Raw genomic sequence first — 72,089 nt, 5'->3', positions numbered from 1 at the left:
GAGATCTGCAACTGATAGTACAGCGATGTCACTTCACTCTGTCCGCAGCTCGTGGTCGTGCGGTAGCGTTCTCGCTTCCCGCGCCCGGGTTCCCGGGTTCAATTCCCGGCGTGGTCAGGGATTTTCTCTGCCTCGTGATGACTGGGTGTTGTGTGATGTCCTTAGGTTAGTTAGGTTTAAGTAGTTCTAAGTTCTAGGGGACTGATGACCATAGATGTTAAGTCCCATAGTGCTCAGAGCCGTTTGAACCGTCACTTCACTGTCGTCCTCGCAACTGGCTGCAAAGTCGTCCATGAAAGTATTTTTAGCCAAAGGTACCGCTGCAATAATATATGTGCCTCCAAGTCTTCTAGCCAATTCGCCAACGTTGCAGAAAGAAGAAATGAGCTGTATGCGACGTCAAATGGTAAACGTGTAAACCTGGAAATGATGACCTCATTCGTGCTTTGTGAAATTGTGTCTTCTTGCTTCTCAACTTGAAACCAGAAGAATCTCGCCAGTCTCTTTCCTTTTCGTTAAAATATAATTGTAAAAATGTTTGAATACCATTTTCAACAGCTTTCTGGAACATCCTGAAGCGAATTTATATTGGGAGTATTTCAGACAACAGATTAGGTCCTGAGTCTAAAGTAGCGTTAAGCGACGGTGAACCGTTTTCCCGCGACGAAACATCAAAAACAATCCTTCACTTCGTAACTCCCATTCTTTCTTTCTCTACTGCATGACGAAGAAAGTAGAAGACATCATTTGTACTCACATGAATAGCGAGGCGAGGGGAAAAGCTCCAGAACGATTTCACAAAGAGGTGGAAGAAAGAATATCTTCTCGAGCTCAGGAACTGTCACAATGTTCAGAGTCTTAACATAAAGTCTATCAAACACCGAGTGGGACACGATATTCCACCCAGCTGTGTGGATCATCATATGCGTCTGACACTAAAAAGGATTTAAAACAGCACAGTTTCCATCACTTTTAATTTGCTTTCGTGCCGTGAATATGATACAAACTGAATGTAAGTATGTGCATTTTATCGCATTTTTGAGTTTACTGTTCACACTTTTGTTGTTGCCTCCATTACATCTCATGATACAAACGAATGTTTTGGAGTGTTTAGAAATAGCATGAATGTCGAAATTGTAATAGCACGTAGTAAAATACACATTACCGTTAGTGTAACGTGATTTTTTTTACCGAATGAGTGATTTACATATAAATCTTAAGAACGTTGACAGAGAATTCAAGTCTTTTCTTTAAATTTATTGTTTTGTTTCAACATAATATGAAAAATGCAGCCTTTGGTAACATACTACTTTCAAAATTCAAGGATCTGTTTTCGTTTCCTCGCTGACAATATAATTTTTAGCTATTCCAAAATATATAAAACTTACATAACTTTAAGGAGTTGACTATTTAAGGCTTTTAAATATGTTTTATAAAAAAATCACGTTTTTGCACCATAGCTGTATGTCAATTTATTAAATGAATGTTGCAGTATTCGCCGTATAACAGACCACTCTCAAGCATTAAAAAAATCTGTATATCGTGTATTAACGAATACGACACATGTGCATTTCCTTTCGGCTTTTATTATTGTTTCTCGTCACAGATGTTACACACAGAGATGAATAATAAAGTATTTATTTACAATCCTCAACATCAAAAATGGTTCAAATGGCTCTGAGCACTATGAGACTTAACTTCTGAGGTCATCAGTCCTCTAGAACTTAGAAGTACTTACAGTTAACTAACCTAAGGACATCACACACATCCATGCCCGAGGCAGGATTCGAACCTACGAGCGTAGCAGTCGCACGGTTCCGGAATGAAGCACATAGAACCGCTCGGTCACCTGGGCCGGCGATCCTCAACATCCTCCCCACCCCTATCAATCCTAGGCAGGGCCGACTAACATTTCTTCAGCCAGGTGTTGAAGTATTACTGTCCGCACTGTTATGCCTGTACCTGATCTTTGTTTCACATGTATAACGGCTATGCATGATATCTTCTTTGTATTTTATAACCATTCGTCACAGCCTTTCAAACATTCTATTCCATATTCCATCATCATACGCAAATTTAGGTATTACGGTTTCTCTTTGTTCATTCTTCAGTTACTACTTTCAAAAGAAAAAAGTCGCTTCTGTTCATGTTATATGAATATGTTGTTGTTGTTGTGGTCTTCAGTCCTGAGACTGGTTTGATGCAGCTCTCCATGCTACTCTATCCTGTGCAAGCTTCTTCATCTCTCAGTACCTACTGCAACCTACATCCTTCTGAATCTGCTTAGTGTATTCATCTCTTGGTTTCCCTCTACGATTTTTACCCTCCACGCTGCCCTCCAATGCTAAATTTGTGATCCCTTGATGCCTCAAAACATGTCCTACCAACCGATCCCTTCTTCTAGTCAAGTTGTGCCACAAACTTCTCTTCTCCCCAATCCTATTCAATACCTCCTCATTAGTTATGTGATGTACCCACCCTACCTTCAGCATTCTTCTGTAGCACCACATTTCGAAAGCTTCTATTATCTTCTTGTCCAAACTAGTTATCGTCCATGTTTCACTTCCATACATGGCTACACTCCATACAAATACTTTCAGAAACGACTTCCTGACACTTAAATCTATACTCGACGTTAACAAATTTCTCTTCTTCAGAAACGATTTCCTTGCCATTGCCAGTCTACATTTTATATCCTCTCTACTTCGACCATCATCAGTTATTTTGCTCCCCAAATAGCAAAACTCCTTTACTACTTTAAGTGTCTCATTTCCTAATTTAATTCCCTCAGCATCACCCAATTTAATTTGACTACATTCCATTATCCTCGTTTTGATTTTGTTGATGTTCATCTTATATCCTCCTTTCAAGACACTGTCCATTCCGTTCAACTATATGAATATAGTATTATTTTAAAGTGTGCGTGATTCGTTTGACTGGGAGAGCAGTCACGAAATACACCAGCCGCGGTGCTTTTGCACATCATTCTCTCTGAAACCGGAACGACACTCGATACACAAGTTGAGAACTGGGGTTCAATTCCCCCGTACGGCCGTCCAGATGTATGTTATCCGTGGTATCTACATGTAGCTAAAGGCAAATGGCCGCATGGTTCCTTTCATAAGGACAAGTCTGACTTCCTTCGCCATCTGTGTCAGATCCAAGCTTATAAGCCGTCTCTGAAGACTTAGTTCCTGACGTCACGTTATATCCTACGCTTCCGTCCTTCAAACTGGCAGGAGAATTCTTTATAGAAAGCAGCTAGATGATTTCAGGTTCTCTGTGCCTAAATCTTCCTGAGACAGTAGCATTTTCAAGTGTAGCAACAAAAGAGTTTCTTGTATCGAACGACAACTTGTGGCAAATTGATCTACTAAAGCGAACCTGGTGTTTTGTTCCTATAGTAAGACCCGTTTGTCAGGTTCGGTTGCTTACGTTTACACGTCAACACAGAAACTGCGCGTATTGCGAGAGCTCTCTGCTATTCAGTTCGGCCCCTGAAAGATTCAGTGAGGGTATGAGAGACTATCCTTTCTCCGAAAAAATAGATTTGTAGTAGCAGAATCTAGGAACGAGCAATTATAACGTAGATTATTAATGAACACAGAAAAATTCATAATGAATATTCCTGAGATGTCATATTGTAAACGCACCACACCAATAAGAACTAAAACATAGGAAACGTATCGTCTGAACAACTGTTCGCGAAACATCTATACTTGCAAACACATCAAACATTCCAAATTGAATTTTTCATTCTTCATCCGAGTGTGCGCTGGTATGAAACTTCCTATTAGCTTGAAACTGTGCGCCAGACCGAGACTCTAACTCGGTACCTCAGTCCCGAACATAGTTTTAATCTTCCAGGAAGTTTCACAACAAACATTATTTAGAAGGCAGTAAATAGCTTCTTTTTACTTTATCCTTCTCAGCTTCTTTTCCTTGCAAGCGCCATATAACACCGTATCGTTAAATAGATCTAGCTTTTCTACCTTCAAAACGATTTTCATTAAAACATGTTCGTCTATTTACATTCCTATTTATGTGTAGCGTAGGCGTTTTGATTGTTTAAGTACTGTAAAATGTAAAATCTTTTTCCTTTCAGATATTTCATATCTCTTCTGGGAAAAAAAGTAGGAAAAATACCGCCTCTCGTGCAACCTTTGCTATGTGTCCCGAGAAAAAAGTAAATAACAAAATAAAAATTAAAAATACACAAAAGCACAAAATTCTTTACATTATGAGGAGGTAGCTCGGCAAGAATAGGTGGACTTCAGATGCAAGCAGACGACACCACATTCCCCTGAACACAGTGCATGAGCAGTATAGACGAGATTTTAAAGATAGATGCTCGACACAGTCAACTACTGTTCGTTGACGTTACTGACCCTCTTGCGATGTGGTTGGTAGTTGATTTACACGCAAGCAAGTGATAAGCGCACACAACGAGTAGCCGTTTTTCAGCAGAAAGTCGTCGTATCAAACGGGGTAAAGGCGTTCGCGGTATTTTGCACGACGCAGTAACAACACACCGCTGGTGAACCAATGGTGGAACAGGATTTCCTGTGGCCTTGCTTGGCCCCCAACGGGAACGCCGCACAGATTGATGCCTCTCGTCAGCACACATTCCGCCGCAAGCAGGATGCGGCGAATTTTCCAGCGCGTGACTTCTCCAGCTGATGAAGGCAAATGACCGCTACTCCAGGGCGGCCAGAGACTTCCCGCCTCCGCAGATGTGCCGCGAACTTCACCTTTAATGTCGCAGCAGGAACTCTTCCAAAGTAAGAACACGCAAGGCGTAAAAGATAATGTAAATAAAATGCACATTTCTCGTGGACCCAGATTTAAGTTATGGAATACGCAACTCAATCCAGTATATTATTTAGAAATATACTTTTTCAACAAGAAATCAACAATTTTGGCTGTGACAGGTCATCTTCAGACCACAAGAACAAGCAGTAGTTCACTTACAAACACACTGAAAAAAATCACATTGAAACCTATATGCCATTAAAGATGATATTGAAACCTGATTCAACCATGAAGCTGTTGTACTTACATGTATATGGTGTCTAGAGCGAAATTAGAATTAATTTAATACCTTCAGCTACTGAGAGGCGTTGATATATACCAACGGGGACAGGGGAAAATGTGTGCCCTGACCGGGACTCGAACCTGGGATCTCATGCTTACATGGCAGAAAAAAAAACCTCATTTTGTTCGTTTTCGTTCGTTGTATCTGCTCTGGGCGGACGTCTCAAGACACCCGTTTCAGTTCGTTGTTGATCCATTAACTCAGTTTTTTTTATTACAGAGGGCAGCTAACCCTCTGACCGAACACGCTGAGCTACTGTGCCGGTGTTCCATCTGAGCCACCGAGGGCACAAAGGATAGCGCGACTGCAGGGACTATCTCGCGCACGCCTCCCGCGAGACCCACATTCTCACCTTGTATGTCCACACACCACATTCGTAGTTTCCCACCCCAACACACTCATTACTCGTGGAAGTCGTTCTTACCAAGTCCCGTAAGAGTCGGGGAATGTGTGTGCATCCGCACAGGAGGAGGTCATGGCCGGTATTGTCAGAACTGTATACTTAAATGGATATGGTGTCTGTTCTGTTGGACATGTAACAAAATGTTGGAGAACAATTGTGGTTTTGCAAAAACTTGAAGAGTCCTATCCTTTTTATTTTTACAAATGCAGAGAAAGCACCATGGTGAAATTTGTAGACAAACAAGCAGAACCTGAAATTGATTTATAATTGACAGTTGGATTCGGAGTTTCGTCCAGGATTTTTTAAACGAAAAAATAACTTAATTGACATTTTGGTTCGTTTTTTATTGTTTACTTAGTGTCCTTTAGTTTGTGACATACAAACAGCTTATTCGCAAAGACAACATACAAACTGTACTGATTTGTTATAGATCTTTTGTGTTACGATACGGTTTATGCATTGTGCTGGTATTAGCGGGCCGGTGTGGCCGAGCTGTTCTAGGCGCTTCAGTCTGGGACCGCGCGACCGCAACGGTCGCAGGTTCGAATCCTGCCTCGGGCATGGATGTATGTGATGTCTTTAGGTTAGGTATGTTTAAGTAGTTCTAAGTTCTAGGGGACTGATTATCTCAGATGTCAAGTCCCATAGTGCTCAGAGCCATTTGAACCATTTGCTGGTATTACAGCTGTTCAAAAATGGTTCAAATGGCTCTGAGCACTATGGGACTCAACTGCTGTGGTCATAACTCCCCTAGAACTTAGAACTACTTAAACCTAACTAACCTAAGGACATCACACACATCCATGCCTGAGGCAGGATTCGAACCTGCGACCGTAGCGGTCGTGCGGTTCCCGACTGTAGCGCCTTTAACCGCTCGGCCACTCCGGCCGGCTATTACAGCTGTAGTAATTATAAAAATGGTGTCCTAAATTCTGAGATCCTGAGTTCTAAGGACGTTATATTTCATGTGCGGACGTGCCTATGGAAGAATGGTTGGAAAAACATAGAAATATGCCCAAAAGCATTTACTGAAATCTAAAAAAAAAAAATGTAAGACGCGTAACGAAACGCAGCTGTAGTTGCAACTCATACAAATGAAAGGCGAAGCCGAGCAGAAACGTTTACAGACAGAATCAGAATTACAGAGACAAAAATGAAATTTTTAAGAGGCATTCTGGAACATATACGAACATTAGGAACGCACGTCTTGATGTAGATTACCAGTAGTAGCCATGGTTATACTCCAAAAGCAAAAAAAAAGGAAGGCCGATAAATAAACTGACTCTGGACCAGGCTGTGTCTGAACCTACCCCTTGAGGAAAACTAGAAGAAGCAGGAATGTACGATATAGCCAAGAGACTGGGTATGCGCAGCACGTATTGTGATTTTCTGGAAGAGCGAGCGCGCTATATCAAAATCCAGCCGACCACTACATCGCTACGCAATATGCCGCCCATGTCAGTGAAACGTGTGACCTTTTTTCTACGTGTGCGTGACATGTACTGATGACTACACAAGCAAAATATACTCATTCACAATGTCACTACTTCAACTCCTCTCCCACAGGGGAACATGATTCTAAAAGTTTTTAATTACGAGGCGGGTTTCTCCCTACTGCTTCGAGACTTTACTTTTTATTGTGTATATCAATGACCTTTCATCAGTAACATTACCAGACGCCAAGTTCGTTTTGTTTGCCGATGATACAAACATTGCAATAAATAGCGAATCAAGTGTAGTCTTAGAAAGATCGGCTAAAAAATATTTGTGAACATTAATCACTGGTTCCTAGCCAATTCTTTGTCACTAAACTTTGAAAAAAACACACTACATGCGGTTCAGAACTTGTAAGGGGTGTCCGACGAGTTTATGCCTAACATACGATGACAAGCAGATAGAAGAAGTGGACAGGTTTAAATTCTTGGGATTACAGCTTGATAATAAATCCATCTGGGAGGAGCACACCACAGAACTGCTGAAGCGTCTTAACAAATCTCTGTTTGCAATGTGAATTGTGTCAGACATAGGGGATATAAAAATGAAAAAGCTGGCATACTATGCTTACTTTCATTCCATAATGTCATATGGGATTATTTTGGGGGTAATTCATCAAACCAAGCTAAAGTTTTTCGGGCACAAAAACGTGCAGTAAGAGTTACATGTGGTGTGAACTCAAGAAGATCCTGCAGAAACCTGTTTAGGGAACTAGGGATAATAACTACTGCTTCCGAATATATTTATTCCTTAATTAAATTTGTCATTAAAAATATATATTACTTTTTAAACCAACAGCTCAAGTCACGGAATCAATACTAAAAATAAGAATAATCTTCACAAGGATTTAAAGACACTTACTACTGTATAAAAAGGTGTGCATTATTCACGAACACACATTTTCAATAACTTGTCAGCAGCCATAAAAAGCTTAACAACCAATGAAATTCAGTTTAAGAGAAGCCTAAAGCATTTATTGGTGGCCAACTCCTCCTACTCCGTTGATAAATGTCTCAGTAGAACCAACTGATATATATAAGTACGATGTAACTTCTGCACAATTTCAGTGCAGTAATGAGTTCGTTGTAAATACGTATTATAGCAGTTCTATTACATGTTTATTACCTTACAAATTAAAAAAAAATAATTTTTATTTTAAATTCAGTGCATTAGTGTTTGTAAAATGCTTCTTTCATATAGTGTTCATTTTAAAAAATGACGATCATTCCACTTGGGACCTGTGGAAGGTACATTAGTTTATTTGTTTCAGTTGCAAATATTTGTCATGTATTATTGTTTTTCTGACATGTTCTACATCCTGGAGGACCACCTCACTACGGATCAATTGGAATGAAAGTAAATCTAATCCGAACAGAGTATACACATCTGAACTGTCTTTGTACAGACTTTCCAAGAAAATTCTTGAGCTTATATTCCGAACAGAAAATTTCTCACCCTCGCTATGGGCACCATTACGCATTGCGAACACTTTCACAACCACATATAAATAAAATTACTTCTGAAATATGATTATAAACTGAACGTTGTTTCAGGGTATTCAATCGTTTAGTATGGTTACAAAAAAATTGTAAGTTTACCTTTTTATTCCAGTTTTCACGCACTGCTATATTTCCTTTCTGTCACCGCTGTAAGTGAGCACAAACACCAGTCGAAATCTCCATACGTGTTTCCATTAACAAAATATTCTCTGGTTCCTTGCAACGTCAAATCCTATAAAAATTTGTGGTAGTGACACGGCAGGAAAATTTTCACTTGCATATCCCTAGTGACTTATTCTCGCAGAGTACCCTAACCAAATTTTGCTCTCTACGCAAACTAAAAATTGAAGTTCTAACAGTGCAAAAGATAAATAAACTGACTCTCGACCAGGCTATGTCCAAACCTTCGAAAACCAACATACAACACCATCTCCGCTTCAGTCGAAGGTGTGTGGAAGAGAGAAATAGGTCTTCCTTGTTGGCGCCTCTTCCTATTTCATCTAATTCTGTGCTCCTGTGGCTTCTTGGGTATAGAACAGCTTAAGACAAATCAGTATCGAACATTTACTGGTATGCATGAAATGTGTTCGCATTTGCGAATATGTACAACCATCAGCTTTATAATGGAACGCCGACAGTGAAAATTTGTGCCGGACGGGAGCGAATCCGGATTTCTCGCTTATGGCGAGTGGCCGCCTTAGCATTCTGCTACCTGCGCACGGCTCACAGACAGACGAAAACTTACATACGTCGTTAACCATATGTCTACAACCTGCGTTCGTACATGGACTATGTATATGCCTGTACATGGGGAGACATTTTAATTGGAAGTCGTTTGCCTGGTGTCGGCAGTTATACTACACTCCTGGAAATTGAAATAAGAACACCGTGAATTCATTGTCCCAGGAAGGGGAAACTTTATTGACACATTCCTGGGGTCAGATACATCACATGATCACACTGACAGAACCACAGGCACATAGACACAGGCAACAGAGCATGCACAATGTCGGCACTAGTACAGTGTATATCCACCTTTCGCAGCAATGCAGGCTGCTATTCTCCCATGGAGACGATCGTAGAGATGCTGGATGTAGTCCTGTGGAACGGCTTGCCATGCCATTTCCACCTGGCGCCTCAGTTGGACCAGCGTTCGTGCTGGACGTGCAGACCGCGTGAGACGACGCTTCATCCAGTCCCAAACATGCTCAATGGGGGACAGATCCTGAGATCTTGCTGGCCAGGGTAGTTGACGTACACCTTCTAGAGCACGTTGGGTGGCACGGGATACATGCGGACGTGCATTGTCCTGTTGCAACAGCAAGTTCCCTTGCCGGTCTAGGAATGGTAGAACGATGGGTTCGATGACGGTTTGGATGTACCGTGCACTATTCAGTGTCCCCTCGACGACCACCAGTGGTGTACGGCCAGTGTAGGAGATCGCTCCCCACACCATGATGCCGGGTGTTGGCCCTGTGTGCCTCGGTCGTATGCAGTCCTGATTGTGGCGCTCATCTGCACGGCGCCAAACACGCATACGACCATCATTGGCACCAAGGCAGAAGCGACTCTCATCGCTGAAGACGACACGTCTCCATTCGTCCCTCCATTCACGCCTGTCGCGACACCACTGGAGGCGGGCTGCACGATGTTGGGGCGTGAGCGGAAGACGGCCTAACGGTGTGCGGGACCGTAGCCCAGCTTCATGGAGACGGTTGCGAATGGTCCTCGCCGATACCCCAGGAGCAACAGTGTCCCTAATTTGCTGGGAAGTGGCGGTGCGGTCCCCTACGGCACTGCGTAGGATCCTACGGTCTTGGCGTGCATCCGTGCGTCGCTGCGGTCCGGTCCCAGGTCGACGGGCACGTGCACCTTCCGCCGACCACTGGCGACAACATCGATGTACTGTGGAGACCTCACGCCCCACGTGTTGAGCAATTCGGCGGTACGTCCACCCGGCCTCCCGCATGCCCACTATACGCCCTCGCTCAAAGTCCGTCAACTGCACATACGGTTCACGTCCACGCTGTCGCGGCATGCTACCAGTGTTAAAGACTGCGATGGAGCTCCGTATGCCACGGCAAACTGGCTGACACTGACGGCGGCGGTGCACAAATGCTGCGCAGCTAGCGCCATTCGACGGCCAACACCGCGGTTCCTGGTGTGTCCGCTGTGCCGTGCGTGTGATCATTGCTTGTACAGCCCTCTCGCAGTGTCCGGAGCAAGTATGGTGGGTCTGACACACCGGTGTCAATGTGTTCTTTTTTCCATTTCCAGGAGTGTATATTGTGGTGCCTGTGTTGTTCAGAACCACGATGCATCCTCCGCACATGAATCCAAACTTCTAAAAATGGCTCTGAGTACTATGGGACTTAACAGCTATGGTCATCAGTCCCCTAGAACTTAGAACTACTTAAACCTAACTAACCTAAGGACAGCACACAACACCCAGTCATCACGAGGCAGAGAAAATCCCTGACCCCGCCGGGAATCGAACCCGGGAACCCGGGCGTGGGAAGCGAGAACGCTACCGCACGACCACGAGCTGCGGATCCAAACTTCTAAACAATACAGGCACTGCAATATCGTATTTCTTGATACAACCTGGTATTTCTGGCAGGTTAGGTCCAGAGCTTCGGGAGAGGGTAGTTGACGAAACAGCGGACCTTCCCATGCAGGTGAATATGTTTGTCTCCATTTCCGTATCCAGCGCGTAAAACAACTACGTATACAAAATTTTAGAAGGTTTAGAGGAGATTATACCGTCCCCAGTGAAATACCAATAAAAGAATTAAAAACAGTATTTATAAAGAACAGACATTTAAAAATTGAGTAATAAGTGGATAATAGCCGCTCAGCGAACATTTTTCTCATATAACCTTATTATAATAATTTCTCTGTAAGTTTCGAGGGCAAAGAAATATAAAGATGCACTCGAAACAAAATGATCGAAAGAGACGACAAGATGCGCTCTTTTGTTAATTTTTTAGTCGTCTTCACTTCTCCTCTTGTCTTGGTTGCGTGTAGACGGACATCTTGCGAGTGCTGGCAAATGTATTTGTAAGAGGTGATGCCGATTTCATGTCCGCCTTCCTTGAATTAACCTGCATTCATGTAATTTACAGTGCAACAATCGCAGCGACCGATGCAGCCAACGACGCCATTACGTGGCGATATTAACTTACAAAAATTAGCGAAAGCGAAAAACTCGCCCGCTATTAACATAATATACATTTTTGTCCATAGCTGCCCGACGTTGCAGAAATACGTAGCTTTTTTTTTTTTTTTGGTCATTAGTCTACTGACTGGTTTGATGCGGCCCGCCACGAATTCCTTTCCTGTGCTAACCTCTTCATCTCAGAGTAGCGCTTGCAACCTACGTCCTCAATTATTTGCTTGACGTATTCCAATCTCTGTCTTCCTCTACAGTTTTTGCCCCCTACAGCTCCCTCTAGTACCATGGAAGTCATTCCCTCATGTCTTAGCAGATGTCCTACCATCCTGTCCCTTCTCCTTATCAGTGTTTTCCACATATTCCTTTCCTCTCCGATTCTGCGTAGAACCTCCTCATTCCTTACCTTATCAGTCCACCTGATTTTCAACATTCGTCTATAGCACCACATCTCAAATGCTTCGATTCTCTTCTGTTCCGGTATTCCCACAGTCCACGTTTCACTACCATACAATGCTGTACTCCAGACGTACATCCTCAGAAATTTCTTCCTCAAATTAAGGCCGGTATTTGATATTAGTAGACTTCTCTTGGCCAGAAATGCCTTTTTTGCCATAGCGAGTCTGCTTTTGATGTCCTCCTTGCTCCGTCCGTCATTGGTTATTTTACTGCCTAGGTAGCAGAATTCCTTAACTTCATTGACTTCGTGACCATCAATCCTGATGTTAAGTTTCTCGCTGTTCTCATTTCTACTACTTCTCATTACCTTCGTCTTTCTCCGATTTACTCTCAAACCATACTGTGTACTCATTAGACAGTTCATTCCGTTCAGCAGATCATTTAATTCTTCTTCACTTTCACTCAGGATAGCAATGTCATCAGCGAATCGTATCATTGATATCCTTTCACCTTGTATTTTAATTCCACTCCTGAACCTTTCTTTTATTTCCATCATTGCTTCCTCGATGTACAGATTGAAGAGTAGGGGCGAAAGGCTACAGCCTTGTCTTATACCCTTCTTAATACGAGCACTTCGTTCTTGATCGTCCACTCTTATTATTCCCTCTTGGTTGTTGTACATATTGTATATGACCCGTCTCTCCCTATAGCTTACCCCTACTTTTTTCAGAATCTCGAACAGCTTGCACCATTTTATATTGTCGAACGCTTCTTCCAGGTCGACAAATCCTATGAAAGTGTCTTGATTTTTCTTTAGCCTTGCTTCCATTATTAGCCGTAACGTCAGAATTGCCTCTCTCGTCCCTTTACTTTTCCTAAAGCCAAACTGATCGTCACCTAGCGCATTCTCAATTTTCTTTTCCATTCTTCTGTATATTATTCTTGTAAGCAGCTTCGATGCATGAGCTGTTAAGCTGATTGCGCGATAATTCTCGCACTTGTCAGCTCTTGCCGTCTTCGGAATTGTGTGGATGATGCTTTTCCGAAAGTCAGATGGTATGTCGCCAGACTCATATATTCTACACACCAACGTGAATAGTCGTTTTGTTGCCACTTCCCCCCAATGATTTTAGAAATTCTGATGGAATATTATCTATCCCTTCTGCCTTATTTGACCGTAAGTCCTCCAAAGCTCTTTTAAATTCCGATTCTAATACTGGATCCCCTATCTGCTCTCTCCTCTGCATTTAACGGTGGAATTCCCGTTGCACTCTTAATGTTACCACCGTTGCTTTTAATGTCACCAAAGGTTGTTTTGACTTTCCTGCTTTAAGATTCTTATATTCAGTACAACAGCCGAGAGGCAGAGCCAGGATTCCAACTACAATGCAGTGATTAACGGAGATAAGAAAAAATACCCTCGCGCGTGTGTGGGCAGCAACTGTAATTAATAACTAAAAATTTTTTGCTTTAAAGTGAACTCACTAGCCGAGCAAATCAATTTGAAAAGTTTACTCCATTGTTCATCTTATATGCTCAAGTTTTAAGATTCAGCGAGTCTTACAGTCATTAACGTAACAAATAATTTCCACTGAAGATTAATATTGTTAAAAAAGAGACAACTTCACAAAACAATTTAATTGTAAATCAAAATTGAATGAAATATCATTTTGATTAAGGCCCACCACTAAGTCGGCTACAATCACCATTATCAATCAATTTGTGTATTAAATAATAAATTAAATTACGACGTCCGACGGACGCGAGAAGATAAAAAGAAACACTTTTTTATGTTACAAAAATGTCACATATGTTTCGTTTCCGCTAGGGATCTATGACACTAGTGATATTCAGAGACGGTGTTCAAACTGCAGAGCGGTGAATATTGTTCTACAGATGTTGCTGGAAAATTCGTTCCTTTAAACTAATGAATAACTGGCATCTGTGTGGTACTGATCGTCGAACACGTTCAAAACAAAACACGTGTTAGGCGATTAATTGCTCCAGCTTCTGCCAAACGATCAATTAGTTCTTTCGGCGCCTCGTGTACCGAATGCTCCACTCGCTTTAAAAAAAGAAATTCATAAAAGTGAGGTCGAGAGAACGTGATGGCCACAGTACTGATCCATCCCTCCCAACCCAACTACTGGGTGAAACATTCCATAAATGTTCTTTGACATCAGCGAAAAAGTGCGTTGGGGACCCATCAGGCTGCACTTTTAAATATTCCTACCCTTGTGAAGACAACCTCGTCAGTAAACAAAGCAAACGTTTGTAACTCAAGGGTGTTTACAATTTGGTGTAGATACCATTGGCAGAATTCCACGCGCTAAGGAAAGTCATCAGCTGTTAGGTCATGTACTATTTGATACTTGAATGGATGCATGCCCGCTCGTGCAGGACGCTCCGTACATTGGCGCTGCAGGTATTCACTTCCTTGGCTGTGGATCGTGTGCTGGTGCCGGGTTGTCCTCAATTCACTGTAACACCGTGTCCACACTGCCAAGTCTACTAATTACCTGCCGGTCTGGGTAAGGGATCCTGTTTCACGAAGACATAATTCGGTAATCCCGGCCCTTGCTATTGGATTGTCGCATCTTGCCTCTCCGTGAATGAAATGCACGCCGGTTGCAGTGTAATCAGTCATCAAGAACCAGTGGCATCAGCAGAAACTTTCATGTAAACAAATCATAAATTACACAAATGATAGTGTAATTGTGTATCGAGGGACGTGGATAAAGCAGTAAGGCAACGATTATGGTTCCAACACAGAACCTTGCCAGTCCTAAGAGCAAGAAGTAATTCTGTTGCAAATCAAATCCCAGTGTCAAAGTGTTGCACGCGAAGCCGTCAAAACAACTGTGAACGTTGGCCTAAGCCAAGTCCAGCGTCACACCATTCAAGGGCCTCTGCCGGGGATAAACAGTGCAAGAGTGACATTTGTGCCCAAATAAAAGTGTTTCTATTTATCTTCCCTAATAACCTTACAAATTTGTATATGTACTTTTTGTACATCCAGGATAAGTTTTCAGGCCGGGTAAGAGCCGGACCGACGTAAATGAGACACTGACAAGGGCAAAATATAAGAAATCGCATTATGAAAGTGCCCGCGGTACCTAACATTACAAGATGTCACGGAGAAAAATCTCAGAAATTTTTATTTCTTAAATTTAAATCTATAATGCTAAAATGAAATACATGGAAACTATTAACATGAGTTTCAAAACTCACTGTGTAAATACTCCTCATTTGGGTAGAAAACATTATCCAACCCCAAAGCCACTAAATTATTCACAACACATTTCATAAGAAGCGTGTTGCTGAATTTACGTGTGCCTTTGTTTGTTACTTTCATATAATTATATTTAATCCTTACAGTTTTCTGGAGATTTTATTTAACATTAGTATTATTATTGTGTTTAGCAGTAACCTCATTCTTAAATAAGTAATATATTAGTAACTTCAAACGATATTAAGGAGTATATGCATTGTAAAACAATTTTAAAAAATTGCAGTCTTCTACAAGTCCTCTTTGCAGAGCAGTTTAAGAACAACACCAGATGTAACTGCCGTAACATGTTTCAGTGTTCTGAAAACATTATCCCTTTAAATCGAGATCCCCAAAAAAGTATTCTGTAGCTCATAAGTGAATCTATGTGTGGTAAATATATTACTTATTCATTAAATCACCTAGGCCATAATCATTCGTGCTGTAAATGTAGATAAACTATGATGCTAAAATAAGTTTGTCAGATCATGATCTATTTCTAGCCCCAAAATCAAAACGCTAATTTCTAATATATTTCTTTATTTTAATGCACTATATGAAGAGCTTGTAGAGTTCTGTGAGAAGTACTGATTTTTATACATTTTATACAGCAATCTGTTGCCGTGAATCAAATGTTAAAATTTTTAAATAAATTCACTATTTGCCTTAACCGTAGGACTAGCACCCATTCGTGTTACTGTGTCATCTGCATAAAGTTCCTGCCTGTGACGTTGTTAATAGGAAATCAGAGAGTAAAAGACTAAAAAAATACTGTATAACCTTGTAGGGTACTTTAAAACACTGGTGCTTAGCAGCTTGACTATGTTAAATAGATGTAATAATACCAACTGGAGCTGTGTAACATTAATATTTATTTATAGTAAAGCCGAACTAATATCGAGTATTACGTCATCTTCATAACGAATATGAATATTTAATTATGTTGCTGACGTTGTGATTAATCCCCTAAACTTATTCCACAAGGCTAAATAGATATCAACTGAACGTAACTTTGGTTGGTACATACAAAAAGACATTCATTCACATTCATATTCATGAATATGTGGAAGACACACATATTTCATTGTTGTAGTCAGACGTAGGTACTTTTGCTATAATCTATGCTCCGGGAAGCTATCTGAGAGGATTGCTGGGGTGAAGTTAGAGAAACAATTAGGAAGGTGCTTGCTTAAAGGCTTTTACCTTTGTGTGTACTTGTTCGAGGACTACAAAGGAACTGCAGTACAAAAGCTCCTCTCTCCAAGTTATCAATAGCGACGATTACCATATGACGTTGTCACCTTCCCCTTAGACGAGAAAACAATATGAACAATCCTTCCAGCCATGCTCCTGAGATCCAATGAAAATATCAGGAAAGGGTAAAGATGTAACAATAAATCGTCACTGGGATCTTCAAATATTAATTTCTGTTCCATCACGTTACGTTTTATTTCTAAGTAACTTAGTTTCATAATAATTTCTTTTTGCTGAGGTACCCCACCATTAAACACTACTTCAAGTTACGAACTTCCAGCAAGCTGAAGTAGTTTGGGTCAGCAACTTCTGTTAATCAACAGAACAACAAACCAGTCGAAGTTGCAAATATTTCATTTTTCACTCGATGACTAGTTTCGGGCAGAGGCGAATTTTCAAAGCAATAAATTCCAAAAAAATTTTGACGTCTTCTGAAATACCATTTTCGACTTTGTTACTTTGATTTGAAAATATGTCTCGCCCCGAAACTAGTCATTGAACGAAAAATAAAATATTTGCAACTTAGATTGGATTTTCGTTCTATTGACTACAAGTTTCAAAATATTTTTTCTTGGTAAATTTAAATTCGAGAGCTATCCATAGAGTAACCGCTTTCATCTTGCAGAGGAAGCAAAAAACTTTCTGCGTGTATTTATATAACGAATATAGGACCCACACAGCACTGATACAGGGTGACAATTATTGAACTATATGAAACAAAAACGTGAATTAGCTACAAACTACTGCATGCACATACTTTATTCAACATGTAAACGTCACTACAGATATTCGGATTTGAGTTACGATATGTTCGATATGCCTGCCGTCATTGGCGATGATGCAGACGAATAGCGAAATTTTGCATGACCCGCTGAAGTATCGGAACATCGATCCTGTCGATGACCTCCTCAACGGCTGTTTTCAGCTCAGCAATGGTTTTGGGGTTATTGCTGTACACCTTGTCTTTAATAGTCCCACAAAAATGAATCGCATGTGTTCAGATCCGGAGAATATGATGGCCAGTCGAAGCCCATGCCAGTGGCCTCTGGTTACCCCAGAGCCAGAATGCGCTACCCAAAGAGCTCCTCCAAGACACCAAACACTCTCCTGCTTCGAGGGGGTCGACTCCGTCTAGCATGAACCACATATTGACGAAATCAGGGTCACTTTAGATAATGGGGACGAAATTATCTACAGACCCTTCACGTACCATTCGGAAGACATCGTGCCATTAAGGAATATCTCACCGATTATTCCGTGACTGGACATTACACACCACACAGTCACTTGTTGAGGGTGAAGAGGCTTCTCGATCGCGAAATGACGATTCTCAGTCCCCCAAATGCGCCAATTTTGCTTTTTGACCAACCCATCCAAAGGAAACTGGGCTTCGTCCCTAAACCTAATGATGCATGCACATACTAATTCCCATCATGCCCCGCTGCCAGCCGTGCAGTTTGAACGTGCTAACGCAAACCGTTCAGAAATTATGACAATATTATTTCATATAGTTCAATGACTGTCACCCTATATATTAAATGAAAGTTACATCACATGTAGGTGGGAAGAGAGTATTAACTACCTTTCTACCTTTACCGATTAACATCTAACTAACTAACGAACTCCATCCGAACAGGCCGTGGAAGTCCGACGATACGTGTCGTCCTCAGCCCATAGGCGTCACTAGATACGGATACAGAGGGGCACGTGATCGGCACACCGCACTCCGGGCCTATGTCAGTTTACGAGACCGGCAGTATTAACAACCATGATATGCTATTTCGGCAGCAAAATACCTGACGATGGACGAAGCGAGGAGGAAGTAAAATGCAGATTGGCAGTAACAAGAAAACGCGTTTCTGTAAACGAAAAATTTGTTACCAACGAATATGAATTAAGTAGTACTTGCACAGAGCGTAGCCTTGTACAGAAGTGAAATGCGGACGATAAATAGTTCAGACAAGGAGACGGCAGAAGCCTTCGCAAGGTATTGCTGCGGAAGAAGGCTGAAAATGTTATGAGTACATTGTATAACTAGCTACCAAACCTGGCAATGTTTCACAGTTGATAAATACACAGAGTGAAGAAGAATTCGCGGCTTAGTCTTCGCAGCGCGATTGCTCACATACTAGCAATACAAAAATGTCTCTCACAAAATTTCGTCCCGGGCACTTTTTCGGTAGTAAATGGACGTTAAGGACTGGAAATCTAGGAACACTGTAATATACATGTACGGTAACCACAGCTGCCAGCATATGGGCTTAGTGCTGTGCAGCTAGAGCAGTGGGTAGCATTTTTGGGTTAGCATGTAGGAGATCAAGGGTTCGATTCTAGGTCGAAGTGTATTTGTTTGTATTTGCTAAATGTAGTCTGCGTGGTACGGTATCTGGTGTCTTAATCGTCATACAGAGATTACAGTGAGTCTTCTACAAAAAATTTGCACTTACATACTACCAACACAGCAACGGAAGTACAATCGTTTTCACTGGTCAGCTTTTAAAGAAGCATTTTGCACGTCGTATGCGCGAATTGTTTCACACCACTGCATCTACTAGATTCCAAACCTGTTTTCTGTGTACCCTCCCTCAATGGTCCCATCGATTAGTACCAACTATTATTCTTGCCACACTCAAGTCCATTACATTACATTACGGCCTTCCGTCACCAGTAAGGCAAACAACGTGCTTTGCAGTAATTTATAAACACGTCCTACGCAAATTTCGGAAACATGAGGCTTAAGAAATGGTGTATACCTACAATATTATATAGCAGAATGAGGCCGAGCGGTCTGAGGCGCCTTGTCCTCCCTCGGGCATGGGTTGTGTGTTGTCCTTAGTGTAAGTTAGTTTAAGTTACATTAAGTAATGCGTAAGCTTAGGGACTGATGACCTCAGCAGTTTGGTCCCATAAGACCTTACGACAAATTTCCAAATATAGCAGAATGAAACTGGCAAATAAGAACAAATATGATTCGACCGAGAATCGAACCCACAACCTCCTGCATCCTAACCCAAATCGCTATTCACTGCACTAACTGCACAGCGCTTCTGGAACACGCTGACAGAGGTAGTTACCGTCTATGAGATTACAGTGTTGCCAGTTTGGTAATCTTTAACGACCATTTACTGCCGGAAATACGCGAGGGACGAAGTTTTGTGAATGACGTTTTTGTTTTGCTAGTATGTGAGGAATCGCTCTGCGATGTCCGAGTGCCCGAATTTTTCTTCACCCCAGGAATTGAACGTAAATCCTTAAGTCCTTCCCACCCTTCTTTCTATCCATCTCCTCCCCCCTCCTCTCTTTGTCCATAGCCTCCTCCTCCTCCCCTCTTTCTCTGTGCATCATCTACTCCCCCCCTCTACCTGTCCATCCCCTCCTCACCCTTCTCTATTTCCATTTCCTTCCCCCTTACTGATGACCTTAGCTGTTTAGTCCCCCTTAAACATCCCAACAACCACCACCACCACCTTCCCCCTTCCTCCCCCCCCCCCAATGTCTTCTTACCCCTCTCTCTGACCTTGAGCCTGGTTCATTGTGGTTGCAAACGAAACTTTGATTTGGAGCTGAAGTCGCTTAAGATGAATGGTTAAATCGGGTGCGATAATTAGTGTACGAGGTATGGGAGAGAGATCAGCAGCTGCTGGATCTGAGAGGATAGTAGCTTCAATGACAGTATTTCGCTCAGTTTTAATCTGTGAATGGATAGGATTACAAAGTTTCGGACAATTTGCACTCTTTCAAAAAAATCTTCTCGTTTTCAGACTCTGTAGTGGTACTTTAATCATTAGCCGATAAATGATAAATACAATTTTCCTGTTTTCTACAAAATAGACATCGAGGAAGGAAATAAAACAGGCCATCATAGTATATACAATGGGAAATAATCACTCTAATGGGTTACATGCACTCCTATCGTGGTTGAAACAGACTATCGTAAGGAAATCGAAAACGCACATTTTCCTGCACTGCACACTTTCTCGTAGTCTATTTTAAAGGAAAACCTATAAATTTTTACTCGATACCCGAATGCCCCCTAGAGTTTCCTATAAAACTTAGAATTACGTTGGTCAATTACTTTTCGAGATTTTTGCTAACAACGACTTGTCATTATATACTACGTAGTACAGAGTGTACATGAGAAGTAATTAAAACGAATTGGGGAACAACTAAATCTAAGGCATTAATTTGTCTAAAGGAAAAGAATGACTGATAGGCCGCGTCGTGCAACATCAAGGAATCGTCAATGTGGTAATGGAGAGATGTGGGCGGATAAAATATTTCCCCTGGGAAGGAGTCTGAATACATCATCTGCCTGGATCTAGTATACATCTCACAGTAAAGTGCGGTTACGTTTTCTAAGTGTTTGCGTAAAGTGTAATGGAGGCGGAAAATGGTTACCAGCCCGGCATTTACATAGCTGTATGTGTAAAACCGGCTAAAAACCACATAGAGGCTGGCCGGGTCACAATGCCTCGCTGTAAACTCGCGAGGGGGATTCGATCCGTGGCGGGCTTGCTTCTCCGTGCCCCTGAAGCGGCGTGCTAGCGCTCTCTGTTATCCGGGCGGGTCAACCGCAACAACAGCATCGCTGATCCCAGTAAATTAAACATGCCACCGCAAGATTCTTCACGAGACGACCACCATATCTATATTAGTGACAAAACTACGAAAGATCGAGGAAAGAAATGACAAAAAAGAATATTACAAAACATAAAACAATCACAGAAGCCTGGCTATTAAGGAGCTATGGTGAAACGTATCTGGAAGTAAAAACAGTAATCACGAAAGATCCGACGGTATACTTGAGTGCCGAACTTCATTCATTACCAGCCACAGGGAGCGGTACAGTGGCCAGAAATAAGTGGGTCAGCTTTCAGTTACTGCAGCCCACAGGGCACAGCTGTTCGTGTAGATAACGAGATGCGTGACGTGGCGCAGGGGGTTGAGTGGGACTTGGTTGAGGCAGGCTTCGTGCACCGGTGAGTCACCGGGCCGTATCCCTTTTCAGGTGTTCGGGGCGCACCCTACATTTACCCGTACTCACGAAACGGCCAAGCGGCACAAACTGCAGCTGTAATCCAACGTTACAATGGGGCTATTAACGCCAGCTGATTTAGGCCGAAGTCACATTGCGTTTATTAATGTTTGGCAAAATTAGTGAACTCGACGAGTCGCCATTCGCAGCTGATCTCTCTCAAAATGAAGTTTAGGTTCTAATGTCCGGTAAACTTCGAGGTATTTAGAGGCGGAGAGTGCTTTTAGTTTGACGTGACGAGATGCACCGTGGGTGGTGGGTGAATATGAAGATAGTTTCAGCATGTCTTCCCTTACCAGTCACCGAGTCAACCAGAAATCCGGCGACAAAATTTAGGAAGTTCTCCCGAAGGGACCCGTGGCGTCCTGTGTCTCGTTACAGGGTACTTGAATTTCGTCTGATTTCTTACGATATTTTATCTTTGTACCTGTACTGCACTCAAAATGCCCGCACAACAGTGCTGATGTCGGCTGTACGCGTTGTCTGTCTTGTTCGGAAACAAATTTGTTCCGTTCAGCCGGCCGCGGTGGTCTAGCGGTTCTGGCGCTGCAGTCCGGAACCGCGGGACTGCTACGGTCGCAGGTTCGAATCCTGCCTCGGGCATGGGTGTGTGTGATGTCCTTAGGTTAGGTTTAAGTAGTTCTAAGTTCTAGGGGACTTATGACCTAAGATGTTGAGTCCCATAGTGCTCAGAGCCATTTTTGTTCCGTTCATTCTCTATACTTGCTGTTGACAATAATACTCTACTCTTTCAAGCTTACACTGACTACTTCTCCACTCCGTCTCACGTTGGTTTCTCCGACAGTGTTAGTTGATAGTTAACAATGATACACAGCAATATAGACACATATATATTGGTGAAGAACTGGCCGATAGGCTCTTCGTTTATGCGTTCACTGAGTGCGGTGCAAAAGGGGCAAAATGACGTTGTACAGAGCTGTTAGCGCAGCGATGACAACCTCTAAGCAGGCCGGTGTGGCCGTGCGGTTCTAGGCGCTTCATTCTGGAACCGCGTGACCGCTACGGCCGCAGGTTCGAATCCTGCCTCGGGCATGGACGTGTGTGATGTCCTTAGGTTACTTAGGTTTAAGCAGTTCTAAGTTCTAGGGGACTGATGACCACAGATGGTAAGTCCCATAGTGCTCAGAGCCATTTGAAGCAACCTCTAAAACCCAGTGTACGCATTTTGTCTGAGAGTTTTTAAGTCTCACGTTTTGCTCACTGCATATTACAACGTCTTTCGCTGTTGTGGAAGTTTTTTCACAGAAGCAAAAGCAACTTGGGTTAACAAACCGAACAAATGGTTCAAATGGATCTGCGCACTATGGGACTTAACATCTGAGGTCATCAGTCCCCTAGAACTTAGAACTACTTAAACCTACCTAGCCTAACGACATCACACACATCCATGCCCGAGGCAGGACTCGAACCTGCGACCCTGGCAGCCGCGTGGTTCCGGACTGAAGCGCCTAGAAACGCTCGGCCACAACGGCCGGCAAACAGAACAAGCCAACTCCCTTATTACTCTATAACGGTCCACTGGAGCCCACGAGTAATTTTATACCAAAATACACTGTCGGAAAAAATAGTACACCTGGAAAGACCGGATTTTGATCCGATGACGGTATATGCCATTTGGGGGATAGTAGATGCACTGATAATGGTCATCTGTGTCTACCATTCAATGGGGAATGCTCACAGCCAGGAGCCTCAGTGTGGTGCAGACGTGTGGAGCAATGCAGCGAAGCATGCCACGGAGGCACAGTCGTGCTTCCTACAGCCAATCAAGTGAGTCTGAAAGGGATCAAATTGTGGTCTTCAGAGTGGTGGGATGTCCTTTCGGAGAACACAAGTTGGACGCGCTGCGTCGATTCTGCAACGATGCTGGTATCGGTGGTCACGTGAATCTTCTCACACCCATAGACGAGGTTCTGGACGTCCACGCACCACAGACGCCCGCCAGGGTCGTCGTATTGTAACGGAGGAGTGGCAGATCGCGTAACTACCACAGCACTCATAAGAGGGCTCACGAGCTCGTCCACACACTGGCCGTGAAGCCCAACGTGCTCTGCAAGACGTGCAGCAACTTTCCTGGCTAGCACGATCTCCAGCGGAGCAAGTGTGCTGTATGACGAGCCGGTAAGTGATTCGTGCCACTAGTTAACCAACGACTCTTACAGAATTACGTGAACGGGTCGAACACGCGTGGCATAACATATCCCAGGACAGTATTCGCCATTTCTACGATGCCAAAGTCAGCGCCTCCATTGCCGCCCATGGAGGCTACACCACGTCTTTCAAATGGTTCAAATGGCTCTAAGCACTATGCGACTTAACATCTGAGGTCATCAGTCCCCTAGTCTTGGAATTACGTAAGTCTAACTAACCTAAGGACATCACACATATCCATGCCCGAGGCAAGATTCGAACCTGCGACCGTAGCAGCAGCGCGGTTCCAGACTGAAGCGCCTAGAACCACTCGGCCATAGCGGCCGGCACACCACGTTCTAATATGAATGTTTTAGCATGGGTCGATACCTGGTACCACAGAACCGATTGTGTGATTGATCTGTAAATGTAATCATGTCATGTATTCTATATGCACTGTTGCAACAATAAATGAATTGGAAACCTCTAAAAGGGTGTACTCATATTTCTCCGGAGGTGTAACATTCCTGAACAACCCCCGCTCCCTCCCCCCCCCCCCTCCCCCATAAAAAAAATTAATTCGGTGGAATTCGTGCCCACCCTCTACAATTTTAAAATTTAATTGTTATTTGACGAATTCTTGTAGGTGGTAATACTGAGAACGACAGTACTTAGCACAAGAACCAGCCTTAATTCGACCTTCTCGCGTCATTATCCACAACGTCACCCTCTCCATTCCTTAACATGCGTAAAATTTATCCTTCCATAACCATCATGTGGACATTATTACCCTCGCAGCAATGTTCTTGAAGAAGTACATTGTTCTTTTTCTCAGATTTAGGGACAAAACTGGATCTGTCAAAGAGGTCCACAACTGAGTTATATCTCTATTTATTATCCGTCCATTATATCTGAATTATCCTATATACGCTCATGTATCCATATCTGGCTCTTTCTGTCATCAGCTCTATATAGCTGTATCTTTTATCTGAATCCCATACAAGAGGAACAAAATTACAAACGTAGTCAATCAAATAACGTAAGCCAATGCAGCTGAAGTTATTCACACAGAGCAAAATAAATTAAGGCTGCTTCACTGTTCACAGAACAACATTATCCTCTCAAAACGTAATTACAACCCTTCACAGCAAATAGCTCTTCATACACAGATCCCGTCTGTGCAGCCACTATTCAATTAACCCATAAATATTCCTCTTACGCGCGCCCGCAAATCCGTTCTACGTCGTTAATATTTAGTTGGCTTCGCTGTAACTCTAGACCGAATTATAAATTCTCAGGTACCCGAACTTTGATTAAACTTGTTCGAGACTGGTTACAAACTCACAAACACTGGAAGCAACTTGTATGTGTCAGTACCTCTCACCTGTTCTCTTGTGGCAGGTGTGTTACATTACTCTGCGATTGCAGACTCTAGAGTAAATAATATGGGATCCATGATAATAAAACCACTTTATTTCCTATATGAGAACTAATTTTAGTGATATTTTGCCACATTACTCGGTCTTTTACTCTCGAAACATACACGAAACACAAAAGACATATCGATACAGCGAACTTGTCTTTATTTTCGATGCCGCCTGTTACTAACTGTGTGCTGAAATGGTTCCATAACTTTAGTAACTCTTCCTGTCTCTTTTTTAAATGTCACACAGTTGTGAACCAATGTATTTTCTTACATACCTAATCATTTGTTTTATGATCGCTTATTGTGACAGTACTTATTATCGAGATTAATTAACTTTCAGTTTGCGAAATTACAAATGTAGTGGCTGTAGTGTGATGTGTTTCGAAACCCTTGTAGTTTTGTGCAGACTCGAACAAATCAGGAGAGTAAAAACAGTGAACCATAATTAGGTCACTTCGTTAATTTTGGTCTACACTAGCAACCCTCTTAGGCTTCGCACGGGCAGCACTAAGTATCTACGACTGAACGACTTCCCTGGTGTTGACAGTAGTTAATCGTGTACGAAAACCTTCCTTGTGAATTAGTCTATGTATTAGTGAAAACCTTACCAAAATCAATACAATAGTTCCAGAGATTAGCTTCCACATACACACATATCAAGAAAAGTGTTGCATTACCTCCATATGTCGTGCAGGTATGACGTTGTGATTGTTTCTGTACCGATTGGAATGTCATCTGTAAACATACATACAGTTTCCACGGGTGCTACCTATGGGTAAAACGCCGCACTCGAATGGATTCCAGCATTTCAGTTGAAAGAAAAGCACTAGTAGGGACGCGTTAGAGACTTATGTGGAACAGTAGAGTTTTTGCATCCATAATGCCACGAAGGATAATCGCGACCAACGATCCCCATCACGACATTATCCGCAGAACTACGGAAGTTTCCCGCCGCGTCCATCGGAGTCAAAATAATGTGGTGCGGACACGGAATCGGTTCCAACTGACAAGTAGTGTTGAGGACTTAACACAACACAGGCCATCCACGTTGGCAGGTGCAAAGGATGATCAGTTTCTATGATTTTGGAGTCGAAGAAACTATGGGCAGTGTGCTCCAGAACTGAATTCACCGTTCGAAGAAGTTGCTGGACGTTATGTATTGCATCAAGCTGTTAGAAGACGATTTCATGATGCGAATTTCTATCCCCAACGACCATGGCGAGCATCGTTATACACCACAACAGCATGGACCAGCATGGACTCTTTTACAGCTGGGCAAGAAATCATGCAGAATGGACTCCCCAAGACTGGCGTCAGATGTTGCTTATGGACGAAACGCAGATCAGTTTGTACCCTGATAATCACAAAGACAATGTGATTGGAGAGATCCCCGTAATACATAAGCTACCGGCACTGCGTTCCACACGCGCAACAAGGTGGTGGTATTAGATTAGGTTACCGTACACCTCTCGTGCTTGTTGAGGACGATCTCACTGAACTATGAAACACGGCAAGATTCTGCAACCAGTAGTGGGACAGTATCACCGACATTTTGGTGGCAATTCCATATTGATGGAGATAACTCGTGTGCTCATCGTGCTGTTCTCGTGAACATGGTTCTTCAGCACTCTAGGATTACGAGAATGGAATTGCCCGCCCGTTCCCCGGACAAGAACTCAATAAACACTTATGGGAACGATGGAAATGAGATTTTTTTTATACAACAACGATTGAACAGTCTGCACGACTTACGCAGAATCGGCATTGAAAAATAAAGCAATTTGGACCAGGGCTGGCTTGAGAATGTCATTGATGGTACGCCACGACGGATTCAAGCCTGGATCCGAGCAACGGGAGTTTCCATCATGTACTGCCGTTGCTCAGGACTGCTACGAAAAAAAAAGGTCCAAGGGAAACTGACGATTTTGTAGTTACGTAATTTTTTTTTTATTTGGTAATCTGGGCACATTCAAACGAATATATACGCGTGCTTCGTAGCCAATTTTTGTTTTCTGGGTCGCAAATTTCGAAATGAAGTGGTTATGCAAAACTTTTGTTGAAGTATGAAGACAGAAAAAACGCGGAGGGTGACTTTAATTTGTAATATGTAGGCTTATAGCAGTACAGATGTATAGATATTACAATCAAATTCCAAAATTACACTACTGGCCATTAAAATTGCTACACCAAGAAGAAATGCAGATGATAAACGGGTATTCATTGGACAAATATATTATACTCGAACTGACATGCTGCAGTCCGGAACCGCGGGACTGCTACGGTCGCAGGTTCGAATCCTGCCTCAGGCATGGGTGTGTGTGATGTCCTTAGGTTAGTTAGGTTTAAGTAGTTCTAAGTTCTAGGGGACTTATGACCTAAGATGTTGAGTCCCATAGTGCTCAGAGCCATTTTCGAACTGACATGTGATTACATTTTCATGCAATTTGGGTGCATAGATCCTGAGAAATCTGCACTCAGAACAACCATCTCTGACGTAATAACGGCCTTGATACGCCTGGTCATTGAGTCAAACAGAGCTTGGATGGTGTGTACAGGTACAGCTGGCCATGCAGCTTCAACACCATACCACAGTTCATCAAGAGTAGTGACTGTCGTATTGTGACGATCCAGTTGCTCGGCCACCATTGACCAGACGTCTTCAATTGGTGAGAGATATGGAGAATGTGCTGGCCAAGGCAGCAGTCGAACATTTCCTGTATCCAGAAAGGCCCGTACAGGACCTGCAACATGCGGTCGTGCATTATCCTGCTGAAATGTATGGTTTCGCAGGGATCGAATGAAGGGTAGAGCCACGGGTCGTAACACATCTGAAATGTAGCGTCCACTGTTCAAAGTGCCGTCAAAGCGAAAAACAGGTGACCGAGACGTGTAACCAACGGCACCCCATACAATCACGCCGGGTGATACGCCAGTATGGCGATGACGAATACACGCTTCCAATGTGCGTTTCTCCGCGATGTCGCCAAACACGGATGCGACCATCATGATGCTGTAAACAGAACCCGGATTCATCCGAAAAATGACGTTTTGCCATTGCTGCACCCAGGTTCGTCGTACACCATCGCAGGCGCTCCTGTCTGTGATGCAGTGTCAAGAGTAACCGCAGCCAAGGTCTCCGAGCTGATTGTCCATGCTGCTGCAAACGTCGTCGAACTGTTCGTGCAGATGGTTGTTGTCTTGCAAACGTCCCCATATGTTGACTCAGGGTTCGAGACGTGGCTGCACGATCCGTTACAGCCATGCGGATAAGATGCCTGTCATCTCAACAGCTAGTGATACGAGGCCGTTGGGATGCAGCACGGCATTGCATATTACCCTCCTGAACCCACATATTCCATATTCTGCTAACAGTTATTGGATCTCGACCAACGCGAGCAGCAATGTCGCGATACAATAAACCGCAATCGCAATAGGCTACAGTCCGAAACGTGATGGTACGCATTTCTCCTCTTTACACGAGGCATCACAACAACGTTTCACCAGGCAACGCCGGTCAACTGCTGTTTGTGTATGAGAAATCGGTTGGAAACTTCCCTCATGTCAGCACGTTGTAGGTGTCGCCACCGGCGCCACCCTTGCATGAATGCTCTGAAAAGCTAATCATTTACATATCACAGCATCTTCTTGCTGTCTGTATCACGTCATTTTCGTGGTGTAACAATTTTAATGGCCAGTAGTGTACGGCTGTAAACACATTACATACTGCCGACGAAATGTTGGAACTCGAGTGTAATATGTAGATGATGATGAAGAGTATAACACATTTTATTACTGACAATGTAATGTATTTTACTACTCGAAAGCAGTGACGTTAGATGCATAATGTGTTATTTGACGCCACAGTTTGTACATTTCCACGTAAGCTATAATCAATGATTTCGAGATACTTGATCATTATCTGAAGATCGAAACATGCTGTGAATAAAGTAGTTCTTATTAGCAGTCTTGGCTGTTGAACTATAACGGTTTTTGGCCACAGTATACCATAAAATTTCATAACAGGGCACTTTCCAGTGCAGAGTGAAAGATTAATTCTGTAAACAGCCCCTGGGAGGTAGCCGAGCAGAACTTACAGTACTGACACAGTAGAAGCTATAGGGCGGATCATGTGTCGTACTTTTGCGTTTCACTCGGTTACAGGAATACCCACGAAAGGCAATCACTTTGTGCTCCGTCTCTAGAGACACTGTCTTCGACAGCACGTTAATCCCTAATCTTCGCACTGGACTCGCATTCGGGAGGACGACGGTTCAATCCCGCGTCCGGCCATCCTGATTTAGATTTTCCGTGATTTCCTTAAATCACTCCAGGCAAATGCCGGGATGGTTCCTCTGAAAGGGCACGGCCGACTTCCTTCCCCGTCCTTCCCTAATCCGATGAGACCGATGACCTCGCTGTCTGGTCTCCTTCCCCAAAGAACCCAACCCCAACCCTAATCATCGTGGATACGGCAGTTGCGTTATTTGATACACGTATAAATGTCGCCCATTGCATTTGCTAAAGAGAAATGAGAAGAAGCTTCAAAACAGTGGCGTGTACACGCCTAGGACCCGCTTACATCGAGTTATCACACGAAAGCACATCGACTCTGTTTTAACAGTTCGGCGAGCCTGTCTGCGCTCTCATATTTAGAGTTGTGACTTTTGGCAACGTGTCCGGCGCAGATAGGGTGGCAGTGCGCAGCCATAAAAACGGGTAGTGTTCGGGCCGCGTGACGGAAACAACTGTTCGCAGTACACGAGGCGACCCAGTAGTTGACAGCGCACTGCACGCTGTCAGCGTTGCAAACAACGCTCTGTCAGAGGCAGTTAGTGTCCAACATATTATCCGCTCGGCGAATGGTCGCCGTTGCTATGTGGCCACCTCTTTTTTCAGGAGGAAAGTGAGCTGATAGTATGGTCCATTCTGAAGGGGAAACGCGAACAAAGGACAAGAAAAGGGATAGTTCAAGTGAAGTATAGTAATCAGTTGTTGTTGTGCCTTAATGTCAAATTTCCTTTGCGGTGTAAATTCAAAAATGCAAATGCCAATTTTAATGCCTTTTGTAGCTAGCGTGGACTATTATTGTGTTGCTACAACGGCAATGGAGTCTAGGCAGACACGCACGCACCGCGCACACACACACACAATATATATATATATATATATATATATATATATATATATATATATATATATATATATAGTTGAGCAGAAGGATACACACAACTTACATACGTACCAAAGAACACAGAGCAACAGCTATTTACCACCAGCAGACATGTTTCGTAACACAGTATCTGACTACAGTATGTTTTAACTACCTATTACCTTCTAAAAAGATGCATGTCGATAATATTTTATTGTTACAGACTGTGCATCGATTCATCGATGTTCCCGAACGAAGTCAAACAGAGCGTGTGCTCTACTCTAAATGACAAATGTAATGATCAGATTACACAAGTAACGGGCAAGGCGAACTCCAGATTGCGGTTTATTGGTAGAATCCTGAAGCGATGCAGTCCTTCAACAAAGGAAATTGTTTACAATACGTTAGTTCGTCTACTCTTACAGTACTGTTCGTCTGTATGGGACCCTTACCAGTTGCGTCTGATTCAAGAGTTTGAGAAGCTCCGAAGAAGAGCGGCAAGATTCGTGTCTGGTACATTTAGCCATCGCGAGAGCGTTACAAGTCTCATTGGAAGTTTGAAGTGGGACACACTTGCAGATAGACGACGGGCTAAACGGAAGGGGCTGCTCACTAAATTCCGAAATCCTATCATCGCCAAGGATGTAGAGCATATATTATTACTACCAACTTTCAAATCGCGCAATGATCACCATTCAAAGATAAGGGAAATTAGAGCTCGTAGTGAGGCGTTCAGACAGTCGTTTTTCTCTCGCGCGATCCGCAAGTGGAATAAAGGAGGGGAGCGGGGGGGGGGGGGGGGGGGGGGGGAATATGCCTTTGGTCCGAATTGTGCCCTCCGCCACACACCGCTTGGTGGCTAGCGGAGTATACATGTAGATGTAGATGTTTGTCGTATAATATTCCTTGTCCACCTCTGCTTTGTATACTAGTAATTCTCATTTCATCTAATTTCTGATGATTTTGTCAAGGAATATTCTACGGATCAGTGCCTTGCCATAGTGCTATCACCGGTTCTAGTCAGATCACCCAAGTTAAGTGATGTCGGACATGGCCAGCACCTGGGTGGGTGACCGTTCAGATTTGCCGAGCGCTGCTGGCAAGTGGGCGTGCCCTCAGCCCTTGTAAGGCCAATTGAGGAGCTATTTACGGAGAAGTAGGGGCTCCAGTCACGAAGAATGTAAACAGTAGGGAGAGGGATGTGCTGGCTACATACCCCTCCACATCCGCTTCCAGCGACGCCTATTGGCTAAGGATGACATGGTGGACGGTCAGTGCCGTTGGGCCTTCCGAGACGTGTTCGGTTACTAATTGAGCACACTAGCATATAAAGAGAACTCTCCAAATTTTTATTTACGGCCCGAAATAGATTGATAATACAGCGTATTAGCGCCACGTCGGAGCAATTTGCTACTATTCGTCCTTTAAAGAGCGAATGTAACTAAGCGACGTCACTTTCAACATCTTCCCTCGGATGTGACCAGATATATACGCGGAAAGAAAGCATTATCGACATCATTGAGGGCGGTATACATTACAGTCCGCGGAATGAGAAATCCTGTTTGCTCCTGCCTTAACTCCAACGTAATAGATGTCTGCATTGTTAAAAAAAAAATTTCAAATGTGTGTGAAATCTTATGGGACCTAACTGCTAAGGTCATCAGTCCCTAAGCTTACACACTACTTAACCTAAATTATCCTAAGGACAAACACACACACCCATGCCCTAGGGAGGACTCGAACCTCCGCCGGGACCAGCCGAATGGTTAAAAGAAATGCTATACGCACCGCATCCCGGAGTATCTTACCAGCATCCGTAACTTATCATCACCCACAAATATTATAGTTGTGAGACAGTTAAATCAGTTCGGTACGCCGATCTCTAACGAAAGGCTTGCGCATGACCTGAGTGTTCGCCTGTTGAAATCCGCGCTTGGGTTTGAAGGTCTGCTGCTTGTGGACGTATTTCAGTGTCAGTCAGAGCCGGCTTAAGGCACAAATGATACAAGCGGGCCGGCCAAAGTGGTCGAGCGGTTCTAGGCGCTGCAGTCTGGAACCGCGAGACCGCTACGGTCGTAGGTTCGAATTCTGCCTTGGGCATGGATGTGTGTGATGTCCTTAGGTTAGTTAGGTTTAAGTAGTTCTAAGTTCTAGGGGACTAATGACCTCAGAAGTTGAGTCCCATAGTGCTCAGAGCCATTTGAACCATTTGATACAAGCGGCTGCTTCCAGCGCTAAGCTGAGCGGTCAGAAGCGCACAAGTGCATATTTCGTGTACAGGGTGTGTTATTATTAGTAGCGAAAACTGGCAGGACTGCAAGTATGCGATAACAGAAGCAAAAACATTTCACTGGACATGGATTCGCAAACGAGCTGTTTGCGGAACAATTGCGAATGTGTGCTTTCGAACAGCCATACATGGAGGCGACATGTCCACCTCCGGTAGCTGAGTGGTGCCGGCACGGTAGCTCAGCGTGTTCGGTCAGAGGGTTAACTGCCCTCTGTAATAAAAAAAAACTGAGTTAATGGAGCAACGACGAACTTAAACGGGTATCTTGCGACGTCCGGCCCGAGCAGATGCAACGAACGAAAAAAAAAAAAAAAAAAAAAACGAACAAAATGAGAATATAATGAAAAAGTGGTCAGTGCGACAGAATGTCAATCCAAAGGGCCCGGATTCGATTCCCAGCTGGGTCGGAGATTTTCTCCGCTCAGAGACTGGGTGTTGTGGTTGTCCTAATCATCATTTCATCCCCATCGACGCGCAAGTCGCCGAAGTGGCGTCAAATCGAAAGACTTGCACCCGGCGAACGGTCTACCCGTCGTCACACGACATATTTCTGAGGTGACATGCACATACACAGATGGCGACAGTATCGTCTGCACGAGATATAAAAGGGTAGTGCATTGGCAGAGCTGTAATTTGTTCTCAGGTGATTACCGTGAAAAAGTATCCGACATGATTATGGCCGCACAATGGGAAATAACAGACTTTGAGCGCGGAATGGCAGTTGGTGCTAGATAAATGTGAGATTCTATTTCGGAAATCACTAGAGCATTCAATATTCTGATCTACAGCGTCATATGTATATTACCCGTGAGTCACACAGAATATTTATATTGCTTTTCAGCATAGTAATTATGATACGTTCAGCCGAGAGAAAGATTTATATGTCTTTTCATTTATGGATTCGTCCATTACTTCTTGGTAGGATAATTCCATATTTAAGGTTGAATAACAAGTACACTGTGTTTGTTCTACTGATTTTTGTTTATTTCGAACAAGTTTTCCGGCTTACTGGGCCATCTTGAAGAAACAACTGACTAGCGTCTGAAAGGGGCACTAGTTCTTAGGTTACCAAACATTATGAGTAAAGATACAATCTATTTGCATAGAATATTCTGCATCAAACTTGTTTCTTACCGTTGAGATTACAACCTACGCAGTGGACTATGTTAAGCACAATAAATAATTAAACTATACGACATTACAGGTTAAATGGTTATAATGCTAAATTTTGTGAGATCTAAACGCTAACTGAGAAACCGTTAAGCTCAACACTCTTCATTTATGTTGTGCAACAAACATGTTTTTTGACATCGCAAACTAAACATCAGGCAGTGGACAGTATTATACAGAATAATTAAAATACAAAATCTTATAGAATTACGGATTATATGATTATGATACCATAGTTCGATAGTGACAAGTCGTGCATTGTGAATTGCTCTTCAGTCTAGTGGGAAGTTCCTCTTCACGAAGCACTAAGCACTGCACGAAATTGGTTGTCACGTGGTATGGCAGAGGGCAGCCGAAAACGATGTGGTGGACGTCCTCCCGCGCGCCATAATGACACTGGGGCGAGTCAATCAGCTGTAGCCGATAGAGATGCACTCGGGACCATCCGTGGTTAAAGCAGAGGAAGAATATGATGACCAGAAACTTTCTTTGGCACAAATCAACGATCGTGCAGGGATACTTCACAGTATAGTTTCATAATATCTCCCCATCTGTTGGTATGATAGGTGCCACTTTTTGCTCCACAAGGTTCTGATCTGCAACCGTACGTCTTGCAGAAAGTCTGTGTAGGGAACATGTTCGTACATCTTTGTCCCACGACGGGTGGCACTGCTAGCGAGACCGTCGACAGTTTCATTGCCCCTGATACCATGGTACCTCTTTAACCATAACATGGCGATTTTCACTGACGCGTCACGAGGATGATGTCAACAGTCTTCACTCATAGAATGATCTGCCAGTGGAGCTCCCAGCTGCTGCTTATAAAGGCATTCTGGCCTCTAAGTGGGGCGACCAAGTGACGCGTATCATTAAGTACCGTACCAAACAACCTCTTTGGCTCAGTAACGTCGATGTTTTCTGTGGCAGAACCAATGTCGTTCATGATGCGGGCGATGTACGAGCAATATAAACTGATATACTGAATTAAATTCCAGAGCTCTCAGCAGTGTCTCATGAAGTGAGGACATGTGATACTGTAGATGGTGATCCGTCTGGCGGATGGGAACGTTAAACTCGGTGGCACCCGTTCTACTCTTCGAGATGAGTAGGCTATATAACACGGCTGTGTTCACCCTCTCCTTTCCCTTCATTTATAACAACACAAACCCAACTCTACGCTGTACACTTCGTATCAGATCGGAAGAATGCTACGACGAATCACCTCTGCTAGGATCTTGTAGAGAACAGCGATGCATCTGTTCCCCTAAGCTCATTCCCTGAGTTTGACTATCTTTACACGATTGTAACTTTCAACAGCGAAGTAATTATTACTGCGGGTATCTGAATACACACTGAAGTGACAAATGTCATGGGACAGCGATATTCACATCCACTGATGGCGGTAGCATCGTGTCCGTAAGTATAAAAGGGCAGTGCATCAGTGGAGCTGTCATATGTACTCAGGTGATTCACGTAAATAGGTTTCCGACGTGATTGTGGCTGCACGATAGCAATTAAGACGCTTTAAACGAGGAATGGTAGATGGAGCTAGATACAAGAGACATTCCATTTCGGAAATCGGTAGGTAATTCAATATTCCGAGAATCACAGCGGCAAGAGTGCACCGAGAACACTACGTTTCAGGTTTGTCCTCTTACCAATCCAGTGGTCGACAGCCTTCACTTAACGACCGAGAGCAGCTGCGATTGCGTAGAGTTGTCAGTGCTAACAGACAAGCTTAACGACCGAGAGCAGCTGCGATTGCGTAGAGTTGTCAGTGATAACAGACAAGCAACACTGCAAGAAATAACCGCAGAAATCAAAGTGGGATGTACGACGATCGTATCCGTTACGGAAATTCGGCAAAATTTGGCGTTACTGGGCTACGGCAGCACACGAACGATTTGAGTGTCTTTACTAACAGCAAGATATCGCTCGCAGCGCCTCTTCTCAGCCCGTGTCCATATCGGCTGGATCCTGGACGACTGGAAAACCGTGGCCTGGTCAAATGAGCCCGGATTTAAGTAGGAAAGAGTTGATGGTACAGTTCGCGTGTGGTGCAAACCCCATGAAGCCATCGATCCAGGTTGTCAACAAGCCACTGTGCATTAATGGCGCAGGCTGTGTTTACATGGAATGGACAGGATCCTGTGGATGTTCGGCTACATGGAGACCATTTGCAGCCATTCATGGACTTCATGCGCCCAAAGAACGATGGAATTTTTATGGATGACAATGCGTCATCTCACCGGGCCACAACTGTTCGCGACTGGTTTGAGGAACATACTGCACAATTGGAAAGAATGATTTGGCCACTCAGATCTCCTGGCATGAGTGCCATTGAATATTTATGGGACATAATCGAGAGGTGATTTCGTATACATAACTCTGCACCGGCAACACTTCGGCATGGACGGCCATAGAAGTAGCATGGCTCAATATTTCTGCAGCGGGCTTCCAACGACTTTTAGTGTCCATCCTACGTTGCATTCCTGCACTAGGCCAGACAAACCTGGATCCGACAGGATATTTGGAGGTATTCCGTGGCTTCAGTCACATTATAAATATATCCGTATATATCCGAATCCACGCTAGATTTTACCCAGAAAGTAATTACACTATTGGCCATTAAAATTGCTACACCACGAAGATGACGTGCTACATACGCGAAATTTAATCGAGAGGAAGAAATGCTGTGATATGCAAATGAAGAGCTTTTCAGAGCATTCACACAAGTTTGGCGCCGGTGGCGACACCTACAACGTGCTGACATGAGGAAAGCTTCCATCCGATTTCTCATACACAAACAACAGCTGCCCGGCGTTGCCTGGTGAAACGTTGTTGTGATGCCTCGTGTAAGGAGGAGAAATGCGTACCATCACGTTTCCGACTTTGATAAAGGTCGGATTGTGGCCTATCGCTATTGCGGTTTATCGTATTGCGACGTTGATGCACGGGTTGGACCAGATCCAATGACTGTTAGCAGAATATGGAATCGGTGGGTTCAGGAGGGTAATACGGAACGCCGTGCTGGATCCCAACGGCCTCGTATCACTAGCAGTCGAGATGACAGGTATCTTATCCGCATGGCTGTAACGGATCGTGCAACCACGTCTCGATCCCTGAGTCAACAGATGGGGACGTTTGCAAGACAACAACCATCTGCACGAACAGTTCAACGACGTTTGCAGCAGCATGGACTATCAGCTCGGAGACCATGGCTGCGGTTACCCTTGACGCTGAATCACAGACAGGAGCGCCTTGCGATGGTGTACTCAACGACGAACCTGGGTGCACGAATGGAAAAACGTCATTTTTTCGGATGAATCCAGGTTCTGTTCAGAGCATCATGATGGCCGCATCCGTGTTTGGCGACATCGCAGTGAACGCACATTGGAAGTGTATTCGTCATCGCCATACTGGCGTATTACCCGGCGTGATGGTATGGGGTGCCATAGGTCACACGTCTCGGTCACCTCTTGTTCGCATTGACGGCACTTTGAACAGTGGACGTTACATTTCAGATGTGTTACGACCCGTGGCTCTACCCTTCGTTCGATCCCTGCGCAACCCTGCATTTCAGCAGGATAATGCACGACCGCATGTTGCAGGTCCTGTACGGGCCTTTCTGGATACAGAAAATGTTCGACTGCTGCCCTGGCCAGCACATTCTCCAGATCTCTCACCAATGGAAAACGTCTGGTCAATAGTGGCCGAGCAACTGGCTCGTCACAATACGCCAGTCACTACTCTTGATGAACTGTGGTATCGTGTTGAGGCTGCATGGGCAGCTGTACCTGTACACGCCATCCAAGCTCTGATTGACTCAATGCCCAGGCGTATGAAGGCCGTTATTACGGCCAGAGGTGGTTGTTCTGGGTACTGATTCCTCAGGATCTATGCACCCAAATTGCGTGAAAATGTAATTTCTTCTTGGTGTAGCAATTTTAATGGCCAGTAGTGTATTACTGTTGATATGCACTTCCGTGCAGATCTCTAGGAATTGTCCGTGAGCGCTGAAGGTAACTTGGTAGTGGCTGGATGCTGTGCCCCAACATGAGCGCAAATGCAAGAAAATGTTACATTCTGTTGTTACGACCCTGCTGACATATGAGTAGTGATGGGCAATATCTGGCGAAGTAGCAGCCGCGACCTGGATTCCTAGCCAGGATGCCAGAACCGGGAGAAGGTTGCAGGAGGGGAGAATTTGGGGGCGAGGCGCTATGGAAGTGCAAAGCAAAACGCGTCAGCGCCGAGCGCGGGGCGCGGCCGGGGACTTAAGGACAGGTGGAGCGCGACATCCCGGAAGAGGGGCGGCAAGTAGTTGGGGGGAGGGGGGGTGGCGTAGGAGGATCCAGAAATATCGCCGTGTTGTGCGCGCACCTACAAGCTGCCGCTGCTGCCGCCGCCACCAGAGGGGGCGAAACGTGAGGTGGGAAGCGAGATCGATTCTGCCGCGGTGGGAGCAAGTAGCGGGGGATAGGGGAGGGGGTGAGGTGAGGGGAGGACAGAGCGTGGCCTCGCGGATCCAGATGCAGCCGCGTCACAGGCCCAGGCCGGCTGGTCCCCGGAGGAGCAAAACGCCTCGCCGCGTCTCCCCCCCCCCCCCCCCCGCCTCACCCCACCACAACCGAGGCGTTGTCGCCACCGTCGCTGCGGAGCGCCTAGGCGGCACGGCAGGCAGCCAGCTTGACAGTCAGCTCATCACGCAAAGAGCTCCCTCAGCAACCCTACTCCCCCTCCCCCCCTTTCCACCTAACCCACCAGGGCCCAGCGCGGATTTCCGTTCCGCACGCAGCGTCGTCACGGCAGACGGCCGCCGAGCGGTTGTCATGCCCGCGTGCAAGATTCGCCGCCACCGCTACCTGTTCCCCGTTGCGCCGCTGTCGTCTCGAGAGCTGTCTGTAAGGCTCCACACAACACTGCAAATGGCAGCTCCGCGATCACTCGGTAGGCTAATCTAACAGTACATGGCGTTACTGGCCAGTACGTCACTGATATGAAAAAATCAAACAAATCGCTGCTTATCGAATGTCAATGTGACTGGGACGCTCGAAGTAAAGGGTGTCCATAAATTATCTTTACAGTTTAAGACTTTAATAATTTTAAAACTATACTAGATATTAACAAATGGTTTTCAGCATGTGGTACGATAACCAATAAAGTTCCTTTTTTTTACCCTACAGGTGACAATTTTGACGCAAAATTGAACTTGAAACCCGACAAAGTTTTAGAACACAATATGGAACGCAACAAACGTCGTGACCAACTGTTAGAGCTTGGCATACGTCATTCATGGAAACAAGAAGTGTTCTTCAGAAAAAAAGGAGCGGGTTGGACGAGGTACGGATAGCAAGGAGTCCGACAAAATCGGTGCGTACGGCGGCCTGAGAGTTGAAAATGAGACCCTCAACAATGATGTGAAACTTCCTGGCCGATTAAAACTGTTTGCCGAGCCGACACTCGAACTCGGGATCTTTGCCTTTCGCAGGAAGTGCTCTAGCATCGCACTTTTCCGCGAAAGGCAAAGGTCCCGAGTTCAGGCCTTGGTCAGGCACATAGTTCTAATCTGCCAAGAAGTTTCGTATCAGCGCAACTCCGCTGCAGAGTGAAAATTTCATTCTGGAGTGCACAAGTCACGCATAAGAGGTTACAGCTGTATCCCTACAAGACGCAACTGTTTCCGGCATGAATGCCTAGGGATAAAACTCAGCACTAACAGTTTGCAGTGGATATGCTAGGCAAGATTGACGCAAACAATGACTTTTTGGAAAAGATTTGTTTCTCCGATGAGGCAACGTTTCATGTATCCAGCGAACTGACTCGTCATAGTGTTCCTGTATGGGGTTCACAGCGTCCTTACGTTACACGTGAAATGGACAGAGAGAGTCCCGGGGTCAATGTTTGTTGCGGACTGATGCACAATTGTATCAATGGTCCATTCGTTTTCATCAAGTCTGCCATCGACGGAGACCACCGTATGGTGCGTGGCGCAGGGTACCCTGTATCACTACTAATCATTTCCTTTCATGTTCCACTCGCAAATAGAGCGAAGGAAAAACGACTGTCTTTATGCCTCCGTATGAGCCCAAATTTCTCGTATCTTATCTTCGTGGACCTTACGCGCGAAGTATGTTGACGGCAGTAGAATAGCTCGGCAGTCAGCTTCAAAAGCCGATTCTCTAAATTTGCTCAGTAGTGTTTCTCGAAAAGAACTCAGCCTTCCCTCCAGTGATTCCCCATTGAGTCACAGAAGTATCTCTGTAGCACTTACGCGGTGTTGGAACCTACCGGTAACAAATCTATCAGCCTTCCTTCAATCCGATCAGGTACAGATCCCAAACACTTGAGCAGTATTCAAGAAGAGGTAGCACCAGCGTCCTATCTGTAGTCTCCTTTATAGGTGAACTAGTTTTCACTAAAATTCTCCCAATAAGCCGTGTCGACCGTTCGTCTTCCCTACCACAGTTCTCACACGCTCGTTCCATCTCATATAGCTTTTCAACGTTGCGCCCAGATATTTAAACGACTTGACTGTACCAAGCAGGACACTAGTGATACTGCATCCGAGCATTACAGGTTTGATGTTGCTACTCATACGCACTAAGTTACGTTTTTCCGCATTTAGGGCTAGCTGCCATTCATCACACCAACTGGAAATTTTGTCTAAGTCGTCTTGTATCTTCCTACAGTAACTCAACTCCGACACTTTACCGTACACTATAGCATCATCAGCAACAAACTGCAGATTGCTGCCCACCCTGTCCGTCAATCATTTATGTATACAGGGTGTTACAAAAAGGTACGGCCAAACTTTCAGGAAACATTCCTCACACACAAACAAAGAAAAGATGTTTTGTGGACATGTGTCCGGAAACGCTTAATTTCCATGTTACAGCTCATTTTAGTTTCGTCGGTATGTACTGTACTTCCTTAATTCACCGCCAGTTGGCCCAATTGAAGGAAGCTAATGTTGACTTCGGTGCTTGTGTTGACTTGCGACTCATTGCTCTACAGTACTAGCATCAAGCACATCAGTAAGTAGCATCAACAGGTTAGTGTTCATAACGAACGTGGTTTTGTAGTCAGTGCATATTTACAAATGCGGAGTTGGCAGATGCCCATTTGATGTATGGATTAGCACGGGGCAATAGCCGTGGCGCGGTACGTTTGTATCGAGACAGATTTCCAGAACGAAGGTGTCCCGACAGGAAGACGTTCGAAGCAATTGATCGGCGTCTTAGGGACCACGGAACATTCCAGCCTATGACTCGCGACTGGGGAAGACCTAGAACGACGAGGACACCTGCAATGGACGAGGCAATTCTTCGTGCAGTTGACGATAACCCTAATGTCAGCGTCAGAGAAGTTGCTGCTGTACAAGGTAACGTTGACCACGTCACTGTATGGAGAGTGCTACGGGAGAACCAGTTGTTTCCGTACCATGTACAGCGTGTGCAGGCACTATCAGCAGCTGATTGGCCTCCACGGGTACACTTCTGCGAATGGTTGATCCAACAATGTGTCAATCCTCATTTCAGTGTAAATGTTCTCTTTACGGATGAGGCTTCATTCCAACGTGATCAAATTGTAAATTTTCACAATCAACATGTGTGGGCTGACGAGAATCCGCACGCAATTGTGCAATCACGTCATCAACACAGATTTTCTGTGAACGTTTGGCCAGGCATTGTTGGTGATGTCTTGATTGGGCCCCATGTTCTTCCACCTGCGCTCAATGGAGCACATTATCATGATTTCATACGGGATACTCTACCTGTGCTGCTAGAACATGTGCCTTTACAAGTACGACACAACATGTGGTTCATGCACGATCGAGCTCCTGCACATTTCAGTCGAAGTGTTCGTACGCTTCTCAACAACAGATTCGGTGACCGATGGATTGGTAGAGGCGGACCAATTCCATGGCCTTCACGCTCTCCTGACCTCAACCCTCTTGACTTTCATTTATGGGGGCATTTGAAAGCTCTTGTTTACGCAACCCCAGTACCAAATGTAGAGACTCTTCGTGCTCGTATTGTGGACGGCTGTGATACAATACGCCATTCTCCAGGGCTGCATCAGCGCATCAGGGATTCCATGCGACGGAGGGTGGAAGCATGTATCCTCGCTAACGGAGGACATTTTGAACATTTCCTGTAACAAAGTGTTTGAAGTCACGCTGGTACGTTCTGTTGCTGTGTGTTTCCATTCCATGATTAATGTGATTTGAAGAGAAGTAATAAAATGAGCTCTAACATGGAAAGTAAGAGTTTCCGGACACATGTCCACATAACACATTTTCTTTCTTTGTGTGTGAGGAATGTTTCCTGAAAGTTTGGCCGTACCTTTTTGTAACACCCTGTGTAGGGAACAACAGCGTCCCATTACACTTACCTATGGCACACCTGACGGTATCTTTGTCTCTGATGAACACTCGCCGTCGAGTTCTACGAGGGTTATTCGGAAAGTAAGGAAAGATAGGTCGCGAAATGGAGACCACAGTGAAAATCAACTGTTTTCTTTGCAACAGTTAGCTATAACTTCCAGCTACTTATCCTTTATCTCCATAGTCGCCGATCCGACTTAGACATTTGTCGTAGCTTCGTACCACCTTTCAGTACCCTCGTTATAGAAGGCAGCCGCCAGCGCTTTCCGCCAATTCTCAACGCTGACCTACAGCTCGTTGTCTGTGCCAGAATGCTGTCTTCATAGCCAGCGGTTCATGTAAGCAGAGATGAAACTCAGAGGGAGAAAATTACGGGCTGTATTGTGGGTAATCAAACATCTTCAACTGAAAACGATACAGAAGCATCTTCATTGCCCCTGCAGAATGCGGCTGAGAATTGCCTCGGAGAAGAAAACGCACGACATTTATGAAATGTTGGCTGCATAGCTTCAGGCGGAATTTCTCACCTGGCCCTCGTACTTGGCGGGAGACACCAGGTATCTTGATGTGCTCCCTGTGTGCTTAGAACTAAAAATAATGACGTAACGCGATCGACGGGCATACTAAAGACACTGACCAACACACCTGTGCAAAACTTCATCGGATTTTCACTGTGGTTTCCATTTCGCAACCGATCGTTCCTTACTTTCCAAACAACCCTCGTATTATTTAAGAAGTCTTCGAGCCTCTCACACATCTGCGAACTTATTCCGTATGCTCGTACCTTCGTCAACGGCCTGCAATGGGGCAGCGTGTCCAATGCTTTCCGGAAATCTAGAAATGTGAAATCTGACTGCCACCCTTCATCCACTGTTCGCAGTATATATTGTGAGAAAAGGGCAAGCCGAGTTTCGCAATAGCGATGCTTCCTAAAACCATGCTCATACCTGGACATAAGCTTCTAAGTCTCAAGAAAGTTATTGAGAATATGTTCAACGATTCTGCAGCATACAGAAGTTAGGGATATTTGTCTGTAATTTGGTCTATTGCTCCATTACGTGCAGCTCCCTCTGGCTGCTCGCCTTTCTCGCTGAATCTGTACTCCCCTTTAAAAGCCCTCCCTGATCTTTTATTTCGTTCTAGACTGGTTCTGGGTGCACATGGACCTCTGCAGTATCTGTTGGGAATATTCCCTTGGAAGCTTTCCTCTACGTCTAATGAGTGACTATCATTCTAACTTCCGCTAGAAATTCCTGCAATACGAGAATCGAAAGGTTAACACTGAAGACTGTGACCTCGATCCTCGTCGCCTTGTGAACCGTCAAGAATAATCCTCACTGACGTGTTTGACCAGCCGCTGTGAAGGCAACAGTTTTCGATTACCTTGAGTCTCTTTATCTCATCACGTTTATCACCTGCCTGTTCTACGAGCCTGAATGCCTGTGTCCGCTTCTAGTTATGATCTAACATGTAATTCAAATAATTAACATTTTCTGATCTGAAACATAATTAAAATTATTTTTTACGCTCATTACATTACCAGTGTCCACCAACCATAATTATGGCACTTACATGGTACACATAACTTTATTCCCTGCTCTGTATCGCAGTAAACTGAATTCCCCAGCGTCCTTTCTCCCTGCCTATGCGCTGCCGTCTTTTTCTGGCCGGCGGAAGTAAGACTCATTCTGCTACCCCTGCTCCACAATATCTGCGTTACATCCGACCATACTGGGAACTGACCCTTGCAGCCTGTTGATGCTGCTTGCACGAAGCTCTCAGCTCCGCGGTACTCTCCTTTGCCAGGGTCTGTTTTCCTTTGTGGCTATCAACCATCTACCAGTCCGCTCTACCTCGCCTCCTGATACCGCCACAGAGGCCCACGCCATGTCAGCGACCTCGTGTGTAAACATAGCACAATTGAAAATATAATCAGATAAAAACAATATAACATAAAAGTAATTCAATTTAAGTTCTAAGTGAGTAACTTCCAGCTTATATTACTAGATTTGCTATGGATCTGGAAGAAATTGAGGTTTACCGACTAACGAAAACTACGCCTACTCCTAGACCTGTGGTTACTACACTATTCTACACTGTCCTCGCTGGTATGTGCATGCCTCGGCAATCCTTGTCTCTATGCATAGCAGTGAGAGTGGCCACCGCATAATTTTAATTTTTTCGTATTTTTATTTTTTTATAGTTTCCCTCAATTACACTTCATTAGCGCCTATTCACTACTACAGCGGCTGATCTGCTGGCGTTATTTTGTTTTCAGAGCTTCCACTCAATCCTAGAGACTAAATGTTGGGTAATTGCCTTTTAGACATTCTATGTGCAATCGTATTGACAGTAGTCCCTAAGTTTTGGTCATTTACAGCTGTTTGCAGATCACAGAATAATTGTCTGTGTTATCTCTCTACCTGGAAACGCAAGCAACTGAAGACGATACGATCAGTGGAACCTTCCTCTCCACATTCACACACTGGTGTATTCTTACATCCTTGTCAATGTAGATGTTTGGAATGTTTATCATCACCTATTAGTAAGTGAACCATACATTGAGCAAGCCCAGCGTCGCGCGTACTGAGCCTGTTCCCATTGCTTGGGAACACCCCGTATAGCCAGGTGTCTTGCAGTGCTTCTGGTGTCACAATGAGACTGCCATTCGTCTTGCTTCCAGGGTTGTAAGTGTCGTATTAGAAATATTAGCTACTATAATCTCGAACACTGGATCATTTTATTCGCTCTCCAACTAATACAACGCCGGCTCTAGCGTACCACGGTATCTGTCGAACGTATACCGGGAATCACAGAAAGTGTGAAAGTCACCGGTAGGCCTCCAGAATACTCTCCACTGCATTCGTCGCAGTATTATTCCGTAGTTGTACAGTCGAAGGCGATAAACCCGGACGCTGACAGTGAAGCCCACAATACCAATGAAGGTAACTTCATGATATGACCGCACAACATGCAGCGGTAATTTATAGTCGGCGATGCCAGCACAAACAATATTACATATAATTTTAGCCGTTTTCTAAGTAACGAATTTTTAATATAATAGAAATTTCGTTTTCTCGATTATAAGAAAGTTGTTGTCTAGTGGAAAAGTGAAACTATATGAATATCAGAATACGAGGGTTGGAACTTTAATAGTGGCATTTATATATTTACAGCTCGTACAAATAGTTGCGTGTTTCAAAGTTTTACTGACCTTCAAAGTAGTCACCAGCGTTGTGTATAACCCGTTGCCAGCGATGTGGAAGTCGTAGGATACTCTTAGCAGTGCCAGTTGTGTTGACAGTTCGAGCGGCGCGGTCTATTGCCCGACGAATTTGTAGCAGTTCTGAAGCGAATGCCGTGAAGTGTTTCCTTTGGCTTAGAAATCGAGTTGAACTCACGAGGGCTTAAATCAGGGGAGTGCAGTAAGTGGTATAGCGCTTAGCAGCCCCATCAGTCAAACAAATCAGTAACAGCTTGCACTGTACGTGCTTGAGCATTGTCCTGCAAAATGATGGTTAGGTTCTGCAGAAAGTGTCATCACTTCTGTCTCTAAGCTGGTCGTAGGTTGTGTTCCAAAAATGAACAGCATAGAGACAGAAGTGATGACACTTTCTTCAGGACCTGATCATCATTTTGCAGGACAATTCTCAAGCACGATAGTGCAAGCTGTTACTCATTTGTGTCACTGATGGAACTACTAAGTGCTATACCACCTACTGGGACACAAGGTTCAAATGGCTCTGAGCACTATGCGACTTAACATCTATGGTCATCAGTCCCCTAGAACTTAGAACTACTTAAACTTAACTAACCTAAGGACATCACACAACACCCAGTCATCACGAGGCAGAGAAACTCCCTGACCCCGCCGGGGGGACACAAGGGACTTGAAACAATAAGTAGGTTCCGCACAAGATCTTTTCTACAGTCAGTTGGGGTGTCTCTTCTCCTTCAGGTCATCAGTCCATCGACTACTTTAATTATGTAATCTTCCATCCCCATATTTAAAATCCTCTGAAATATATCCTGCTTACTCTAGTCATTCTCTACACTCACTATTATTTCCGTCAATTGCTCCTTCCATCGCCAACCCATCCTATCTTCTAATAGGATTCTACCTTGTTCTACCTTGGATTCTTTTTCTCGCGTATCCTTTTTACTATTTCTTCGATTAATTCTTTGCCCATCCACTCAGTTTTCAGTTAATTTCGTTATTCATGGAAACTAAAACTACGAGGGAGGATCGGAAAGTAACGCTCAATAATTTCTTCCTGCCCTGATATTACAGCTGGAAGGGCATAAACGGAATGAAATTCACAGGGACATGCGTGGCGTGTATCGGGACGACTATATGGACCGTAGCAATGTCTCCAAGCGGTGTGGACTCCCGCCAAGGTGGTCGTGTGATCCTTAGTAATTTGCCAATCTCTGGGCGGCCGATAACAGCTGCAATCACGCGGAATGCCGGAGCCGTCGATGTAGCCATTTTGAACTATCGGGCTGTACAAGTGCGAACCTTACAGTAGCAGTTCAACAACGGTGCAGTGTACGATATTGTTAATATTGTACACGGTGCTCGTTGGGTGCCTAAGAACTGACAGACAGCCACATCGACTAGCGAATGATGAAAAGCTCGAATCACTTAACGCTTTACGCCGCCGAAGGATATGACTTCCTGAAAGGAATCGTCACTTGTGATGGAGCGTGGGCGTACCACTTGACGCCCGAAACCAAGTGGGCCCCTATGAAGTGGAAACGTGCTGGTTCCCCAGTACGAAAAAACACTCATAATGACTCAGTCTCCTACGAAACTCCTTTTGACAGTGTTCTGGGGTATTCATTGTGTGTTGTTGGTGAACTTTGCTGAAGACGGGACCACTGTGAATGGTGCAGCCTACACTAAAACTTTGGTTAAGTTGCGTCGTGCCCTTCGTGACAAACGCCACATTAGTGTTGACGGTGTCTACTTCGTGGCAATGCTCGCCCCCATTTTGCTGCTCCTGTTCGTGAGAAAATCGCCAAATTTGAGTGGGGGCTATTTCAGCATCCACCATAAAGCCCGGATTTTGCATCGTCGGACTTTCACTCCGTTTGGTCCCGTGAAGAAATTCCTGGCCGGCCAACGCTTTGCGCCAGAGGCGCTAGCGAGATCATCAGTCCGTAGATGACTGGACACCACCCAGACGGACATTTACGATCTGGGCATATTAAAACAGGTACCACCATGGGAGGAATGTATTGAGAACGTTGGAGACTATGTAGAAAAGTAGGTGCGTTACTTTCCGATCTTACTTGGTATTTCACGCCTACGCGTAGTTGTTACTGTTGACAAAGAAAGTAATGTTTGATTTTCGTTTGACATAATGACACAAATGACACAGACAGTTTCATAATCTAAAATGGTTGTATTTCATAATCAGGTGCAGCTTCGTCATGTTTCGCATCCAACGGCTGTATTTCCACCATTTCATGCACAGTATATGCCCCGCAGCTTGAACAAATTGTGGCACAAATGTTGATTAAGTTCTCAGTGCCAAAGCAAACAAATAAACAGAAACTATTCGAGATGCAATGTAACAAAAACCTGATGAAATGCAGCCATTTATAAGAGCAGTTTTTCAGCAAGTAAATTAATTACAGCGGTCGTGATATCTGGTTTCCCAAAAACACAGGATGCCACGCACGGTATTTTCCACTACGCTCCTCTGTTATTTCCGCCCGTGCTCGCATATTTTCTCTGCATTATGAAATTATTCATAGTCGAATTTTATAATAATTTTGTTTCACATAAGAAAAAAATTGATGACTAATTAAACGAATGATGAAACATGAAAAAGCTTCTGCATGAGAACAAGAGAAAATAGCGTTGGGGTTGCCAACAAGAATCTGAAAATTCGAACGATCCTGTCATAACTAAGGAAATGCACATAGTACAGAATATCGTTCAATTCATTTCTTCCTAGTTTTTTAAATCCAGATTATATATAATCACAAACACGGCAATAAAGTGATTCAGTACATACAAGACAGTCTGAGATGAACTGCGAATACGAGGTATACTGGTGTGGTTACAGATACCAAAAAAGATTTTGACATGAAGTCTAGCTTCTGAAACGAAGAGGAAGACACCCCGAAGACTTGCTTCCTTCATTTAGTACTAAATCCAAGGGTTTATTCGCAACAGACTGATTGCGACCTGTCTCCAGCCCTCACGTCTTATTGACTTGTTCTTCATGTCTGTGTAGGAGTTACAGGCGTCATCTTTTATAATTTGAACCATGTACTTCAGCTGTTTTCCCGTTATTGCTTTTAGGAGCCCCTAGAGTCTCAATAGGTGATCAATAATCTGAACACTTTTATTTTTACAATATTGTTGCATAAACTCGGCTTTTCTCCCCTCCAATAATCTGACTTTTATTTTTACAATATTGTTCCATGAACTCGGCTTTTCTCCCCTCCTTTGAAGAACTTGCTCATTTGTGATCTTACGGGTCCATTTCATTTTGAAGAGGCACCTGTAACACCACATCTTCTCAAATGAAATAATTTTTTTTTCTTCCTCGGTCTCCAGAGTGCAGAACTCATAGTCATACAGTGCCACACTTCAGACGTAGGCTCGAAGAAAGCTTTTTCATATTTTTATACTTTTTGAGTTAATATCTACTTCTTTTTATTGAGGCCATTTTATGTTTTATTAATTCTGCTTCTTACTTCTTCTTTGTTGTAGACTGCACGGAGATATTTAAGGACACGGACAGAATAACGGCGCAGGAAGATAAACAGGTAAATGGATTAGCTTTATATAACGTAACTGAAACATTTGTTAAGACATTTTCAGATTAAGTTGCCTGAAATTTATCTGATTGTCAATGGCTATAACAATTTCTTTGTGTGTTGAAGTATTCACATTTAAATACACTGTGATCCCTCACGAGATGGTGGTAAACCGATGAAAGATTATAATAACTTATACTGAAGAAAATGTAGCGCTAGTGCTTAAAATTAGGTCAAAAAATATAGTAATTAGTCAATTTCCATACTTGCATATCAGTTTCGCGTATGATGTGAGAGCGGTGGAGAGATGGTAAGTAGCTAATGACAGAACATAGGTACACATATCTTTATCCACGATTTTTGTGAATCGATACCTAGTTGCAGCAAAAAGTTACTAATCGCTGTCAAGATGAAGATTCCGCTGAGACCAGTTTCCATTATTTCCCTAAATCGCTTCAGGCAAATGGCTTCAAATGGCTCTGAGCACTATGAAACTTAACATCTGAGGTCATCAGTCCCCTAGAACTCAGAACTACTTAAACCTAACTAACCTAAGGACATCACACACGTCCATGTCCGAGGCAGGATTCGAACCTGCGGCCGTAGCGGTCGCGCGATTCCAGACTGAAGCGCCTAGAACCGCTCGGCCAAACCGGCCGGCTCAGGCAAATGCCGGGATGATTCCTTTGAATGGGTACGACTGATTTCCTTCCCTATCCTTCACACCATCCAGGACTGTGCTCAGTCTTTAAGGACCCCGATGTCGACGGAACGATGAATCCAACCTTCTTTTCTTATAATGTTGTGGGTGGCGGCTAAAACCAAGATTTTGTATGAGTTTGAAAACTTTAAAATGCAGAATGAAGTTGTCCGTTAGGGGACGTCAGTGCATCGCGTCTCAGCGTTCCAAAGGGATTCTTCCAGAACTGAGGAAAAAGAATTAGATAGGTTGGTAGTGCTACTTTACTTTGTCTGTTGTTTTCTTTGAGAGCAGAGGTTTGACACAGCACACAAGACGAGCATTATATTTCACTATTTGGTCCATCTTAAAAAAGTCAACAGAAACTTCAACGATAGCTACTTTCAGCATCCGGACCATATGAACCAATAGCTTAGTCGCCTTGTTATAGTAGCGTTTCTGAGCGCTGAACCCATAGAAGTTTAGGTTATGCTGACGAATTTCAGGATTCTGTTGCTTACTAGCCACGACAACCGGGATAAATATTCCAATGATAAGTTAAAAGCAAAACAGCAACCGAACAATGAAGGCATCCATGCTGCTGCTCAGGTAACGTTAAATTTCTGCTGTTGTGTAATAATTTCACAGGATCTCTCTCTTGCTCGCCTTTATTTTCTCATGTATTCAAATAATTCTCGTGCCTAATTTTCTTCACTTGACCAACCAGCGACTGCTGGTCCAATAATCTGTCCAAGTTCAACACTGTGAGAACAATTTGCCGCTAATTTCAATGCTTTCACATTAACTGATAAAGTGAGCTTCTTAGAGCTGAGGCTTTATTTAGTACACCTGTTTATCTTAGTCTGTCTGTGATTTAATTATGTAGCGTTGTAATCTCCTCAAGTGTCCTTAATTTGTACAAGTGAACATGGACCAGTATGATTATTTGAACATTCTCGCTGAACACATGTTGTTCTTTCTTCTACACCTTCGTCATGAGTAGCTTCCGAAACCCCCGTTTTCCAAGATGGAAATAGTCGTGTTCATGGAGTTGCACGCATCCTTTCCTAGTTCAACGAAGACCCAGGTACACTATCGCAGCTCAATCGGGACGTCAACTCATCCAAACTTAACCCCGTGCAAAATGTCTGGGGCTGCTTTGAACAACAAGTGAAACGAGGCAATCAACATGGTTGCACTTTCGTAGCTGTAAAGGATTTAATCATCAGGGTGTGGGTCAGCTGTATCCTGCAAACCTGAGGAAACTCGTGAAGACACACTTCCTCGTCGAACTGCGGTCATTATCAAGGTTAGAGGTGGTGCTACGTGGTATTAGCGAGATGTCTTCTCCAAATGACTATATTTTTTTATTCAGTGTTTATATTTTACGTCCGCAGCTCGTGGTCTTGCGGTAGCGTTCTCGCACGGGGTCCCGGGTTTTCACGGTGCGAGTCAGGGATTTTCCCTGCCTCGAGATGACTGGGTGTTGTTGTGTCGTCTTCAAAAATAGTTCAAATGGCTCTGAGCACTGTGGGACTTAACATCTGAGGTCATCAGTCCCCTAGAACTTAGAACTACTTAAACCTAAATAACCTAAGGAGATCACACACATCCATGTCCGAGGCAGGATTCGAACCTGCGACCGTAGCGGTCGCGCGGTTCCGGACTGAAGAGCCTAGAACCGCTTTTTTTTAAATTTTATTTGATTTGATTTTAGTTTATATATAAAGTCGTCGTGCGAATTGTCGTTAAAGACCAGTTCTTATAGGAGCGCCTGAAGTGTCTCCGCCTACAGTAGGCCAGCTCGTCCAAACGTGTCTTCTCATTGCGTAGGCATGGGTTCTGGGTAGCAGATCTATTCAGTTCGGTTCGGTTAATACAGTTTTCAGCTTCTCAGGGCTTGGACGTTCCAGCTACGAGGTGGGTCATCGAAGGTGCTCCGTAAGAAATTGAAAAACTATTGCTTATAGCGTGGGTTGCGTATCAGGACGCAGTGTCGTTCGTTGAGATAAGTCCAATATCCTAGCGTAGACTTGTCACCAGAAGTAAAAAGATAGCAGATCGTGTGGCCACAGATCCAATTCACAGAGTGAGTTTTGGCGGAGGGGTAGAAAGTCTTATCGGGGTACAAAAGCAAGTGGACGTCGATCTGAGCTGGTGTCTGTCTAGTAAGAAACGCCAAAATTCGCAGCGCAAATGTCCAGACGTCGAACGCTGTGCCATAGTGGAACCGGTGGAAATCCGTGTCATCCACTCCACAATGGGTGCAGAGGGACGAATCGGCGAGATGGGTGCGGTGTAGACGATCTCGGTTAACTTGTTTGCCATTCACGGTGAGGTACCACGCTGATTGAACGTCTGATTCGAGAAAACGCGCATGGATCGCCTTCCACATGTGTCGCCACACGTACTGTGGATACTTACGTTCGATGGGGCTGGACGGGCGGCACTGCTGTAACAATTCGGAAACTGTTTTCGTGAGGTACAAACGTGTATGCGGTAAGGACCGGAGACATAACTGAACTCCAGGACAAATCGTCGGATGTAATAAAACGGGGTTGGAATGGTCGATACCAGTACTGGAGCGGACAAGGAGGCCGGCGCAAAGTTGTGAAGCAGGAGGCTAGTAAGGCTCTGCGGGCAACGATGCCAAAGTTTTAGTTGGGAGCTGACGTAAAGTGCCTTGACACGAGTCGGAACGTGGATGAGCCCCACCCCGCCACGATCTCGTGGCAGTGCAAGGGATTCATATTGCACCTTGAATAACATCCCCGAGCTGACGAAGGAGCCGAAAGCCATCAACAGTCGTCGGGCCAGGAGATTTGGGACTGGTAGTACTTGAGCCACGTGTGGAATACGGGAAGCATGATACGTGTTCACGTATTGCGCGCGTTGGATAACGTCGAGAGCTCGTAGCCGGTGATCTGCGAGATTTGCTCTGATTGTCTGTAGCAAGCGTCTACCATTGATAGTCGCTGAGAGGCGCAGATATGCTGCGAAATCAAGACATCGTATGGTGGCGGCGACACTAAGGGGCGCAACGCATCTCTCCGGCAAGCCCTCACCAATGAGCAGGACCTTGGATTTTGACACGTTGAGGCAGCTCCCCGACGCTTCGCCGTACGTCGCCACCCATGTCAGTGCCGCTCGTACTTCATCTTCACTGCGCAGATATAGTACTATGTCGTCTGCGTAGGCTGTACAACAAAAACGGTGGCCGTACACAGCCATACCTTCCAAACGTTGGCGCACGCCCTGGAGCAGGGGTTCCAAGGCGAAAGCATACAAAATCGTGGAAAGAGGGCAGCCTTGTCGTACAGATCGTGCGATGACCAAGGGCGGTGTGAGGCGACCATTGTACATGATTTTAGAGGTTGCACTACTTAACAGGCGCATAACCACTGTGACAATACCGCCAGGAAATCCCATATGCTGAAGAACTGTCCGTAAATAGAAGTTGTCAACACGGTCGAAAGCCTGGCTAAAGTCCAGTGAGCCGGCCGCGGTGGTCTAGCGGTTCTAGGCGGTCAGTCCGGAACCGCGCGACTGCTACGGTCGCAGGTTCAAATCCTGACTCGGGCATGGATGTGTGTAATGTCCTTAGGTCAGTTAGGTTTAAGTAGTTCTAAGTTCTAGGTGACTGATGACCGCAGATGTTTAGTCTCATAGTGCTCAGAGCCATTTGAACCATTTGAAAGTCCAGTGAAGCCAAGGCGCCAGGGAGACGTTGACAATGCGCCAATGCTATCATGTCTCTGTAACGGCAAAGGGCCGTACGGATGTTGTTGTCGCCTCCTAGGGAAGTCTGGTCGCAGGATGTGACGTAACGCGCGACCTTCTTGAGTCGCGATGCCAATAGCCGTGTGAATATTTTCATGTCGCTGTTGAGCAAAGTAATTGGTCGATACTCCTGGACCCTCGATAACCCGTGCGGTTTATGGACGGGGATAAAAATGCCATCTAGAAAGGCGCTCGGGACCACTGTCATCGGTGACATCAGCTCTTGTGCGATTGCCGTCCACGTGGAAGCCAACAAATAGTGAATACTTTCATAAAATTCGATGGGTATACCGTCAGGGCCAGGAGATCTGTGGTTACGTCGTCTTAGAGGTCATGCACTACATCCTCCGGAAGAGTGTTCGTGGTAAGCTGAGCGACTTCTGTGATCAGTGCTGCAGAATGCGGTACGGCTGCATATAGCCCGGCAAAATGAGCATGGAGAGCACGACCGATGCTTTGTTGGGTGTCGTGCCGGCGCCCTTCCACATCAGTGGGTACTTGGATCAGAGCTCGTCGTCGTCGTTGTCGTTCCTGAAGGAGGTGGTACATCGACGGACGTTCTTGAGGGATTCGATTAGAAGCTCGAGAACGGACTACAGTGACTTCCAAGATACGCCGCATGATCAAGGAGATCTGCGCCTTCGTGCGATGGACCATCGACTGCCGGGCTGGCGAGAAAGGCATCGTCGCACAGTCACGTAGTATGGTGTAGTAGAAGTGCAGGGTATTAGTTTGCCATGCCTTAAATTCCTTCCCATAACTCATCAGTGTCTTCCTGAGGGTCGACTTTGCACAGGAGAGCCACCATGATAAGGTGGAGTCATAGGCTTCTCGACGACGGTGGCAGCGTGCCCACGCTTCTTCGACCATACGGCGACAGTCTGAGGAGGTCAGGTGAGCGACACTGAATTTCCACAGACCACGACTATGCCACATTCGCTGTCGGGCGAGAGTGACGTCACAGAGGTACGCGTCATGGTCTGAAAAGGCCAAAGGCCAGACTTCCGCACGATGTGTGCCATCAGCAAGGGAGCGGTTCAAAAATGGTTCAAATGGCTCTGAGCACTATGGGACTTAACATCTATGGTCATCAGTCCCCTCGAATTTAGAACTACTTAAACCTAACTAACCTAAGGACAACACACAACACCCAGCCATCACGAGGCAGAGAAAATCCCTGACCCCGCCGGGAATCGAACCCGGGAGCCCGGGCGTGGGAAGCGAGAACAGCAAGGGAGCGAGTAACGTAGATGCGATCTATGCGGCTTGACGAGTGAGAGGTGTAGAATGTATAGCTCGGTTGAATTCCGTGGAGCTTCTTCCAAGTGTCAACTAGTCGTAGACGGTCGATGACCACTGAGAGAGATGCACAAGGTGAATGTCGCGGGAGTTGGTCCGCGGGCTCTTGTGTCGAGTTAAAATCCCCACCGAGTACCAAATCGTCCTGCGGACCTGTGAAGAGGGGTGTGACGCTTTCGGCAAAAAAAGTTTGTCGGTCATGACGGCGGCCAGTTCCGGACGGAGCGTAGATATTAATAATACGCACGCCGAACAGTGTGAGGGCCATACCTCGCGCAGTGGGGAGGTAGATGACGTCCTCTGCAGGGAGTCCGTCGCGTAGCAGGATGACGACGCCGCTACCGGTGTCGGATGCGGGGAAAACATGTGCGTTGTATCCGGTGGGAACTGGGAAGTCTGCCACAAACACCTCTTGTAAGAGTGCTATATCAACATCCGCAGAGTAAATAGTGTCTCTAAACATGGCCAGTTTATGGGGGGCACGAATGGTGGCAAGATTCATCGTGGCGATACGATATTGCTGTGTACGGCCATCCTCAGTATTTGCAGAACGTGCGGTAGAAGTAGCCGGCAGGTGGAGACCCGCCGGTGGTCCCGCAGTGGTGATAATTACTGGCGGGGCGCCAGCCCCAGTGTCGCCGTGGTGGACTCCTGTGCAGACACGCTGGCAGTCTGTTCCACTTCTTCTTCAACGTCATCGGCCCAGGAAGCTGACGACGTGGACATGTGACGGTCACGTACTTCCGGAACGGGTGTTGTGGATTCCGCAACATGAGTGGCAGGGAGACCACCGTCATCATTCGTTGACAACGGCGAGGACACGTCCCTGGCTGGGAGAGGAGGCGTCACAGGAGGGGCGCCCGTTGCTGCCACATCGCGTGACTGGACGCAATGTGGGAAATCACCGTCAGACATCAGGTCGACATCTCGCGGGGCCGTCTGAGAAAGGGCGTCATCGGAAGGCATTCGTCGTCGTTTCCTGTGTTTGCGAGGCGACCGCCGTTTTCTGATGTGGCCTTCTGAATCAGAATGTGGTCCCCCGTCGTCTGACGCCGAACCTGTCTGGACAAAGGCAGACGTCGGCACGACACCGAGGTCGACGTCCATGGTTCCAACAGGAACATCGGGTTCGGTCTGCAACCCGGACGGTCCTGAAGCGAGCACTGGAGGCGACGGCGTGCTTGTGTCGTCGGCGCGTTGTGCTGCGGCGGGTGACGTTGACGATGCTGCTGGCGCAATCGGGATGGCACGACGGGGTCCTGTGCAACCTTGGCGTAGGTGATGGGTAAGGACGTGACCGTCGAAGCTTGGGTCTCTTCACGTAACGGCGTCTGTATTAAACGGCGGTGTAAGCATTCGGAACGTACATGTCCCTCCTGGCCACATCCTGCGCACATTCGTGGCTGTCCATCGTACATGACGATGGCCCTCACACCGCCAATCAGCAGGTACGATGGGACATGTTTCGTCAGCTCAATTTTTATTTGCCGGACGCCATTTAGTACGGGGTAGGTGGCAAATGTTTGCCACTTCTCCGCGACGTGACCCAAGACGGTGCCATATGGTTGGAAAGCGGCAGTAACCACATCCTGAGGCGCCTCGAACTGGAGCTCAAACACCCGCAATGTTCGGAGACCGAATCCAGCATGGGCGACTGTCACAGCACCCATATGTCCATCAGTGTGTTTAAATTTCAGTCCGGCGGCATGACGGTGAATTATGTCAGTGCAAATTTCCTCCGTCGACATCTTGATGTAGACAACACTTCCAGTGATGGAAAAGTGTATGCCGATTACGTCCTGGGGGTTCAAACGTAGATCCTCTCGGATGAACTGTTCGACTTCGAAAGCTCTGGGTCGTGGATGTTCGGCCTGAAACGTTACTTTGATCGTTGCACGGCGGTAGGAGTGCGCCATGGAGTACGTTAATACTGGACTCGATAGACACAAACACCGCGGCGCGGAAGTAAACATTACAGAGAGCGGAGCGTCGGACGGCGCTCGGAGCAGCTCCGCACGCTAACACGGCTGTGAGCCGACTGCCTCCCGCTCGGCCACACCGGCCGGCTGCGTCGTCTTCATTATCATCATTCATCCCCATTACGGTCGGAGGAAGGCAATGGAAAACCACCTCTGCTAAGACCTTGCCTAGTCGACGGTGCGGCTCTCCCGCATCGTCCCCTACGCTCCTCGGAGTATGGGACCTCAAAAAATGGTTCAAATGGCTCTGAGCACTATGGGACTCAACATCTTAGGTCATAAGTCCCCTAGAACGTAGAACTACTTAAACCTAACTAACCTCAGGACATCACACACACCCATGCCCGAGGCAGGATTCGAACCTGCGACCGTAGCAGTCCCGCGGTTCCGGACTGCAGCGCCAGAACCGCTAGACCACCGCGGCCGGCTATGGGACCTCATCATCATCATCATCATCATCATCATCATCATCATCATCATCATCATATTTTACCCATTCTACCTATTTTAAGCTAACCCCACTTAAATCGCAAGGCGAATTGAGATGAAACGTACCATAAAAGTTATACTCCCACTGTAACGCCGGAAATGCATATCCTCCCTATTTCCATCTACTGTATTTTAAATTTTTTTTCCTTATTTTGTTACCTGAAGATATGACGTTTCTGTGTCTTCGTATATTGTAATTGTTTTACTATTTGATATTTATGATTTATGTCAGTGTGTAATTGGTTTGTTTTGTAAATACTATTTTTATTTTTACGCTGGGTCTTGCCTAGGGAAAACTATGCTATCGAACGAATACATCGATAGGTCGAGTGGAGAACCAAAGTGTTTAGGATCTTTGGTAGTGTTAACTCTGCCGCGTGGAGCGCGGGCAGAGCAGAGAGAGTCTGGCTGGAGTAGGGTGGTGGAGCAGGTGTGTTGTGTGACATTCCCGCGAGTTGCCGCGCTTTCGGAGTTTAGCACATTTAATTGCGCTCGACTTGCTATGTTAGTTTCTGACATGGTGTCGCGGACGGGAAGCGTTAGCTGGCACACATCAACAGCCCGTTTTGCCTGGTGACCGTGTCGAGAAGAAGGCGCGCCAACATCCAGCTTCTGCAACAGCGACGGCCGACAATGAGTGACTGTCGCCACCTCCCCAATCGACGACTGCAAACCTTCAATCAACCAACAAGGAAGACTAAAAGCACATAAAGTTTTAGAACTGTATGGCAGACCTCAGCTTTTCAAACTGTTGCATCAAAAAATACAGCAACTTAGCATGAACTTTTGTTGCTCATTGTCCCAATTGCATTACCAAGCAGGGACCCTTCCTTTTCTCGAATGAACCCGAGTGTCGTTGAAATTCATACGCCAGCGTTAAAGTAATATAATTCCATTTCATTGCTTTAATTTCAGAGTTCAGTTAAAGTATTCATAGCTGGCTACAATATTCAGATTACACAAGCACAAATTAAGAGTGCGAGTTTTGTTACCATATTTTAGCTTACCTGTGACTGCAGCCCAGCTTGGTACGTACTAAATTTTACTATTGCTCATTGTTCAGCATCATTTAATTCAAGTTCAGTGTTGAATCCCTTATTTCTAAATTGCGTAGATTCAAGTAGCTTTTGAAATGATTGTTGAGGTAGCCCAGACTAACCTCATTTTATTGAATTTCGTAGTGCTTCAGAAACAAAGTTCACTATTAATTTCAGTCACTAAATTAACTTCCAATTTTCCGGTTGATTAATTCTTTTGCTAAATTAAGTCAGTGTGTAGGGAAATTTATTACTTCTGACAAACATTCTGTTTTCACACAACACGTGTCAACCTTCAGTTGCCACGCTTTTAGTGCTATATATATATATATATATATATATATATATATATATATGTGCATCAATCTTTCATTTTCAGTTATTATAGTAGTTGTCCATAGGACTGGCGACCGTAATTTTCCCCAAATCTCAAATATCTAATTAACGCCAATTAATTGTTAACGTAACGACCGCACATTTACTTTCTTTATTAATTTTACCCTTTTCTCAAAATTAATTTTCACCAATTTCATTTGCATTTTTCCTTTCATTTAGATGTAACCCTTTCCTCCCTCTTTACCGACAAATTAACTTCGGTGACGATTGCTTTTCCCAAATTTCCATTTGGTGCACGCGGTTTAATTTTTCACTGTCATTAAGGTCGATAAGTGAGGGGGAGGTTGCACCACCCACAACGCCTGTGCCAAATGAGAGGTGTTAAAGAACTGCTGCGATCTGGCCCTAGATGGGCCAATCGGACCCAACCGACCGTCATGTCATCCTCTGCCAATTACGTCATTGGATGTGGTATGAAGGTGCCAATCGTTGATGGGTTTCTTTGGCCTTGGAACCGCTATTAATCAGTCGAGTAGGTACTCAGTTGGGCTCACGAGGCTGAGTGCACCCCGTACCAGTCGTCTCACTAAGGAAAACCCATGGCAGTTACCGGGAATCGACCTCAGGCGGTCCACAAGGCAGTCAGTTACGCTGACCGCACAGCTACAAAGCCGGACCGAGAGGTATTATAAGCAGTGGCAACTGAGTAGCTCTCATCAGACAGTAATGTTGGAGACTGATGGATGGTACCATAATACGGAAACAACGGCGCTGCTGCTGATAGTAGCAGAGCAGGCACGCACGCACGCACGCACGCACGCACACACACACACACACACACACACACACACACACACACACACATAGAGAATTCCATCACGCCGCGCCTACCGTATAGGGCCACGCCAAGCCTATACGACCGCGGTTGCCTGTGTCTGCGCCTGTGTCTCGCCCATTTAGATGCAAACTAAAGGGAGTCTCACAGAGGAGGGTCCCGACCGCATGCGTGTTAGCGCTGCCAGAAGTGGGTCAATGCGGAGCACGGCCCATGTCAGCAAGCCCGCTACCAACTTGAAATTACTACACAGCTTCACAAACAAGTTACCTAACTGTGTTTCCGAGATATCTCGTGTAATGCTATTCTCCTGATGACTCCTTGTCGCACACATTTGACACTTTGTGAATGAAACACTCAAAAACAATACAAACGTGTGCGTATGTCCGTGTGTGTGTTTGTGTATGATTTCCACGTAACGTGGGTATACTACATATTTCATACAAGGTTGAAGATTTCGTAACAAAATTTTCGGCAAGTAATATGGCACAAAGGCGAACACATTTTTACTGTATCCTAAGGTTGAAAGGGTTCATTACATCGTCAATAACGGGTAGTCATAAAGTTTCAGTTATCATCTCATCTGCATATACATGAGTGCTAAGCAATTCAGATTTAAGTGTTTGGCAGAGGGTTCATGGAACCACTGTCACTCTGTTACTCTGCAGTTTCACTCCCGAACAGCGCGAGGGAAAGACCAAGATTTAAATTTTTCCGTGCTAGCTTGAACTTCTCTCATATTATTACAACGATCATTTCTTCGTATGTAGGTGGGTGTGAAAAAATTATTTCCGCATTCGGAGGAGAACGTCGTCGATCGCAATTTCGAGAAAAGATGTCGCTGCAGCGAAAAACGCCTTTGTTTTAATGGCTGCCACCCCAACTCGCAGCCGTGCGGGGTAGCCGCATGGTCTAGGGCGCCTTGTCACGGTTCGTGTGGCTCCCCACGTCGGAGGTTCGAGTCCTCCCTCGGGCATGGGTGTGTGTGTCGTCCATAGCGTAAGTTTGTTTCAGGTAGATTAAGCAGTGTGTACGCTTAGGGACCGATGACCTCAGCAGTTTGGTCCCATAAGACCTTACCACAAATTTCCAATTTTCCCCGTATAGCGCGTATCATATCCGTGACACTTTTTACCCTACTTCGTGATAATACGAAACGAGCTGCCCTTCTTTGAAATTTTTAGATGTTCTCCATGAATCATACCTAGTAAGGATCCCATGTCACACAGCTATGCTAGCTTCAAAAAGTGGTTCACAAATGGCTCTGAGCAGTATGGGACTTTGGCCGGCCGAAGTGGTCGTGCGGTTAAAGGCGCTGCAGTCTGGAACCGCAAGACCGCTACGGTCGCAGGTTCGAATCCTGCCTCGGGCATGGATGTTTGTGATGTCCTTAGGTTAGTTAGGTTTAACTAGTTCTAAGTTCTAGGGGACTAATGACCTCAGCAGTTGAGTCCCATAGTGCTCAGAGCCATTTGAACCATTTGAAGTATGGGACTTAACATGTGAGGTCATCAGTCCCCTAGAACTTAGAACTACTTAATCGTAACTAACCTAAGGACATCACACACATCCATGCCCGAGGCAGGATTCGAACCTACGACCGTAGCAGCAGCGTGTTCCCGGACTGAAGCGCCTAGAAACGTTCGGTCACAACGGCCGGCAGATATGCTAGCAGAGGGCTGGCATTCTCTTTAGTAGACATGTTGTATCTTGTAAGTTTTCTGCCAATGAAACGAAGTCTTTGGTTCGTCTTCCCACATAACATTATATATGGGATTGTTTCAGTTTAAGTTTTTCATAACTGTAATTCTTAGGTATTTAGTTGAATTAACAGTCTTTAGAGATGGGTGAGTTTTCGTGTGACCGAAACTGAACGGATTCCTTTTAGTACTCATTCGGATGACCTCACACTTTTCACTATTTGCAGCCAACTGCCACTGTTTGTACCGTACAGATATCCTGTCTAAATCATTTCGCCATTGATTTTGATCTTCTGATGACTACTAGACAGTAAATGACAGCACCATCTCCAAACAAGCTAAGGCAGCTCCTCAGATTACATCCTCCTTCATTTATACTGATTCATTAGGAACAGTCTGGAAAGCTTGTAAGAGTGCTGCAAAGGAGGCTGTGCTGAGAAATAATTTTTAATAAAAAAATTCGATACGTAGCGCCGTTTCAGAGTTATTTAGCATTACGGTTAGCCAACAAGTCCATTGAATGCGCAAATTCAAGCGGCCCACCAGAGACAGTATCGCCAAAAGTGTTCGTTTCGTATCCTAAAACCGAACAAGAGAGCGTTACGAAAATTGGACATGAGACGGTAGTAAGAGTCGAACCCGAGCCAAAGGCTGAGTAGACAGAGTATTATGATCTACGCTATGACAACAACTAACACAAACTGCATCTGGTAGGCTGCTTGAATTGGCGCGTGCGACAACTTGACGCCAACTTCAATGCTCATTGACTCGAAAACGGCGCAATGTACCTAATTTTTTTCTTAACAATTATTTTCAGCACAGCCTCGTTTACAACACCCTTCAGAGCTTTTCAGACTGTATAGATTAGAAACAGCAGAGCAGTGCAGCTTGAATTATTGTAACAGAATGTCTTATTGTAAAAAGAAAGTAACCTGGAAAATGTTGCTGCCTTCCCACTCTCACAATGGAGAATCTAACCAACAGTTACGAAAAAAAGCACTGTTTTCCAAGGGTTGTACACACACTGTTGTTGGCAACTTGAGGACGAAAGTAATTTTCGGATAAGTGTCGCTGTCAAACAACGTAACTCGATGACACCAGTCACTGTAACACTTTCTTCATTTCACGATTGCAATTTCGGCCTTAGGCCATTATCAAATGAAGCTCAAAAATACAGAATATTTTTAAATTATTTAGCAAAAGCGTTGTGTACGTTGATATTCGGCCGATTACACAGTATGAAAAATTCTGTTGCGTATGCATGTTACTTACATGTTATAGCTATTAGGACATGTCAACATAAAATGAGTTGACACACTTATATGTCGTTCTCATTACTATTAAATACGCTGTTACATAGCGCGAACACACATATCCATATGTCATAAAACAACATAGTCTGTAGACACTCATCTTCGTTAGCCCATGACTAAGTCACATATGCACTAAACGGCAGCGGCAGATTACTGTTTACAGGTGATCAATCTCCATGTATTTTATGTACGATGTATTAAAAATAGGTTACGTAAGATATTATAGGGGCACAGCGTGGCACACTCTATGCGCCGCGTGGGATTAGCCGAGCGGTCAAGGGCGCTGCAGTGATGGACTGCGCGGCTGGTCCCGGTGGAGGTTCGAGTCCTCCCTCGGGCATGGGTGTGTGTGTTTGTCCTTAGGATAATTTAGGTTAAGCAGTGTGTAAGCTTAGGGTCTGATCACCTCAGCAGTTATGTCCCATAAGATTTCACACACATTTGATTTTCTTTCTTTTTTTTTGTTTTTTGGTAAGTAACATGCTTACGCAATTGCACTTTTCATTCTGTGTAATCAGCTGAATATCAAAATGCAAAACGATTTTGTTAAATAATTTAAAAACATTCTGTATTCTTAAGCTTCACTTGACAATGGCCTAATGCCGAAATTGCAATCGTGAAATAATGAAAGTGTTACAGTCACTGGCGTAAATATGATGTCTTTTATAAGGTTCTACATGACTGTGATAGCTCGATGAAACTTGGATCATAATCATACAAAGAATGAATTGCTACAGTGTAGTGTAGAAGGAAGCACAAAATGAAACGAACGGAAATGACACTTATATTCAAAGACAGTAATTACAATGAAGTCACCGCCATTTATGATGGTCCCCCTGGACATTAAAAAGGCGGGACATGGACCTTAATAGGGTATAGCACCACCATGGACGAAAACGCTCGCTCTAGAACGTGCCACCATGCGGGCTACAAGGTTGTAAGGAGTTATTACGGTAGTGGCTTCCATTCATCCACCAGTGCGGTTCACACCTGCTGTATGGTAGTTGGTGCATATGGAAGGGCTGCAATACGGCTACCCAACGTATCCCAACATGATCGATGGAATTTAAGACACTGGAACTGGGACCCAGTCGATTCGCCGAATGTCATCTCGTTCAAAGAGCTCCTCCACCTGATCTGTTCGATTCTGTCGCGCTTTGTCATCCATAAAATTTAGTCAGGGCCGAATGCTGGAAAGACGCACATATTGAAGGACTGTTGTTGGTTGGTCTTGGGGGGGGGGGGGGGGGGGGGAGGGGCGAAACAGCGAGGTCCCATGGGAGTAGTGAACAATAGGGAAGGAAATCGGACGTGCCCTTTCAAAGGAACCATCCCGGTATTTGCCTGGAGTGATTCAGGGAAATCACGGAAAACCCAAATCAGGATGGCCGGACGCGGGTTTGAACCGTCGTCCTCCAGAATGCGAGTCCAGTTTGCTAACCACTGCGCCACCTCGCTCGTTATGTTCAAGGACAACAGTATCATAATAACGCTGGGCGGTTAGTGTACCGTTCTCAAACACCTGCAGGTCATTTCCCCCATGCAAAAAAATGGCCTTGAGCACTATGGGAATTAACTTCTGAGGTCATCAGTCCCCTAGAACTTAGAACTACTTCAACCTAACTAACCTAAAGACATCACACACATCCATGCCCGAGGAAGGGTTCGAACCTGCGACCGTAGCGGTCGCGCGGTTCCATACTGTAGCGCCTAGAACCGCTCGGCCACTCCGGCCGGCTCCACCATGCATCGTTGTGCCTCCCCGCATTATGACACCTGGACCAACGAAACTGTCAAGTTAGATAACGTTCGCCGGGCGGTGTGGCCGAGCGGTTCTAGGCGCTTCAGTCTGGAACCGTCCGACCGCTACGGTCGCAGGTTCGAACCCTGCCTCGGGCATGGATGTGAGTGATGTCCTTAGGTTAGTTCGGTTTAAGTAGTTCTAAGGTCTAGGGGACTGATGACCTCAGAAGTTAAGTCCCACAGTGCTCAGAGCCATTTAGACAACGTTCCTGGCTGCAGTACGCGTTTCTACCTCTCACCATATGAAGCCACATCCGTCATTGTCGAATGTCATCATTTTGGTGGTACACGTAGGCCTATTATCGTGTGAGGAGGAATCGTACTGCATGGGCGTACTGACATCCAAATTTTTCAACACGGGGTACACTCACGTTAATGTGACACTGCACTCCTCCCCCCCCCCCCTTTCTCCCCCCCCCCCCCCCTCCCCGCTCCCCCGACGACCCACCGTGCGTCTTTTCGGTGTGCATTCGGCCCTGACTTCACTTCTGTGGATGACAATGCGCAATCGCAGCGTACAGCGCAGGTGGTGTATTCGCCGAATCGACTGCCCTGTCCGTTTCGCCATCTTAAATCTCATCGAGCACCTGTGTAATGCTTTAGGGGTGGAGGAATGGAATGCCCTGTCACAAGAACTCCTTACCAGCTTTGTGGCTAGCATGAGAGCACGATGTAGGGAATGGACTACCCTGCGTGGTGATCACACACCATATTAACGGTCCAGGGACCGAGCGAGGTGGCGCAGTGGTTAGAAATTGGACTCGCATTCGGGAGGACGACGGTTCAATCCCGCGTCCGGCCATCCTGATTTAGGTTTTCCGTGATTCCTCTAAATCACTCCAGGCAAATGCCGGGATGGTTCCTCTGAAAGGGCACGGCCGACTTCCTTTCCCATCCTTCCCTAATCCGATGAGACCGATGACCACGCTGTCTGGTCTCCTTCCCCAAAAACAACCAACCAACCAACGGTCCAGGGGATCTTCATAGATCGCGATGTCCTCAAAGTAATTATTGTCTTTGCATAAACATGTCATTCCTGTTCGTCTCACTCTGTATTTCTCTCATTTACATTGTGAATTATACTGTAGCAGTTCTTTCTATCTATGGTCCAAATCTAATCCAGTCACTCGACCGTGAAACATTGTGCGAAAGTTACGCCTGTTCTTAAGCTTTGCACGCCAGTGTATAAAAGGCGGTGGAGATGAGAATTCGGAAAGATTCGTTGCCTAGCAAGGGGTTTTCGTACTGAATGAAAAAATTAGTACTTGAATGGTATGAGTATGGTATCTGGTCCCGAAAGAACAGATACCATTGATGACCGTGCAGCTTCTCTAGAATCATATGATAGTTAAACCGAAATTCTTAGCTGCCGACAGGTGTTGTTGATATATATCAATGGGGACAACTGAAGTGCCCCGACCGAGACTCGAATCCTGGATCTCCTGCTTACATGGCAGACTTCTATCCACCTGAGCCACCAAGGGCACGGAGGATATTGCGACTGCAGTGACTTTTCCCTTGCGCGCTTCCAGTGAGACCCATATTCCCAACTGTCCACAATCTACATTTTCAGCTGTCCCCATTGCTGTATATCAAAAACACCTGTTGGCAGCTAAGGGTTTCGATTTAATTATCTTTTAATTCTAGAGAAGCTGCACGGTCATCAATGGTATCTGTTCTTTCGGGAACAAATACCATATTCATATAGTTACAGGCTGCCCGGCCATTGACCTTGTTCTGTGTAAATGCGCACGCTTTTCCCGAACTCTTACGGGACTCGTCAGCTTCGCCTGGCGCGAGTAATGAGTGAATGGGCAGATATCTATTAGGAATACTACGAATGTAGGTTGTGGACAGTTGGGAACGTCCAAGGTGTAAGTCCGTGGAGTCGCACTATCCTCTGTGCCCTCGGTGGCTCTGATGGATACAGCGTCTGCCACGTAAGCAGGAGATCCCGGGTTCGAGTCCCGGTGGGGGCGCAAATTTTCAGCTGTCCCCATTGATGTATATCAACAACACCTGTCGGCAGCTAAGGGTTTCAATTTAATTATCATTTCGGACTTGAATGGGTTCAGCAGTTTCAGGATATAACATGGTAAGTTTGATACAGATTGTGTACGGGAAAGTTTCACACTTTTCAAACAACATAACTGGTCCTAATTAAAATCAAGAGTAGAAGTTTTAGATACTTAATTAAATCAGGCTGGTTTCAGTCAGATTCCAGTACACCATACTATTCCCCACTCTTTTGGCTACAAAACCCTATTTTTCAACATAATCTCCGTTAATGCGACGGCATTATGCTACGTTACTGGAAAGGCCTGTATGCTCGCATGGTACCACTCTACTGGTCGACATGGGAAGCACCGTCTTGGTGCGTCAGTAACCACCCTGCTATCCATGAACCGCTTCCCGCGAAGTGCATGCTTTATTGGTTCGAAAGGATGGAACTACGAGGCTGCTAGATCCGGGTCTACGCTGGATGAGGAAGAACAGTCCAAGGAAGTTTTGTGAGCTCCTTTCGGGTGCGCAGACTTGTGTGAGGCCTTGCATTGTCATGGAGAAAGATAAGTTCGTTTGCATTTGTGTGGTGACAAACACGCTGAAGTCGTTTCTCCAATTTCCTGAGCGTAGCACATCAGACTTTGGAGCTGATCGTTGCAACACTAGGGAGAACATCAAACAGAATAACCTTTCAGAGTCCTAGAAGACCGTCGCAACGACTTTACCGCCTGAGGATGCAGCTTCGAACTTCTTCGGAAGAGTGGCTGCCCTTTTGTTTCCCGTTCGAAGTGATGAACCATCCAAAATGAAATTTTCACTCTCAAGCGGAGTGTGCGCCGGTGTCAAATTTCCTGGCAGATTAAAACTGTGTGCCGGACCGAGACTCGAACTCGGCAGACCCTTTGCCTTTCGCGGCCAAGTTCTCTACCAACTGAACTACCCAAGCACGTCTCAAGACCCGTCCTCACAGTCTTACTTCAGCCAGTACCTCGTCTCCTACTTTTCAAACTTCGCAGAAGCTCTCCTGCGAAAGTTGCAGGACTCGCACTCCTGGAAGGAAGGACGGGTCGAGAGTCATGCTTTGGTAGCTCAGTTGGTAGAGTGAAAGGCAAAGGTCCCTAGTTGGAGTTTCGGTTCGGCACACGGTTTTCATCTGCCATGAAGTTAAAAGAACGCCTGTTTTATCCCCTGTGACGATGTTCGACAAAATAATGTCAGGATCAGACGCATAACGGCATGCTCTTCCGCACAGATTGTCCTTCGTTGCTGTTTCGATGTTCTGTTAGGTGCTGAAGAATCCAGTAGATACACACCTTTGAGTGCACCCCAACTGATGTTAGTACCACCAACAACAACGTAAAATCGTGCAGGGATGTGTCTGATTGTGATCCGTCGATTATCTCGAATGTGAGAGTGTCCACACGTTCCAGCACTACTGGAGTCACAGCTGCGTGCGGGAGACCGGACTCGTTTCGCGACCTTGTTGAGATGGTGACGAACGCGTCGCCCAAAGACTCACCGTGCTTTTGTTCACTCTCAGGCCTCTGTAGACATTCTGCGAACGCCTACGAGTATTTGCGATGCTCTGATTTTCCACCAAAAGAACCTCAATAACAGCTCTCTGCTTGGAACGCTCCTTCGCTACAGACTCGTTTGAAGGCTACTTGCAGCGCTGCCTCTTCTCGGAATTCTTGAAATTGTAGGGGTGAAGTGGGGATAGACCATGATATTTCATAACAAATGCGCATTTTTTCCAGCCAAAATTGGCCGAGAAGAAAAAGTGTTGCATTACTTATTGAACGCCCCCTCTGTAGCGGTTGCAGAGTAAGTAAAATTGGTGTTTTCATTTGAGCACTCGACGCCATTATACCTTGCAGTCTGCGCATGCAGTACTGATGTATGTTTTGTGTCGCGTGTGTCAACACGGCAATTTTTCCGTTCACTTTAGCGCGCGCTTTGTTGCGCGCTTTAAAAAGTGTGTAAATGGGCACTAGAGGTGACACACAGACCTTCCGGTCAGAGGCGGGGGACTCGCAGCGAGGCAGCGCTGTAAGAGCGACGAGACAAGAAGAGGCGACACCGGCAGGTGACACCTGCGCTCGCCAGCAGCGGGCCCCCCACGGCGCCGCGCGCCGCATCCAATATCGGCGCCGCCTCCGCCTGCAGTCCGTGTGGCACGCAATTTGCGGGGCGTCCGGTGCGCATGCAGAGGTGCCGAGGTGTGCCTGCGCGCGACGCGCGTCCAGATTGGGCCATCACTCACACTCTCTCTCCTCCGGCCGCCCTCCCCCCACCTTCCCCACACGGCGCGACACGGCCACTTGTTTCAGCCTTCCTGGCGCTGCTAAATCGCTCTAATTCTGACCACTTTCTGACTGATGTGCGACGTCTGCGGCGCCGGAGAGGTTTGCGGTGCAGGAGGCGGAGCGAGCTGAGCTGGCAGGAGAACAGTGCGAGTGGAAGAGGAATAATGTGAGGGATGGAAGCAAGGAGAACAGGGTCAGGTAAGTGACGTGAGGGATGTCACTTTGCTGATACTCGAAATCGAGGTGGTTGTCAGAAGGGTAGACGTAGGAAGGATTGCAGTTGCGGTCTCCGTACTGCAACGCGTCTCCACTTACAGAGTATGGAACCTGAACGCGGCCAAAATAACCACCATATGTTGTTGTTTATTATTATTATTATTATTATTATTATTACTATTATTTGATGCTGTTGATGGTTAACCGACCATGACATCGATGACAGGTGTGATGATCAAGATGTATGATGACGATAATGGCGGTGATAAGAATGACAATGGTAACATCTATAATGACGATGATGATGATGATGATGATAATGATGATGATGACGACGACGATGATGGTCGTGATGGTGTTTACAGTGATGAGGTATGATGATGACACTTTCATGGTGATGATCATGATAATGGTGACTGTGATTATGATAATGGTCTTCACTACTACGATCACCATTACCATTATCAATGCACGCGTAGGCACCACGTGATTTAAGGGTTGGCGCAGGCTTCAAGTCCTCAATTGGCCACGCATGTTTAGATTTTCCATGGTGCCTCTAAATCATTTAAGACGAGGGCCGGATGCCAATTTCATTAGGTTTCAGTACATTTTGCAGCATGACATTCTACAATCTGTATGCGTGCCCCATCTCTAATGGTGTCATTGCAGACTGGACGTTAAAGCCCGATCTTACTTCCTCTCCAGTCAGGATTCAGTCTCTCTCGCCTGTTCTTGCCCGCCAGTTCAGTTTTCCTTAACACCTCCCACGACTCTCCTTTCCTCTCCGGCTCCCCACGTCGGAGGTTCGAGTCCTCCCTCGAGCATAAGCGTATGTGTTGTCCTTAGCGTAAGTTAAATGGTTCAAATGGCTCTAAGCACTATGGTACTTAGCATCTGAGGTCATCAGTCTCCTAGACTTAGAACGACTTAAACCTAATTAACCTAAGGACATCACACACATCCATGCCCGAGGCAAGATCGAACCTGCGACCGTAGCAGGCACGCGGTTCCAGACTGAAGCGCCTAGAACCGTTCGGTCACGACGGCCGGCTAGCGTAAGTAAGTTTAAGTTAGATTAAGTAGTGCTTAAGCTTAGGGACCGATGACCTCAGCAGTTTGGTCCCATAAGGCCTTACCACAAATTTCCAAATTTCCTTTCCTCACATTCGTACTCGATGATTAACACCATGATGACGATGATCATGATGACGACGACGATTTTAAGTCCACGGCAAGGTCGTGAGTGCCTTTACTAAAAGGACTACTATTGTCCATAGCTCGTAAAAATCATCAAAAAAAGCATCTGAAAATTTAAATAACTGCTTAAATTCTCCATTCACAAAACGGTCACTCTCATGAGCCATTCTTACTCTTATATTTACTGGAAGACAATTGCTGCTGCAATACACAATCATCTTCAGATCAGTTCTCAGCAGACGAAGTCACGTTACACATGTAGCATGCGGTCTAATACTGCTTAGCGTAACACATAATTCAAAGAAAAGTAATACTGCGCAATATAGCAAGCAATTCATGTCCAGGTGTGGTCCAAAAATTCGTATGATGCAATATTGATTTCGGGCCACTGCGAGAAATTCATCAGTCGGCTTATAGTTCTCAGAGCAATGGAACATTGTGCGTAACAAGTATCCTTAGCAGCTTTGTATACGGACCTTGTCATGCCCCTTGATTCCATACGGTAATCGGGAGCTTGCTTTGGAAAACAACAGTCTTCCATTTACAATACAGTTATATTATTCGACCACAGCGTCACTTAACATGCGTACTAATCTCGAACACTCGGTAATTACTCTTAAATCATCTTCATTTGACTCATACGTTTGTTCCGCTTTTTCGTACTTACGTTTACATCTGTAAGCGAACTTTCGGTCGATGGTGGAGGGTATCTGCGCCATCAGTATCATGTCGTCTCCCGCTCCATTCATAGATGGTGGAAGAACTACTTTCGGCAAGTGACACTATGCGCTCGAATTTCGCTTCGTTTCATCATCATGATAATTTCGCAGAGATGTGCGACAGGAATGAATATGTTACTTGGGTCGTTTTGGAACAACGAGCGCCAATTCCTCGATGCGAAACGCCTCTCTTATAGCGTCTGTCCCCTGGCGTTGGTTTAGCATGAAACTGACGCTCTTGCGCTTACCAAATGAATTTCCTCTATTTATTTTATTTGGTAACCGTCCCAGTCTGATGCTGGCAGTATCCAGGATTCAGTAAACGAGGACTTTGTAAACTCTCTCTTATATGTATTATATTCTGCCAACGGTTCTCGGTCTGCCATATGCCTGGCCTAAAACTAGTTTTATTTGATTACTCCATTTTAAATCATTACAGACGTATACTCCATGGCCATTATAAGAGACCTATCGTCAATCTTGGAATCAAATTACAGTGAGTCTTTCCCCTTGCATATAAAGTCTACTAAACATTTGATAATGATTTAAAATCATAATTAACAGTAAAACAGTAGTATTGTCTTATAAAGTTTTATTTGTCCGCATTTTCTATGAATACCGTTCATCGAAACACGGACCTAGTAGATAAGACAGGAAACAAGATCCTCCGGAGCACAGATATTGCTACACCAAAACAGTGAAACAATTTCTTTGATGCAGTCACTTCATTTGTTTGAAAGAACCCCATTTTTATACTGGAATTGAATAAATACTACGTTTTAAATTACAATGGAATTCCTCTGAAGCATATACTCATGTACTGCAGTCTGCATTCTGATATTCCTTGAATTATATTAAGACAAAAGATGGAGTGTTCGAGTAGAAAAGATTAATTTATTTACTGGAGACTCGTTCCTCGCCTTATCAAGAGAAGCGTACAGCCTTTTGCTTCTTTTTAACAGCATTGTAATTAAACATTGCAAATATTTTATTTATTCGCATTAAATTTTGTTTTCTACTTTAGATGTAACAGTTAATTACTGTCGTAAATCGTAGTCATTTATTACATAATCAGATGATACGATGTTCTATTAACGAAAAATAAAATAAAAGGTACGTCAGTCGAGCGTTGGAAACTGCAATGATTTTTTATTCCACTATGCATTTCACGTTTTATTCACAAAATTATCGGCAGTGGCCTGAAATTACGTTATATGTACAAATATTTTAATTTCAGTTAACTGATATGTCTGTTTATAAATCTGAATCTGGTCTGACGCAAGAATAAATCGCAGTTTTCATCTGCACTATTGACAATGAATTATTTAAACACTCAATCGAGCACCGAACAAATTATAACCGCGCAAACAATAAAAAGAGCGGTCTAAGTAAGGATATGCACTGTTTCTTCGTTTTAGTTAAATTATTA

This window comes from Schistocerca nitens, chromosome 4 (assembly GCF_023898315.1).
Source record: "Schistocerca nitens isolate TAMUIC-IGC-003100 chromosome 4, iqSchNite1.1, whole genome shotgun sequence".
In the NCBI taxonomy this organism is placed as follows: Eukaryota; Metazoa; Arthropoda; class Insecta; order Orthoptera; family Acrididae; genus Schistocerca; species Schistocerca nitens.
This window is presented reverse-complemented; position numbering follows the sequence as displayed.